General features: G+C 39.2%; 2 protein-coding genes across 7 annotated transcripts; both read right to left on the bottom strand.

Moving 5' to 3' along the window:
• Positions 1 to 39,705: 39,705 nt before the first annotated feature.
• Positions 39,706 to 51,015, bottom strand: FBXO5 (F-box protein 5). The gene is made up of 5 exons (XM_047769890.1): positions 50,383 to 51,015; positions 44,434 to 45,151; positions 42,242 to 42,332; positions 41,133 to 41,315; positions 39,706 to 40,439 (listed from the first exon to the last, which is right to left on the bottom strand). Exons 1-5 carry the CDS (start codon positions 50,483 to 50,485, stop codon positions 40,188 to 40,190), a joined length of 1,347 nt encoding a protein of 448 aa, XP_047625846.1. The 5' UTR covers positions 50,486 to 51,015; the 3' UTR covers positions 39,706 to 40,187.
• A 7,922-nt stretch (positions 51,016 to 58,937) lies between these two features.
• On the bottom strand, positions 58,938 to 71,224 carry MTRF1L (mitochondrial translation release factor 1 like). Of its 6 annotated transcripts, XM_047769895.1 has the most exons (8): positions 70,909 to 71,029; positions 68,582 to 68,627; positions 67,932 to 68,011; positions 64,889 to 65,072; positions 64,210 to 64,373; positions 62,327 to 62,444; positions 61,059 to 61,195; positions 58,938 to 60,136 (listed from the first exon to the last, which is right to left on the bottom strand). In XM_047769895.1, exons 4-8 carry the CDS (start codon positions 64,983 to 64,985, stop codon positions 59,936 to 59,938), a joined length of 717 nt encoding a protein of 238 aa, XP_047625851.1. In that variant the 5' UTR covers positions 64,986 to 65,072; positions 67,932 to 68,011; positions 68,582 to 68,627; positions 70,909 to 71,029; the 3' UTR covers positions 58,938 to 59,935. The 6 variants fall into 6 exon arrangements, with proteins under 6 accessions (XP_047625851.1, XP_047625847.1, XP_047625850.1 ...); XM_047769891.1 differs by lacking the exon at positions 68,582 to 68,627 and having other exon boundaries at positions 70,909 to 71,223; XM_047769894.1 differs by lacking the exon at positions 68,582 to 68,627 and having other exon boundaries at positions 71,018 to 71,138.
• Positions 71,225 to 72,089: the final 865 nt, after the last annotated feature.

Here is a 72,089-nt window from a genome sequence, read left to right as displayed (position 1 = left end):
CACAAGAACCTATACATTAGGTGGGGCGGTGGAGGGGGGCAATAACACTTTTCAGAAGGCTTTTCTCTCCAATCCTTGATTATACCCATTATGTTTTGATTCCAAGCTGGCCAGCATTTAGAGGGACAAGGAAAGAAAGTCTGAAGTGACTGGTCACAAACACCACTGAGTAGGAGGGACGAATAATGTATAGAATATGGTGAAATCAACATATCTAGATTACCGGTGTAGGGATATCCAACTCCATCTGAAGGATCACAAGAAAAACTGTCCCATGTGAATGTCAGAATGTACAGGGAAGTACCTCATCAGACCACAGAAAACAGTGGCATCTGGAAAAACCATTCCCTAAAAAATCTGACCAAAAAAAACCAAAAAGGTGAATAACTTGAAAAATAAATTCTTCCTTTTTTAGTGTCATCTATGTGATGTACTCTTAAATGACTCAGCTTAAGGTGAATAGCATTTAGATTAAATTATGAGAATTATAATGTAGTCTATTCTAATTAGCCACTTATTTATCTTGGCTTGTGGTTAATCTCCTAAAACTTCACTTAGTCATGATCAGAAATGTTTAATCATTCATAAATAAATTGTTTTTAATTGTCTGAGGTTTGATCACAGCTATACAGGCACATATTTAGTCAAACACTTTGATAAAGTTATTCAAGCACACATTACACGGAGTCAAATAGTTCTTTATGATTTAACAACAAACAAACCAACAAAAAACCCATAGTTCCCTTACACTCCTCACCTCCATCTCATTCTCCAGGCAATAATTTTAATTCTTTTGGTTGTTTACCTCTGTCTAACCTCCTTAGACTGCCTTTCCCCAAGTTTTCAGCTTTAGGCATAATCTATGGATTTGTGACTATGGAAGCTGTGGACTCACTTCCTTTTCTCCACCTCTGCTTACCTCATGAGCAGACTTCTTATTTCTCCATTCTCCTGATATTGTGCATTAACATTGTGGTAGGTCAAACACTTGGTACCAAGCCATATAAGCATACTGTGGTGACTTGCACATTTTTCTCCCTGGAGTCTTCGACTGTTTGTTTCCTTCGTTTACTATGTACCTACAATTTATCGTTGAAACATATTCGATGCATTCTATTAATTTCAGCTTTGAAAGGCAATTTTCCTGAAGCTTCTTGACTTAGTCCCATGTGAATTGCTTGCCCTCTGGGTCTGCTGCACAGATATCATCCTGAGAACTTCTGGACCATAATCCTGGGGACTCCCTAAAAGTCTCTTGTGTATTTCCGGTTCCTTTTTAATTTCCCTTTATATGTCCTCTCACTTTAGGGGACTATATCTTCCGGTAGCTTCCAGATAAAGGAAGCATGGACCTTGACTCACTGTTGTCTTGCTTCAAGTGTTTCCAAGGAGAAATTCAATGATATTTTTGCCTCCTGGTTTTTTTAAGCTAAGTTTTTTTTTTGCTTGGGAGTTGTTAGAATCTTCTTGTTCCAGACATTCTGATATTCCACAATGAAATACATATGTAGAATGATTAATCCACTTGTTTTTGTATTCTTTTGCTCCTGGTTTATACATCTGTCTTTTTATATATTTTGTGGGAATTTACATTAACTCTCAAAATATTTTTGCTGTTTTCATTACTGCTATTATGTGTTTAATTCCCATGGGCTCTGACCGCTCTTCATATGTATTCTGTTCTTACTTCATTAATACGTTATATCTTTTTGTTATTCACCCTCTTCCATCATTTGTTTTTTCAATTGTTTTAGTTTATGGTTTGTTTTTATTGTTGATGTGGATTTTGGCTAGCCGATGCGGTTTTATGATTGTTTTTTTGTTCTTGTCTTGTATACAAGGTTTCTTAAGATGTCTGGTGAGTCTGGATTATCAGGTCAAATATAAAAGTAGAATAAAAAGAGCTGGTTGGGAGTTTTGCACAAGAAGGAGATTTTTAATTGTGGACTTCACCCTGAATTCTGCTCTGTGGTGGAAGAAAGTCTTGAGGAAAATCAGGAGGCCCTGTAAGACCGCTACTCCATGGGAAACCATTCTGTCTTCTACAGCCAAGGGGACACTAACTTTCTAAGCAAGGAGACAAAGGGATGCTTCTACTGGCAAAGGAAGTCTTGGCAGAATTTAGAGCTTGATTTTCTCAGCTTCATCAGAATCTACTTGCATTTAGTCTCTCCAAATGTTGGGGATTCCAACCTCTCACAGTCAATGACCCTAATTTTAACTTAAAAGACCTGATGAGAGGTGGGGATTCATTTTGCATTATTATTCAGCCAAGTGCAGGATTAGACTGTGTGTTTGGCTTTCAGAATTATTATCATTATTATTATGTGTCTTTTCAGGGCCACACCTGTGGCATGCGGAGGTTCCCAGTCTAGGGGTCAAATCGGAGCTGTAGCCACCAGCCTACACCACAGCCACAGCAATGCCAGATTTGAGCCACGTCTGAGGTCTACACAGCAACTCACGGCAATTCCAGATCTTTAACTCACTGAGCAAGGCCAGGGATCGAACCTACGTCCTCATGGATACTAGTCGGATTTGTTTTCTGCTGAGCCACAAAGCGAACTCCCAGCTTTCAGAATTCTTGATCCTGCAGCTTTAGGAAACAGAGATTTCTTTTAGGGCAGTCATAAACGTTCTGGCCTTTTACTCAGACTTTGATTCTGAACTCAGATTTTCTTTTTCCAAATTGATTCCTCTTAGAAACAACAATAGCAAAAAGCTAACCAAAAGGTTTTGATCAACCAAAACCTTAACTTGTGTAAGCATTTGATTACAGATGACTCAAGGGGATAATTGAAGTAATTCTTTTACCATGAAATGCCATAACTCGAAAGAGGAATATAAACAGATTTGGGGAAAGATAGACTCAATTAATTAGATCCTCTTTCAAGTGGTATACTTTAAGGAATAACAGAGAAAGTACATATATAGGAGATAACATCAGAGATTGCAAAGGGCTTTTGCTTCCTATTAAAATACTTGTCACATTATTTTAAAACTCTTAAAAGCATTCGAATTTATGTGAATTTATATGTGGATCTTGCAGTCTTTATACAACTAATAAGAATATTTGCATTAATATAAGAAGTGCATTTAAATTCTGAACAAATTTTGCCAGATTCTGATGAACTGCTGTAGAGCTTACTTACTCTTTATTTCCAAACATGATTTCAATTTCTTCTTACTAATGCTCCAACTTTTGTTTTTCTTAATATGTTTTACCTGTCAAAATCCTAGGAAGGGCAAATTCACCTAGAAGTTCTTTCTCTACCACCTGCCTCCCTTCCCAAAATAGGTTTTGAAGACCATTAAATAATTGAGCTTATACATTTCTGTAATAAGGTTGGTGAGATCTTTTTATGAGTTTGAAGTGAGTACTGAAATTTTCTATTCTGAACAAATACTGGTGAGATGGCTAAACAAATATTGGTGAGATGAGAAATAAGATCTGCATTTATTATAATTTTCAAATACTTAATATTAAAATTTTAAAAATTTTAAAAATATTAAAATTTAAAATTATTAATTAATTAGCTTTAATTAAAGTTGTTTAATTTTTTTCTTTGGGGAAATAAAATACAGAATTAACAGACACCAGAACCATAATGAAATTTGAACATTCAGTATCTATTACCACATACCCCAAGTTTCCACTTGAAAGTTACAAGCCATGATAGATTACTTTTTTTATTGATAAATTGCTTTTTAATCCATGTGTAATAAAATTAAAATTCAATAGCTTCTAAGTTGTAAGTGACGATTAAACTATTAGTTCAGCTCTAGAAAGTTTTATTTTGGCTTATTATTATGTCTGGCTTTCACTGAACATGTCTGCTGCTGTACACTAAGTGCCTATAGCCATGCCTGCCCCAGATTCATCACTCAGTGAGTACTCGTGAAAGGAAGAAAGGTCGGAAGGTATTTCTCTTTTATGCAGATACTTCACAGAATATGGTAAGCTCATGCCAACATAATATTGAGCATTCATATTTTAAAAGTGCATGTGTATTCCCATGTGTACTCCTAAAATATGTTTTACAATAACCTTTTTAAAAAATATAATACCAGTTTATTGGTTTCCTCCTAAAATCTAACTGTTACATGGGCTGGAATACTTGCCCTCTGTCAGTACATTCATTCTCTTCTCTATAGCAAGTTTACTTGGGAAGGAAGAATAAATCAGAAGGTGATTAAGTAAAACTGGGAAGAGAACAAGGCATGCAAACGGAATGGTTTTCTTCTTCTTGATCAACCAGCTGGGGTAGGAATGCACCCATCTCCATGGTCGGGGAGGGGGCGGTGGCGGGGGGGGGGGGGGGGGGGGGGGGGGGTGGGGGCGGGAGACAGCGCTACTGGCAAACATTCAACGTGGGTTCGTGGGCACCCTCTCTCCTGGATTGTACCTCTATCATACCCCTTCCCAATATTCTTATTTCAAAATTGACCACCCCTCTTCTGATATCAAAATTTTTAGCCTTGTCAATACCATCATTTAGGCTGAAGTCTAGTAAATGTTTTACCCCAGGAGGCAATCTTTCCTCTGTGATATTTGCTTATATTTGAGCTCATCCATTGAATGCTCCATTTACTCTTGTCGCTCAAAAGTGTGGAGGGGCCTCCCTGCTTCTTCAAAGACCACTTGCATTATAGTATCTGTGGCGGTTTATACCTAAGAATGTCTACCTTTTAGAATACATTAACACACGTTTCAACAAGGACTTATATGCCTGGCATTGTGTTGGACACTTCACTACATAGCTTAAAAGTAATGATCCTATATTTATTGAAAGAGGAAGATATTCAAACTTTTTATTAAGTGAAAAATTCAAGTTCAATTCAGTATATGGAATTGTTTTTTTTTTCTTTTTATTTCCAACTTTATTGAAATATAATTGCTATATAGTATTGTATAACTTGGGAGTTCCCGTTGTGGCACAGTGGAAACAAATCTGACTAATATCCATGAGGATGTGGGTTCAATCCCTGGCCTTGATGAGTGGGTCAAGAATATGGTGTTGCTCTGAGCTGTGGTGTAGATTGCAGACTCGGCTTGGATCTTGTGTTGCTGTGGCTGTGGTGTAGGCCGGCAGCTGTAGCTCTGATTCAGTCCCTAGCCTGGTAACTTGTGTATGCTGTGGGTGCAGCCATAAAAGAAAGAAAAAATAAAATTGTGTAACTTGAAAGTATAAAAAGTTATGATTTGCCACCTATCTATATTGCAAAATAGTTCTAATAAGGTTAGTTAACACCTGTATCACGTCATATAATTACCTTTTTTGTGTGTGGTAAGAGCATTTAAGATCTATTCTCTTAGTACCTTTGAAGTATAAAATAGAGTGTTACTAACTATACTTACTAAGCTGTGCATGACATCCCCCAAACTTCAGGTATATCTGAAAGTTTATACCCTCTGATTGACATCTCCCCATTTCTCTCCACCACCACACACACTCTGTCCCCAGACCCTGGAAACCACCATTCTACTATTTCTATGAGTCAGCTTCTTTTAGATTCCACACTTAAGTGAGCTTCTTTTAGATTCCACAGGTAAGCAACTTATTTCACTTAGCATAATGTTTCCGGATCAATCTGCATTCTCACAAATGGCAGGATTTTCTTCCTTTTAGGCTAAATAATATTCCTTTGCATCTGTTACATATTTTCGTTGTCTGTCCATCCATTGATAGATACTTCCTCCTCTGGCTATTTGGGGAGCCTTTGGAACCAGCTGTCTGAGATGGACAGGGAGTTGCTCTTCTTCATCAGTGGTGGTACCACCAGCATAAGGAATATAGCTCACTGGAGGCTCACATTGTGTTACCTGACCTCAGGTGCCTCCCTAGTTGAGAAGGGCCCTCTCAGCTCACCCAGTGGGCGGAATTCATAGCTGATCACTTAGCCCTTAAGGAGGCCACATAAAGACGCCTTTCAGAGATGCACATTGTCACAGACTCCTGGGCTTTTGCTGGCATTCCTGTGTTTCCATCTGGCCAGAACATCCATTTTTAGCAATGATTCAGTAAAACACAGACTAAAGACAAATGCAGATGACATCTAGGCATCCAGGATAGGGTCTTCTCTTCCAGGATATTTTTCAAAACTCTATGCTGAATCTTGCCATCTTTCTTCTGTCTGCAGTGCACAAAAATAAAATTTGTGAATAACGGAACAAGAACCCCAAAGTCTTCTTTATTTGCCTCACGGCAAATAAAATAAAATATGTAATTTGAACTCACTGATCTGATACTGCAAGGCAGCTACGTGGGAAATGACAAAAGCCAGATGTGTGCGACTCCAGATCTATCTTGGGGATGAATAAGACTGTCTTCAAGATCGTGGGGGAAATTATGAAGAATAAGTACAACCCCGTTAATGACTACTCTCTTCAGCAGCTGCTCCTTAGAACGAGATGCCTCCTGTTGCCAAAAGACAACAGGCCCTGGAGTGGGATAAACCATTCTGTGTATACTTATTTGTTCTTGTATATGGGACTGGAAAAAAGACCCAGGAATATCATGGAATTAGCCATTTTTATTGTTTAAATGTTAATAAAATTATGATTACAATTATTACATATTACTGGAGAAAATTGAAAGACACGATGTATTTTTAAAAATTGTCCATCTTCTCACCCACAACTAACCACCACCCTTTCTTTATTTGATGCTACTTGTCTATGCATAAGTCAAATCATTTAAAAAAAAATGTTTTACTGTGTTGGCATAAGTAATCTGATTCCAGGGAAAAAGGGGTATTTCTTACAACTTTTTGACATTCTTCATTACTATGACTGAAGCAGCGTGACCTCTGGGGAGTTCAGTGCTTATCAGAGGCAGCTAGAGTTGCACTTGCCTTATTAGTGTGATGATTTAGCTATACAATTCCTCACTTCTCTGCTCTTGCTTTTAAAGGAAAGAAAGGGTTAGGCACGTACATTCTAAACTAATTTTAATGGCCAATATCACAATTTCTCCTTTTCCTCCTTTTATTTGGCCTCTTTTCTAGTGGTTCTCAAATACTGTGTCCTGGTATAGTTTACAAGGACAAAGTGGAATTCCCACTGTGGTCCAGTGGGTTAAGAACACAACGTAGAGTCCATGAGGATGCAGGTTCGATCCCTGGCCTTGCTCAGTGAGTTAAGGATACGTCATTGGCACAAGCTGTGGTGTAGGTCGCAGATGCAGCTCAGATCCGTGTGGCTATGGCATCGGTCAGCAGCTGCAGCTCTGATTTGCCCCCTAGACCAGGAACTTCCTCCCTATGTTGCAGGTGTGGCTGTAAAAAGAAGAAAAAGGGGGCGAAGCCTGTACATTCTTACTATTAACGGTTAAATTAGGAATGCTTGTAAATGACACCTTTTAATAAGTTCGAGTGGGTAAACGCTAACTGTGCATTCTGAACAGTAGCCACAGGAGGGCTGGAGTTGCCAGGGACGCAGCAGATTCGAACAGGCCCTGGGACAGACCCGGGGAATGTCCACATCCTGACAGGTCACCTCGGAGGGAAAACTGTGACACCTGGGCTTTCAGCTTCCCATGTGGTCTTCGTCAGGGCAAATGCAAATGAAAAATTAAAGGTCTGATTCTATCCACTGAGAATAAGAGAAGACGCTTCCCCCCGTTCCCTGTTCTCTCAGCATTTACTGCAGAAAACTTGTCCGTATAAATCTTCTCCTATCCTTTTGAGATAGACACTGCACAGAGGCGCAAATCCTTTTCAAAGGCTAAATAAGCCTCTAGCCAGTTTTAGAGCCCAGCCCCTGGAAACCACCTTCGGGACCTGGGAGTCATCACTTCAAACTATCATCATCAAGGAAGCGAATGCTCCCATCCCAGTTGCTCTGAGAAAGAAAACGCCTGTCTTCCCACGGGTCCTCACTCCAAGGGCAAAACTACCTCCTGTCAGAAAGATAAGTGCACTTTCTTTTTTCTTCAGACAGAGCAATTCGCCCACACAGATGTCCACCTCATCAAGTGAATCTAGGCTGAGTGGTGTGCCAAATGGTGCTGCCCGTCCCTCCCACTGGAAGACTCTTCGTTATTTATCTTAAAACCACGTGTGGACTGTGTTGGGTCTGCCTGTCTGTCCCAAAGGGAACGTTTCTTCCTGTCTCGGCAGTCTCTTTAGTGGACTGTGTCTGATGTGCATCTCGTTCTGCTTTAATGCTCAGCCAAGAATAAAACTGCTTTCTTTCTCTTCTACCTTCATGGAGAGAACTAGGTGTCATGGACTGAATTATGTCCCCCTAAAATTTGTACGTTGAAGGCCCAACCCTCAGGCCTTTGGAGATTTGGAGACAGGGTCTTTAAAGTGCTAGTTAATTTAAAATTCGGATGGAAGAGTTCCCCTTTTGGCTCAGCAGAAACGAACCTGACTAGTACCCATGACGATGCAGGTTCAATCCCTGGCTCCACTCCGCAGTTGCCCCAAGTGTAGGTCACAGATGTGGCTCAGAGCCACATTGCTGAGGCTGTGGTATAGGCCAGCAGCAGTAGCTCCGATTCCACCCGTAGCCTGGAAACGTTCAGATGCTGTGGATGCAGCCCTAAAAAGCAAAAATAAATAAATAATATGGATTTTGCCAATTTTCCTTGTAATTTTGCCAATGTTTGCTATATTTGAAAAAAACAAATAAACATATTACTGGATGCATTTTTTATTTAAAATAGTGTCTTCCAGGAGTTCCTGTTGTGACTTGGCCATAACAAACCCAACTAGTATCATGAGGATGTCGGTTCAATCCCTGGCCTTGCTCAGTGGGTTAAAGATAAGGCATTGCTGCGAGCTGTGGTATAGGTCACAGACACAGCTCGGATCTGGCCTTGCTGTGGCTGTGGTATAGGCCAGCAGCTGCAGCTCTGATTTGACCCCTAGCCTGGAAACTTCCATATGCCACAAGTGTGGCCCTAAAAAGTAAATAAATGAATAAAGAAAGAAAGAAAGAAAGAATAGCATCTTCTTTGCAATTTGAATCTTCTAGCATTATGATAGATTATGATATTACTCTCATTGTCTTAAGCAATTTTTTTGCCTTAAAATTTGGTCTGATTTTAATAAAGCAATATCAGCTTTTCATTTTATGGCAGAATGTGCCTTGGATTTTTCATTTATTTTGAATATGTGAAGATGTTGCATACACAATCTTGGACATGTATTTCTGTGAATTTGTTTCAGTTTGCTCCTAATACAGGCATCTTTTCTTCCAAGTTAGATGATGCCTGCCTTGAATGAGGATCTATGACTTTACTGCACAAAGCCATCAACAGATTCTCAAAAAAATTATAACATTTTTTTCTTATTAATTTATCACCGTATTTTAATTTTGAATGCTTTCATACATCGAAAAGGATAATTTGCTTTTACTGGAGTTCCCATCAGGCTCAGCTGTTAGCGAATCTGACCAGCATCCATGAGGTTGCAGGTTCAATCCCTGGCCTCGCTCAGTGGGTTAAGGATCTGGCATTGCTGTGAGCTGTGGTGAAGTCCGCAGATGAGGCTCGGATCCTACGTTGCTGTGGCTGTGGTGTAGGCCAGCAGCTACAGCTCCGATTCGACCCCTAGCCTGGGGAACCTCCATATGCTGTGGGTGCAGCCCTAAAAAGAATAATAATAATAATAATTTGCTTTTACAAAGTGAAAAATTGATATGATATTAGCAAGTCATCCCAATTTTCAGTGCTTCAAAAAGATAAATCATTGATCATACCACTCAAAAAATTTAAGGTTGGAAAGCAGATACTGAATTTTTAAAGTAGTGTAGTGTGTTCAATATTAAAAGTCAAAGACTAAAAATAAGCTACTAAGAATATACAAAGTAAGACTACTGAAAAGAAAAGTAATGATCTAGACTTGCTTTTACACATAGAGATAGATGTTCATTTTCATAAAACCATTCAACACTCCTAAAGCTTGCTCAAAATTTTTATGAAAGATTACTTCTCAAAACTTTGTAAAATTTGCTTAAGCTAGCTTGAACAATTATTAAATAATATACATAATTGAATATTGTTTGAATGTACAATGTTCATTTTTGCATTATCGATAATCTAAATGTGAAGTTGTGCAATTATATACAAAGTTGTATATAATTTCATCTTAGTACACTCTGTTTTTAAATTTTAGAAATGTGATAAGAAAAAAACAAATATTAAACACAATCTAAAGACTAGGTTTATGAAAAAGCTTCAAAGTCCTTAAATTTTTTGGAGTTCGGAGTTCCTGTCGTGGTGCAGCGGAAACGAATCTGACTAGGAACCTTGAGGTTGGGGGTTTGATCCCTGGCCTCGCTCAGTGGGTTAAGGATCCGGCATTGCCAGTGAGCTTTGGTGTAGGTCACAGACATGACTTGGATCTGGCCTTGCTGTGGCTCTGGCACAGGCCGGCGGCTACAGCTCCGATTAGATCCCTAGCCTGGGAACCTCCATATGCCACAGGTGCGGCCCCTAAAAAGACAGAAAAAAAAATTTTTTTTGGAGTTCAATTATATGATAATAAGTACACTTACAAATGAGCATGTGGACCTAGTAATGGTTTATGTGAGATTATTTTTCTAATCTAAGCACTGTTGGGAAAACTTTATAAATCAAAACATATTCATTTTGTTGGCATCATTATATGAGGGGAGAAAATAGTTGGCCTGGTATTTAAGCACATGTATAATGTAAAAGAAATCATTCAGGTTATCAGAATCTAGGAACTATGCAGTAGTTTTATTCAAGTTTTTCTGAGTCAAAAGATTGAGTGAAAAAAAATAGGAATTAGCCTGCAATAAATTTGAATATTTTAGGCAAGAGGAAACATGACTGAGTAATAATCCAATATATACTTCAGTATATTACACTGAGGTATATTATGTTATCATCTTTTAGTAAATTATCATGTATCTAAGGAAGACAGGAAATAGGAAAGGTGTTTCAACGGAAGTTTATGAAAGTATAGAAGTCATGTTATACTTATTTATTTTAGTTATTGCTACTACTTAAGCAATGGAAAGGTTACTGAAATTGGTTCTTCGTAACCAAAATAATAATAATAATTCATTTTTATGTAAATGAGTCAAAGATCGCCTCTGTGGATTGGCACCTAGGGTTGTTTTGTTTGTTTTTTTACTGTAGAGTGAAACCTGTTATTGGGAAACTCATGAGCTCCAAACCCAAACTTTAATGCACCTAATTATTTTTTAAAATGGCATAAAAAAGCAGTGTTGAGCCATTTGGAGCCTTCCTACTTTGTGAACCCTGCAAAACCTCACCAGACATCTGCTGCCATTGGTAAGACTGAGCCTTGTGGTTATAAAACTCCAAGTTGCTATGTGACATCTGACCCAGGGACTCACCACAGTGTTGCCAAGCAACATGACCTAGAGCCTTAAGCCCGTCTCTGATCCTCCTCTCGCTGGAGCTCCCTTATATCCTTTCTGCATGGTGGTCCCCTTTGTGAGCTTCGGGACAGCCTCCTGCTGTGAGGCACTTTATGCAAACTTGCCCAAGCACTGCCCAATAAAGTTTGTTTTGTGGTTGTATTTTTTTTTTCCTTTCATTGGTCCCCAAATCTCTTAACCCCTTATCAGTCTAGGGCTGTCAAAACCTTAATTGCAAGGAACGTATTTTCTGCTTTGAATGGCCTGCCCTCTAGACTGATGAGGAATTTGAGGAGCCAGCCTCAGAAGAAGGAATTGCTGGGGTTGCTGGAGAAATGACTGCCAGACATTTAAGAGAAGACGGTACAGGTAGTATGTGCCATCCTGGAAGTGGGAGCCCATGGCGAGGACAGAAATGAAGAGTGCTAGTCTGTCCAACTCGGCCATGGAATATGCTCTGATCTTAACTATAACATCTAGGTTAGACTCTCATAGCAGATCAGAAAAGTAACAAACTCAGCCTGGGAGTTCCCAGTGGGCTAAGGATCTGGCATCACGGCAGTGGCTTGGGTGGATGCCTCCTGCGGGTTCCATCCCTGGATGGGAAACTTCTACACGCATCAGGCACAGCCAAAAAAAACCCTGTCAGCCTGGCCACATCTTATTTTCTGCAGAAATGTCTCATGAGGGTATCATATAAAATTGTTTTATCAGCTATTTTCAAGTACTAATACAAGAAAAATGAATAATTTTTTTAAAATTCTGTGTATTAGTATAACTGTATAAGCAGCATCGATTTTGTCTTGAATTGCACTCATATAAATACAACCATGGTAAATGTGACGCCGTAAAAATAAGATAATTCACCTAAGAAAATCTTATGATTCCCATTATTAGTTGAGAGCTCATTGACAGTAGTTTTGTCCTTATTCTGGGTTGTTCTGGTTTTTTGGTCCTATCTACCTTCACCCAATGCAGGACTCTCATTCTTGTATCATAATTGCAATGATTCCGTGGTCTTATTGCATGTGTCTGTTCTTCTTGCATTAGAGCACTTTGCTCAGATCACCACTGAGCACTGACTGCATGTCCTACAGTTGATTACTAGCCTCCACTAGGCAGTGAGTTTCTTGGGTGCAGAGAACACACCCCATCCATCTTGGTATTCCCATTACAGAGCACTGGGCCAGGCACACCGATAAGACCAACATCTTTATGGATTTCTTTCATCGAGTTATCGTAAGCTACCTCAAATCCATTTGCTAGCAGGCAAAATCAAACATAAATAGTAATTTTAAGTCAGCTCTCAGAAAGAGTGTCAGTGCCTCTTGACCCTGGGATGGAATAAATATTGTACTGTTGTTCTAGGAAAGGATCATTTTCTGTGCTATTCCTGCAGATAAGAATTTCATGAAGGACATTAAACATTGTCAGGATACCTCCAGTCTCTCCGCGAAATATGCTGACCATACACTTTGTGTAAATCCCTCTTGGAAGCACTGGGAGGAAATACGGTAAAAGCTTAAGGAATAGCGAGGAAGATGCAATGTCTCATATCAGGATTCTATCAGTTGGCCCCAGCTTTCCTGTACTTCTCAGGAATATGATAACTTCACAGATGGTAGAGACTATGAACACGTTTTTGTCTGTCCTTGAACAAAATCTCTTTAAATACCAAGAGGAAGCCTTGGAATAAGTGTCATCTAGAGAAATGTAAGTGGCGTACAAAACGAAGCACAAATCTATTTCCTGTGCTGTTCCTTTAAAACAAAAACTCAGAGTTCCCATGGCCCATGGCGTGGCTCAGCAGGTTAAGGACCTGACACAGTCTCAGTGAGGTTGCAGGCCTTGCTCAGTGGGTTAAGGACCCCACATTGCTGTGGCTGTGGTGTAGACCACAACTGAAGCTCCGATTCACCCCCTGGACTGGGAACTTCCATATGTCACAGGTACTGCCATAAAAATAATAATAATAATAAAAAATAATAACAACAACCCGCAACTCATTTTGACACTCAGAAGCCCATGGCCAAAGGCAAAGTTAGGGTCTAGGTTGTATAGAAAGTCTTTATTTGGGTACCACGTTTGACTTGCTCCAGAAAGTTGTGGAAAGTAGTGGGAATTCAGTATTGCTGGGTTCTAGTCCATCGTCCCTCTGTGACCTCAAGAGAGTGATCTTTTCTTGGTATTTCATGTGAAGCTCTAGTTAGAGCACAAGTGACGGAATAAGTACTAACATTTGCTAATCTCCTTCTTTCTTTACTTTACCAAATATTAAATGATTATTTCTCATCTATGCTTCCCTACATATGAAGTTTGGATTCTGTCATTTTAGCTAGTAAACAAATGAAAATAGAACAAGTACAGTAATTTTAGTTAATTTAATGGTTAGTAGTATTCATAAGGTTAATTTTGATACCGAAATAATATTCTTATTTTATATTTATTTATTTATTTATGTTTTGTCTTCTTAGGGCTGCACTTGCCGCATATGGAAGTTCCCAGGCTAAGGGTTGAATCAGAACTATAGCTGCCAGCCTACACCACAGCCACAGCAATGCCAGATCCAAGCTGCGTCTGTGACCTACACCACAGCTCAGGGCAATGCCAGATCTTTAACGCACTGAGCAAGACCAGGGATTGAATTTGCCTCCTTATGGATACTAGTCAGAATCATTTCCTGCTGAGCCAAAATAGGAGCTCCTTTCTTATTTTAAAGCAATGGACACTAGATAGGAAATACTGTCTTGGAATGGTATTTCAATGGGAAGAGATTTAAGTAGGATCCCTGAATAGCCAGATTCCTGTAGTCTTTTCAGATAAGTATTCTTTAATAGATTGACTCACATTGTTTTTAGGCTATTAAATTTAGTTTAAAAAACCTAAGTGATTCTGGGTCCAGATTTAGAGTAAGTCCTTCTCTATGGAAGACAACACACACACACACACACACACACACACACACACAAACAAAAACCCCCAGCATTGTGGTTGCTATTGTCAAGTCATAGGAATGATGAAACAAACTGAAAAAACCTATCTATTCTAGTTCTCTGTCATTTACAGTCACCCAGTAGCTTACTACTGTACTTGAATAAAATCCAAACTCCTGGAGTTCCTGCTCTGGCACAGTGGGTTAAGAATACACCTGCAGTGTCTTGGGTCACTGTGGAGGTGTGGGTTCTATCCCTGGCCAAGTACAGTGCTTAAGGATCAGGCATTGCCACGGCTGTGGTGTAGGCCACAGCTATGGGCTGGGATTCCATCCCTGGCCTGGGGGCTTCCATATGCTGTAGGTACAGCCGAAAAAGAAAAAAAAAAAAAAAAATCCAAACTCCTAATTAGCCTACAAAACTTGTGGGTACTCAGTCCGAGTGTTCTCATCTTCCTGGACTCTTCCCATGTTGTTCTCTGGGCACTTAGGCCTTCTTGACTTCCAGGAGTTAGGCCTTTTTGTCTTCCAGGAGTATCCTGAGTTCAGGCCCAGCTGAGGGCCTCTGGGCTTGCTATTTACCCCATCTCTGATGCTTTTCTCCTAGACTTTGTATGGCTATTTCCTTCTCATCACTCAAGTGTCAGCATCAGTATTTCCACCCCCAAAGAGACCTTCCTAACTCCCAATTTGAATTCTACATTCCTACCTTGGTCATTCTCTTCCCTCTTGCTTTATTTTGTAGTCTTCGCAGCATTTCTTAGTATTTGCAATTCTTCTTCGTTTTGTTTATTTACTATTTCCCCTAGTATAATGTAATGTCTAAGAGACTAGGGATCTTATCTGTCTTGTATATTTGTTGCTATTCAATAAATACTTGTTGAATGAGTGAATGAATGAATGAACATGATTCCATCCTACTTTAAAATATCTCCAAAGAGGAGTTCCTGTTGTGGCGCAGGGGAAATGAATCCAACTAGTATCCATGAGGATGTGGGTTCAGTCCCTGGCCTCACTTACTGGGTCAGGGATCTGGCATTGCCATGAGCTCTAGTGTAGGTCACAGACATGGCTCAGATCCCGAGTTGCTGTAGCTGTAGTGTAGGCTGGCAACTGTAGCTCTGATTCCACCCCTAGCCTGGGAACTTCCATATGCTGTGGGTGCTGCCCTAAAAAGCAAAAAAAAAAAAAGTGACCCAAAGAAGGATTACATTTTAACTGTCTAGCTGAACTAATTGTAAAGATTTTTTTCTCTTATATCCACTCAAAATACTTATCTTTTAGCCAGTACTGCTTTTTCTTGTTCTGATCTTCTTGGAAAAGATTTCACACATTTGAATTTTTTTTCCCTAGACAAGTAATATTAGTTTCCTAAGGCTTTTCTCTTGGATCTTGTGCATTAATATTCCAACAATGTGGATGTCTGGTTCTCCCCTGAAACCCATTCAAATTTTCTACATTGCTCTAAATTTTCGAAGCTTGGAAAAGTAGCCATTATGTGAATAATGTTCTGATCAGCGTTGAATGGATATGAATCATCATTTAATACACAAAAGGAGAGGATTAATGGCTCTAGCAATTTGTTTCCTTTATCTTTTCCTAATGAAAATTAAAATCTTATTACTGCAGTACACATGCATGTAGAAATATTAAATTAAATTCATAGTCCTTGTAGTGATAATTTCCTATTTTCATCATTTTTGAAAAGAAATAAAGATGGCTTAATGTTTCCAGAATTTTAAAATGTAGCTAAATAACCTTTAAAATGTGAATAACCATAAACAAATGTTTTCTTCTGATCATAATTGGCAATTAATCCCTTTTTGTCCTTCCTTCCTTGTCATGAGTTTCAACAATATTACGTTCAATTTGTTGAGTGGCATCTAACATCTGGGCTGCACAAATCCAATCAGTGGCATTTGCTCATATGTGCCAGATTCCACGTCACCTTCGAAGCACAGTCTCCTAAAACATCCAAAAAAGATCAGGTCCCATTTAATAAATACAGTTAGTCATTTGTTCTGCATGTAGAAAGAATATCATCAGGGAGTGATGAGATCTCTAATATTAGCCATAGTCCTTCTGATCTTAAATAGACTATTTAGAAAAGAATGAGGGTTTTTTGGAAAATGGTAGCTCATTTGTCCTGCTATTTTGCCAAAAAGAGAATCTGTCCTGCTTTTAATCCTTTTATCAAAGTCTTTACTGTGTAACACTTTTTCAGTGACCAGAATCTGAAGATTTATGAATATGAAATGCATAAGGCACCAATCCCTTTGCATGAGGGGAAAAAAATATCTTTCCAGAATGCAAAAAAAATGACAGTCACTGATGTATCTTAACAGTTAAATAGTATTTAATGACATCTTACTGGTTTCATTGCTTTTTCCCTTTTGTTTACGTGTGTATAGAGGATTTCTCCTTTCACTTTCAAATGAGAAGAGAGAATGGCCTCCAAACCTCAAGTCTCCCTGGTTCTATTTATTTGGACTTCCACGGCCAGGTTTATCTTCTTTGCTATCAGCTCTCAACACCCATTGTCTCCCACACCCTCTGGAGTTATCTAAACCATTTGGTTTGTTTCCAGAGTCTTTCATAATTTGGTGTTATTCTTATTCAACTCAGTTTCCCAGTAACTGCTGACATTCTCCAGTGACGAAATTGTCATCCCGATGAGCACATCTAATAAGAACATCCTGCTTCTTGTTCTTCTGTTCTCACCCATGCTCTGCCCTCTCTTGCCCAGACAATGTTCCTTTCCCTCACCCATCCCAGTGGCCTTTCAATTCCTGGTCAAATGACATCTTTTCCCATGAAATCTTCCCTAATCTCCAGCCTTCCCCTCCTGACAACCCAACAGGTCCCCAGATCAGGTCCTCACTGGTCTTCCTCTTCTGGGAATCTAAGACTAGTTCAAAATACAGCATTTAAATTCATGCATACTGTTTCTTTTTTCATACTTTTCACTCACAGCCCTCAGATTTGTCTACATCCTCCTAAAAGTCAAAACGCCACGTCGTAACTTTTTTCTCCCGCGTAGCACATAACACGGTTAGGGATATTGTCCTGGAGTGTGCAGAGAAGGGCTTCCATTAGCACTATTCATACAATTGGTGGTAAATAAAGGCATCTATTGACTGGTTACAGGTGGATTTAAAACGTCTATGTTCTGGAGCTCCCTTGTGGTGCAGCAGATTAAGGATCCAGTGTTATCACAGCAGAGGCATGAGTCATTGCTGTGGCGCTGGTTTGATCCTTGTTCCAGGAACTTCTACATGCCAAGGCACAGCAGGAAAGAAAAAAATTTAAAAAATAAAATTTTTATGTTCTAAGTTATGGAAAGAGGTGGACAGAAAGGAAGCAGTATTTTGGACAGGACATGACAAAATATAGAAGCCCAAAGTAGCAATATTTGGAGCTTAGTGATTTTTGAAAGTATTTACAAAGTTAATGCACTCTATCATCTGTTTAGAAACATTTAATGATTGATTTAAATCATCTCCATAAGCCATGTATTAACCTGCAAACAAACAGTGCATAGTTTGGCCATCACAAGCAAAATGCCAGAGGTCAGATCTCACCAGAGAGATTATGCTTTTTCCTCTAAATATAGCACAGCGCCTGGCAACTAGCAATTGTCCAATTAATACTTGTTGACTGAATTAATCAACTAGTGGATTTCTAAATATTTAAACTGCGAGCATTGACACTGAATCCATGCTAACTCTTTAAGCTTAATTTATAATTTTCAATCACCACCGAACAGTAAGCCTTTCTTGACTCTCCCATACACTGCGTTAGGTATCTATCTTAGTCTTAGGACTACTATGCCAAAAATACCATAGATCAGATGGCTTATAAACAACAGAAATTAATTTCTTATAGTTCTGGAGGTTGGGAAGTCCAAGACTGGTGCACTGTCAGATTTGGTGTCTGGTGAAGACCCAGTCTCTGATTCAGGACTGGTCCTCTTCTCCTTGTGTCCTCACCTGGTAGAAGGGGAGAGGGACCACTCTGGTGCCTCTTTATAAACGGGCACTAATCTCATTTATGAAGGCTCCACCCTCATGACCTAATTATCTCCCAAGGAGCTTATCTCCAAATATCAACCTTGGGGATTAGACTAGGTTCCAATATATGAATTTGGGAGGCCCCAAATATTTAGTTTATAGTAGTCTCCCTGATATAGCTACTCATGTTCAAGTATAGTGGGGAGATAGGAGTCTATAAAATCCATCACATGTGGCTATTGGTGTTTAACTATCTGTTTTCTCCACTAGACTTGGTGCTATAGATGCTGTAGATCAAAGACCATATCTGCCTTCTTCACAGATGAATCCTCTGTGCCTAACAGAGTCTGCCACCCTGTATAAAGCAAATACTTGAATGAATGAATGAATGATTAACTTGCAGTATCACTGGGGCTGCATTTTTCCAGTCTCCATTCTACTTTTTTTGATAGCCCTCTATATTTTAAAGCCGAATATTTCGTGAAAGTTAATTCACCTCAAGTTGATTATTATTCTGAGAATCATCTAACAAGCACTTTCTAATGTGCACAAATAAAATGCAATTTTTATGATCTTTACCTTTTAAACTTATTTTTATATTTATAAAAATATTGTTTTGGCTACACCCACAGCATGTTGAAGTTCCCAAGCCAGGGATCCAACTTGTGCCACAACAGTGGCAGCACCTGATCTTTATCCCCCTGAGTCACCAGGGGACTCCTACGAAAACCCTTTTAAATGGAGATATATAGTAGCTTCTAATAATTAGAAATGTATCGCTTAAATATATACTCAAATTCAGAAAGAGAGAACATATTTTGGCAGCCTCTTAGATGTTCCCACGTGTTTTGCATAATGTCTACATGTAATATTTGCTCTATCTACCTATTTATTATATTCCAATTGTGATTGTTATTAATTGTGTGATCTTGGTGATTACATTAAAAATAATAAATAAAAATATTTAATTAATGTATTTTCCTACTTCATTATAATCATAAAAATCAGGCTAAGTAGGAGAATTCTAGGATTTTAAAATAATTTCATTTCTCTTTCAACTCTGATGATAACTAAGGACTGAATTAATCATAATTGTTTTACCTCATAATAATATACACAGATTTTATTCATGCTTGCATTATTCAGTCTGCCTGAATAAATCTGTCACTTTTAATAAAATGCTCAATATTTCAACATCATCAGTTATTTCCACTTAGTAGTGTTTTGTCCTGTAAAAGCTATTAAATCAATAATGTCATCCACCAAAAGATTATACTAAACATATTTTGAATGAATTTAAAGAACAATTGGTTAAGCACTTAAAAATATCAAACTTAGTATAAAGTAAAAACTACAAAAAAATAAAAATAGACATAACTTCTCCCAAATTGACACACAGTGCTTATGTGTAAATATTTCATATAAATATCTATATGAAAACTAGTTCCATGATGCTAAATTGCATTTAAAATATCATTTTATCTGTCCATTATGTTATGTTATCATCTTATCTAAAAGCTAGCATAAAAATTTCTAAAGTATTTTGAAAAAGCAGTAAGTATAATAACTCTGTCCACACCCTGTATTTGATAAAAGGTAGATTATACTAAATATAATTGTCATCTGGGAATAGCTACACTATCATTTTCTGCCTATGACTCACTTCTACGTCATATGTAGTTTTAGTTCTTTTTTTTCAATTTCTCTTTTTCATCTGAGATGGCAGTCAAAGCTCCAGGAGTGAAGAAGAAAGAAACCAATTGTCCTGTAAAGGTCAGCCTTAGTCATCATCAAGGAGATGGGCATCCATCGGGTATAATTTCAGAAGCATCAAGCAGGTATCCAGTTCCCAAAATATCTTACCAGTTTCAAAATTTTATTCCTCAAGATGTAGTATTTTACTTCAGTTAAGGATAAAACAATAAATATGAATCCTTCAAAGGCATGACACTTTGATCTAAAAGTACAGTAATGTTTACTATCAAACCAAGCCATTCCAGATAGAAGGGTTTTGTAGATAGAAGGCAGAGAAGAAAGAGCAATATACATAGACTCTGGTACCCAACGTGGGTGGCATTGGTGGGATGGTATTTCTCATCCAAACCCAAGGGCGGTGTCAGGAGCCTGATAGATTAGGGTGTAAGTTACCCAACCTCTGTGAGTCCCAAGAAGTCATTTGTAAAATGAGAGTTAAGAAAGCACTAGTCTATTTTTGTGTTTATTTTTGAGAGGAGGGGGTTAAATAGGGCAAATGATTTGGTACACCGTAAAATGCTTTGCTCAGTGCCCGACATATATAAGGCACTCAATGATGTTTAGTTGCATAATTATCCTCCACTGGAAAAGGGGCAGAAAATGTTCTTAATCTGTTTAAGGAAACAACAAGGCAGCGTTGTCTTCTTAGACTTCATTTACAAAATAATAATAATAATTACTATTATTATTGAAAAAGGTAAAATTACAAGGATTTCAAGCGTGGTACAGCAGAACATTAAGCCTTTCTGGACTCCTCAATGCAGAGTTCAAGATGCCTTACAGGTCAGCACCTATGAAGCACTGACCACAGCACCCATCCTAAGGCCATCAGTCAACTGAAACCTCCTTGAGGATGGAACCGTATTTTTTTCCAAGACTTTTTTCCCTCTAGAGCATCTAGTACACAATTAGATTTACTTTTCATAAGTAGCACTCTTACATCGGGTGGAAATTTGATGGACATGGAAGAAGGGAGTCCAGTTAAGAAGCTCTTGAAGTGGTCTTGCTCTCAGTGAAAATATTCACTCTACTGCTCTATTTGGTGTCATGAAATATCTGTCACTAGAAATCCCTTGAAAATATCTTATTGGTCCTCAGAAATCAAGTTCCCATCAAATATATTTAAATAGCAAAAAGCCATCAGTGTGTGCCTTTCCTTATACTTGGGGTTCCATTTTCTTACAGATATTGAATCATAAGATTAGGACCTTGGCTGTGAATTCCACGATATACTGAAACCATTTACAAATAAAATACAATAGCAATATAATATAATACATGTTACATAAAATATAACAAAAATTATGCTTCATAAATACTTTAGGGTTGCTAATGACCTAAGCTGTTGCTATTGAGGTAATTCTTCAATTTGACTACATTTCTACATGGTTTCAATAATCCCTAAAACACTGCCAAAGCTCCCTTTAGTTTCTACAGACTCATCATCCACAATAATATCAAAAGGGAGAGTGAAAGAGCAGGCGAGCACAGCTATCTTCACAAACAGTACGGATGATTTTCAGCGGAATAAAGATCCTGCTTTATGGCAGTAAATATAAAATGGAAAGTTAATGCAGTATATTCAGGTGAACACACTGCCGTAGCCACTTATGACATTTTTGTCTCCTTCCCTTTTCTTTAGGTGGAAGAAGAGATTCCTCAAAAGTACTATAAATGAACTACTACTGATGTTTTATTCAATTAGATTTTGGAGGGAGGATGAAACACTAGAAACAGAAAAATCTATGACTCTGTGCAACTTCATAGAGATTTAAAGGGAAAGAAACGCTGACAATTAGTTTTACAGATTAGTTTTACCTTATTGACTTACCTTATTCTTGGGTAAGTCAGAGAGGCACAAGTGACTTACCCAAGAATAGTGATCAAGTTCATATTTTAAAAGGACAGAGTTCAATCTTATAGAAGAAAAAATATATGTTTAGATGAGTCAATGAAAAGAACTTTTGTGAATCATTGCTTTATTACTATATTATTCCTAGTTTATTAACATATTGAATAGTATTGGACCATCTACAGATATGGTTGAATACTATGACTCTGGGTTACAATTTTTTGAAAGTAATTACAAAGATGTGTTTTTACTATAACAGATTATTATATTATAGTGCCTATAAACTTTTGGAGAGGTGTGAGGAGATATTACAAATTATGTGGATGTTATGCACATTTACACATAAAATTATATAAATAACTACAATTAAAGTGATATATATATATATATATATATATACCTCTGTGTGTGTATGTATATATGTGTGTGTGTGTGTGTGTGTGTGTGTGTGTGTGTGCATGTGGTATATAGTACGTTAGGCAAAGATGCTTTTACAGTGTATTTCCATGTAACAGAAATATAGGTCCCAGCAGTTTCCCTTGCCTTTTCATAGGCAGAAAAGTTTTATAACCTAGCATGAGATCTGTCACAGAGAATGACTGTTCCATAAATTTTAGCTCTCCACCTTGGATTTAAGAAACACATTTTGATGATTCATACATATAGCATAAAGGTATCATTGACACCTTGGGTTTAGGCTATCTAAACCCATAAATAAAGAGAAACCAAGGGTTTCATACAAGTAATCCATGCAAGAAATCATATTTAAAAGTTGGAGAAATCTATCCTATTTTGGCATGATAGGTACAAGTCCATAAAAAGAAAAAATAAGTAAGTTTGTAGTTTGCATTTTTTTAAAAAAAATATTGTTTCCCTTCCCTTCCTAAACATGTTTTGGAATTTTACAGCACCCAGCATAAATTTTTTTCCAGTTCCTTGCTTTTTGAAACTTGCCTAAGAAGAAGTGATTGGTTAATTAATTACTTAATGGACTCAATCATCTGTTTTCCGCAATTAACCATATTGACTAGAAGAGCAATACTCAGACCTTAATGTGTATATAAATCACCTGGGGATCTTAATAAACAGTAGAATCGGATTCAGTAGTTCTGGGTGAAGACTTGCATTTCTAACAGGTTTTTAGATGCTGACTGCAGCCAGGCAACAGACCCACATGCTTTATCCAGGAACTAGAATACTTAGCCATAGTTATTTTGTTTCTGTTCCCTCTTACACATGGGTATTCAATAAATACATATTGAACATGGATTCTGAATCAGCCATTGTGCCCTCCAAAAAGTAAATTTAAGTGTAAGCAGGCTTTCAGAGTTTTTTTTCCTTTCATATTTTGTTTATTCCATTTCCATTATAGGGTGCAGAATGCCCCAGGGAAAATGTGAATGAGGAATATTGGCTAGGCATGTTCGAGAGTAATTAAATACTTCCTTCATTAGGTTAATTTTTGGCTAAGCACTATTTAAATCCCGAGGGCGAGCATCTTCCTAAGTGTTATTAAAGGGAATATATCCCCACTAACTGAACTGCAGTCTGATAGTTCAGTTATGAGAGTCAACCAAAGTTCATTTTCTTCATCCCTTTTTTCAAAGTAAGAAAACCCCCATGAAAAGAAGATAGGTTTTGAAATCAGACACATTTGGGTTTAGATACACATATTACATTCACTTGTGTGACCCTGGGCAACTTACTTCAATTCCTTGAGGCTCTGTTGTTTTCTTACCTATAAACATGCATTAAAAACATTATTTTACATTCATTTAAAATATATTTCTTGAACACCTCCAACGTACTGGGCACTGTTCTACCTCTTGGGATGGGTCAATGAAAAAAATGGACAGAGACTGTTCCCTCATCTGTGGGCTGGGTGGAAATAATGCATATTTCCACACAATTGACACTCAAAAATGTAGTTAGCATTTCTTAGTAACTTTCAGCTCTTTGGTGTTTTCCAGGTAGCTCCTCAGTGGGTAGACCTGCATTCTCATAAACTTTCACAGCAGCTCTCACTTATGCTTACTTTAAGCCAGGCATGTTTCTAAGTGATTTACATATGTATCTACACTAATTTAATACTCACAGCAAACGTATGAGGCTGGTTGTTATTCTCATTTTGTAAGGATAAGAACACTGATGCTTAAAGAGAAAATTAAGGAATTTCCTAAGTTCACCAGCTAGTAAATTGCAGAGCTGGGATATGAACTCAAAAAGTCTGGCTTCAGAGACCCTGCTGTTATAACCACAAGGACTTGGAGTAATAAGATTAGAACCATGAGGGAGGTTTAACGGTGGAGCAGCAGGTTGTATGGCTCATCTACTCCCACAAATACATTGAAAATACAGCGATACATGAGACTATTCACACAGAAAATTTGTGAAAAACTGACAAAAGAGCTCAAGATTATGATAGAACAGGAGAAACATTACAAAACCAGATAGGACGTAAGAAAGAAGAAGAACAAGAGAAAAAAGAAGCAAAAGAAAATGAGATGGGACCTGCTTCCCCCAGGAGGGAGCTGGAAAAGAGGAATAGTTCCTGCACCCTGGGAAGTTCCCCCACCAACAAGAAGATCATCCAAAAACAGAGGAACTCTAGGCAAATGGCCTGAAGCAGTTAAGCAGGAGACAGTCCTCCACAAATGGTCAATGCAATGGGCAATGGGCAACTGTAGGCAGGTGCCAGGAGGTGTTGAGAACTCAAACTTTGGCCTTAGACATCAGACCCAAAGAGGGAGCTGGAGCCACCCATGTGGAGAGAAAACTGGGGGTGGTTGTGTGAAAACAGCCTGGAGGACCTAGAGAATAGGGAGACCACAATGGAGAGCATCTAAGCAGAGGCACCCCGGTAGGCTTAGAGACTAGATGCCATTGTTTGGGGGTGCTGGAAGGAAAGGGTGGGATACATCACTACAGCCTTGTTCCCTAAGCCCACTTCCTCAAGCTGTAGGACACTGCCTGCCCCAGCTCAGAAACCACTTGGCCCTAGCGACTGCCTAGCAATGGCTGGGAAGCAGCCTTGCCCTTAGTGTACAAACTTCTTGGAGCAGGTGGAGTAACCACCTGTGGAAATAACACAAGTTCCCAGTTCTTGTCAGCAGGGGGTGCACACTAGTGGAGACCAACCTGAGCCAGAAGAACTGCCAGCAATGGTGGTGCTCAACCCCCTACAGATGAGAGAAAACACAGGTGCTTTGGCTCCACCCAGAAAATCTACAAAGACTCTGACCAGAAGGGCAGCACCAGAAAAGCTGTGGTGGCAGTGCCCACTTCCTGCAAACCAATGGCCTGCTTGAGCAGGGAACACACAGGCATCTCAGCTCCACCCAGAGAATCTGCAGAGGCTCATGGCAAGCATGGCAGTGCCCATTCCCATAAGAGGGCTGCTGGTGCCCACTCTCTAATGGAGCTGCAGGCTGCCCAACCAGCAAAAAGCACAAGATACAGGACCCCTGCCAGTGGCCCTGTGGAGACTCACATCAGTGGCACTCTTTCCACGCTAAGGGAGCCAGGGAAGGCCCATTAACCTACATTCCAATCTGCAGGGCTACAGAGAGTACTCCTACCAGCAGCAAGGGTGGGGGACCACCAGAAACACACATCCTGCAGCTACAGAGAGAGCCTGTGAGCAATAAGTAGGGAGAAGCCTCCCACCCCTGAGGCCCTAGAGCAGTCAAGCAAGGAGAGGGCCAGCAGCATCTCTAGAGCAGTCCCTAGAGCCTATCCAGCCAAAAGGTACGTGTGGACAACTACCACTCCTGAGAACTTCAGGACTGGGCACCTGCTTCAACACCCACATACCAACAAGGGGATGATAAACAGAAAAGTAGACACTATGAGATGACAAAGAAGCAGCTTTCAGACAAAGGAACAAACAAAAACCACTAAATGATGAGGAGATAGGCAATTTACCTGAAAAAGAATTCAGAGTGATGATACTAAAGATGATAAAAGATCTTGGAAAAATAATGGAGACACAGATTGAGAACTTAAAAAGAAATGTTTAACAAAGAGCTAGAGGATTTAAAGAGCAAAATGAATAGTGCAATAGCTGAAATGAAAAATAATCTAGAAGGAATCAATAGCAGGTTAACGGAGGCAGAAAAATTACTAAGTGGTGGAAATCACTGCTACAGAAAAGAATAAAGAAAAAAGAATGAAAAAAACTGAGGAGAGTTTAAGAGACATCTGGGACAACATTAAATGCACCAATATTCACATCATAGGGGCTCCATAAGGGGAAGAGAGAGGAAAAGGGCCAAAGAAAATATTTGAAGAGATTATAACCAAAATTTCTCAAATATGGGAAAGGAAACACTCAAGTGGAAGAAGCACAGAGAATTACATACAAAATAAATCCCAAAAGAAATACAGCAAGACACATACTAATTAAACTGATAAAAATTAAATTCAAAGGAAAAATATTAAGAGCCACAAGGGAGAAGGAATGAATCACATATAAGGGAATTCCCATAAGGATAACAGCTGATCTCTCACCAGAAACTCTACAAGCTAAAAGGGAAGGGCAAAATATATTTGAGGTGTTGAAGAAGAGGGACCTAGAACCAAGAATACTCTACCTAGCAAAGCTCTCTTTCAGATTTGATGGAGAGATCAAAAACTTCGCAGACAAGCAAAAGCTAAGAGAATTCAGCACCTCCAAACCGGCTCTACATCAACTACTAAAGGAACTTCTCTAAGCAGAAAAGAAAAAGTCGCAAGTAGAAGTAAGAATATTAAAAATGAAGAAGCTCACTGATAAAGGCAAAGATAATTTAAAAGTAGGAAATCACACATTGACGTATATGATATCTAAACTAGCAAGCATGGAAAGAAGAGAGGACAAACGCAGAACACTGAAAATGCATTTGAAACTAAGGAGACCAGCAAGATGAAACAATTCTGCACACATATAGAGGGATACATCAAAATATAAGGGGAACAACTACTCAAATAACTATAATGGTCACACGTACAACTATCTTCATTGGGACACAGAAAAATCAGTTCTAAGAGGGAAGTTTATAGCAATACAATATACACAGAAAAATCAGTTCTAAGAGGGAAGTTTATAGCAATACAATCTTATCTCAAGAAAGAAGAAAAAATGCAAATAAACATAACCTTACATCTTTAACTTCTAGAGAAGGAAGAACAGACGAGGCCCAAAATTAGTAGAAGGAAAGAAATCAAAGATTAGAGCAGAAATTAATAACATAGAGACAAAGAAAACAATTGAGAAGATCAATGAAACCAAATATTGGCTCTTTGAAAAGATCAACAAAATTGATAAACCATTGGCCAGATTTATCAAGAAAAAAAGGGAGAGGGTTCAAAACAATAAAACTAGAAATGAAAAAGGAGAAGTTACAACTTACACTGCAGGAATACAAAGTATCATGAGAGACTACTATGAGCAACTGTATGCCAATAAAATGGATAACCTAGAAGATATGGACAGATTCTTACAAAGGTACAAGCCACAAAGACTGAACCAGAAAGAAATAGAAAATATGAATAGACCAATCACAAGTACTGAAATTTAAAATGTGATTTTAAAACTTCCAAAAAACAAAAGTCCAGGACCTGATGGCTTCACAGCTGAGTTCTACCAAACCTTCATCGTAGAGTTAACACGTCTTCTGAAACTTTTCTGGAAAATTGCAGAGGAAGGAGAACTCCCAAGCTCATTCTATGAAGCCAACATTACCCTGATATCAAAACCAGGCAGAGATACCACAAAAAAGAAAATGACAGGCCAATATCACTGATGAACATAGATGCAAAAATCCTCAACAAAATATTAGCAGACTGCATACAAATATACATTAAAAAGATCATACACTGGGAGTTCCCGTTGTGGCACAGTGGTTAATGGATCCAACTAGGAACCATGAGGTTGTGGGCTCAATCCCTGGCCTTGCTCAGTGGGTTAAGGATCCGGTGTTGCTGTGAGCTGTGGTGTAGGTCGCAGACATGGCTTGGATCCCACTTTGCTGTGGCTGTGGCATAGGCTGGTGGCTACAGCTCTGATTCGACCCCTAGCCTGGGAACCTCCATATGCTGCAGGAAGCGGCCCTAGGAAAGGCAAACAAACAAACAAACAAAAAACCCAAAAAACACCATGATCAAGTAGGATTTATCTCAGGGATGCGAGGATTCTTCAGTATCAGCAAATCCAGCACTGTGAATATACCACATCAACAAACTGAAAAACAAAAACCACGTGATCATCTCAATAGATGCAGAAAAAGCTTCTGACAAAATTCAACATCCATTCCTGATAAAAACTCTCCAGAGAGTGGGCATAGAGGGGAACTACCTCAATATAATGAGCCATTTATGACAAACCCACAGCTAACATCATTCTCAATGGTGAAAAACTAAGATCAGAAACAGGACAACGATGTCCTCTTTCACCAATATTATTCAATGTAGTCTTGGAATTCCCAGCCATGACAATCAGAGAAGAAAAAGAAATGAAAAGAATCCAAATTGGAAAAGAAGTAAAACTATCACCGTTTGCAGATGACACGATTCTACACCCATAAAATCCTAAAGACACTACCAGAAAACTATTAGAGTTCATCAATGAATTTGGTAAAATCTCAGGATACCAAATTAATACAGAAATCGATAGCATTTCTATATACTAACAATGAATGGATCAGAAAGAGAAATTAGGGAAACAATCCCATTTACCACTACATCGAAAAGAATAAAATACCTGGGAATAAACCTACCTAAAGAGACAAAAGAACTGTACTCTGAAAACTAAAAGACACTGATGAAAGGAATCAAAGAAGACACAAATAGATGGGAAAATATACCATGCTCTTGGATTGGAAGAATCAATATAGCCAAAATGACAATACTACCTAAATGACATTCTTTACATAACTAGAACAAAATATTTTAAAATTTGTATGAAAACACAAAAAACCTCAAATAGCCAAAACAATATTGAAAAGAAAAAAATGCAACTGGAGGAGTCAGGCTCCCTGACTTCAGACTCTACCACACAGCTAGAGTCATCAAAATGTTGTGGTACTGGCACAAAAACAGAAATATAGATCAATGGAAGAGGATAGAAACCCCAGTAATAAACACAAATACCTATGGTCAATTAATCTATGACAAAGGAGACAAGAACATACAGTGGAGGAAAGATAGTCTCTTCAATAAATGGTGTTTGGAAAACCAGACAACTGCATGTAAGAGAATGAAATTAGAACACTGTCTAACATCATACACAACAATAAACTCAGAATGGATTAAAGACCTAAAAGTAAGACTGTAAAACTCCTAGAGGAAAACATAGGCAGAACGTTCTTTGACATAAATCACAGCAACATCTTGTTTGGTCCACGTCCTAGAATAAAGACAATAGACACAAATAAACCAATGGGACCAAATTAAACTCAAAAGCTTTTGCACAGAAAAGGAACCCATTAAAAAAATGAAAAGACAACTCACAGAATGGGAGAAAATGTTTGCAAATGACTCAACCAACAAAAGTTTAATCTTTAAAATATACAAACTACTCATACAACTCAACAACCAAAAAACAAAAACCCAATTGAAAAAGGTGCAGAAGACCTAAACATACATTTCCCCAAAGAAGACATACAGATGGCCAGAAAGCACTTGAAAAAATGCTCAACATCACTAATTATTAGAGAAATGCAAATCAAAACTACAATGAAATACCACCTCACACCAATTAGAGTGGCCATCATTAACAAATCAACAAATAAATGCTGGAGAAGATGTGGAGGAAAGGAAACCCTCCTACACTGTTTGTTGATGGGAATGTAAATTGGCACAACCACTATGGAAAACAGTATGGAAATACCTCAGAAAACTAAATATAGAGCTACCACATGACCCAGCAATCCCACTTCTGGACATTATCCAGACAAAAATTTCATTGAAAAAGATGCATGCACCCATATGTCCATCACAGCACTCTTCACAATAGCCAAGACGTGGAAGCAACGTAAATGCCCATCGATGGATGAATGGAAAAGGAAGATGTGGTACATATATACAATGGAATATTACTCAGCCATAAGGAAGGCAATATAATGCCATTTGCAGCAACATGGATGGAACTAGAGACTCTCATCCTAAGTGAGGGACATCAGAAAGAAAAGGAGAGACACCATATTATATCACTTATATGTGGAATCTAAAATATGGCACAAATGATCTATCTACAAAACAGGAAAAATCATGGACATGTAGGACAGACATGTGTTTGCCTGGCAGCAGGGGGAGGGAGAGGGATTGATTTGGAGTTTGAGGTTAGTAGACAACAGCTCTTACATTTGGAGTGGATGGGCAATGAGCTCCTGTATAGCAATGGGGACTATATATCTAATCACTTGTGATGGAACATGATGGAGGATAATGTGAGAAAAAGAATGTATATATATGTATGGGTCACTTTGCTGTACAGCAGAAATTGACAGAATATTGTAAATCAATCATAATATAAATTAAAAAGAAAAAGAAAAGATGAGAACCATTCTAAACAAGCCCCCAAAGTTTCACTTCAAGTATTGAAAGTGCCTGTTACCAAATTATGTATTAGCTAGGTTTATCATGCCCTCTGGTGGAAAACCCAAGGAGGAAGGACAAGGAACATGAAGAGCAATAGGAAGAAACAAGCAACAAGTTCACTGATGTTCTGGGCTCTTGAAAAGATTGCAATTTCATGAAAATGGCTGGAACATCTTCCAGTAACAAGACATAAGGATACTGAGTAAGACAAAATAGTTAACACGATGTAGCTCTCCCACACAGCGGCTAAAACAGCAGAGTGTCCAGTGGGACTACTGTGCAAAAGAATCTTGTCAAATCCCGAAGAATGAATTAATGGGATTACAATTTTACTAGAAATAATAGGAATTTAAAAAATTATTTTTGTCAGAATGTCAAAAAAACATAATCATGAAGCTATTGCACACTGCTTCTCAGGAAGGAGTTGCTAGCAGGAAATGTGGCATATCCCTCGCTGTAGCGCTCGAATTTTCAGGATTCATGAATTCCTGGGACTTCCCCTCCTAAAGCCCTAAGAGCTGCTTTTTAACTCCCTACCCCTCCTCTCCTCAGCAAATGCCTGTGCAGAATAAGACGTTGTTGTCTTGCTTCTCAGACTATATGCTCAAGTGGCAAGGCCAATACATCTTAAATGTAAGCCGACTGGTGCAAACTGATGATTGCACGGTTTTGTGTATGAAGTCACCAACACGGATACTGATACTTTTCCTGTGCTTGATACTTCCCCCTCGAACACGATAAGCACCTTGCTCTCTGGGCACTCTGAGGCTCTCAGAAAGACTATTATTTCTGGTAAGAAACCATCCCTCTCAACTGGGCTCTCTGGCTAAGGATTCCTCTCTCTGCTCCTTATTGGATCTTTTAGGAAGATGGCAAGGACATTAGATTGCTGTGCATCCATCTTCTGAGGATCTGGGACTTTACGTAAATGTTGATTTATCTAGAGAGAGAACATGATCTACTATGCCCCAGGACTAGAAAATTGATCCTAATGTTGGCTGATGCACTGGCATGACTGTATCTACACTTTTATCTTCCTTCAACCCATCCTCCACTCATTTTACTGCTTCTGCTTCATCCTCTGGAAGGAGAAAACTCATCCTTAAAAATATAGACATATTCTTAGAATTTCTACTTTTTTTTTTTGTCTTTTTGCCATTTCTTGGGCCGCTCCAGTGTCATATGGAGGTTCCCAGGCTAGGCGTCCAATCGGAGCTGTAGCCACCGGCCTACGCCACAGCCACAGCAACTCGGGATCCGAGCCGCGTCTGCAACCTACACCACAGTCACGGCAACGCCGGATCCTTAACCCACTGAGCAAGGCCAGGGACCGAACCTGCAACCTCATGGTTCCTAGTTGGATTCATTAACCACTGCGCCACGACGGGAACTCCTCTACTTGTTTAATTACTAAAAAAAATTAGAACTAATCCTTAAATACTTAACTGTGTTCTGAAGTTAAGTCAATAACATACATGTTTCTTTGGGTTGCCACATCTCTAATGTCACTTCAGAGTTTCCTTTTCTGCAATCCTGTTCTGAAGTCTTTAAAAAATAACACTGATGGATTGTCCTAGTTCTTAGCATGAAACAGGATATTGTGGTTTTCTGTCTCATGAAGAAAATAGGTGACGGGAATTACTTTTCCCCAGAGTAGTAAAGGAACTTCTGAGGACAACGGCATTCCTATTTTGAATTTTACAAGTGTTCCTCTCTTGCGGCACTTACCACTTTTCCAGAAACTGTATCATTCATTTCTGAATCAATCATAGGACATAGAAAATGTTGCATAGAAAAGAGGAAGGAGAGAACAAGAAAAGAGGAAATTCTCATTATCACTCAAGAGTATTGTCAATATTTCTTTTCTTCTGAGCCTCTTGTTAGAAGTAATTTTCCCTCCACTTTATCATATTTTGTTTATTTCATGTTTATTTCACTTTGCTTTCTATTATGATTAATTTAGTAATTCTTTTTCTCATTCTTCCTACCCTCTAGACTTTCTCAAATGGACTTCTCTGAGTCATTAAAAAACCAAAAATTATTTGAGTGATTATTTTCTTAATTTTCTTAAGGAAGACTATTAACTGGTACCATTCTAGGTGTCTAAAAGAAACGTTAATTCATTATGTATTGTAGATGCCTTTGGCCATTAAAATTTAGTTTTCCCCTGCAACCCTGGTTGGGAATATCTATACATTAGAACATCATCCAGTGTACTGCATTGTCCTACATTATGGTAAATGGTTTTCATGAATAACTGTAAACTTCTAAGTGTGAGCTTTGAAGTCATCTGAAGTTTTATTTAGTTTGTGCTTTAAAAAAATTACTTTCTCTGAAGGTTACTCTCTTTGTTCATCTGCTGAAGACAAAAAGCTTTTAAATTCTTGAGTAAAGAATATAGGTGATAGAAAATTTTATGAGATTTTTTTCTACCCTCTTAAAAATGATAGAATTATTTAGGAAGGGGCCTATTTATTTAGACTATCATAAACACTCAAATTTCTAAGCTTTAATATTTTCGCCATAATAAAAAAATCACCACACCTACATTTGTTTATTAGGCATCAGATACTGCAGTCACACTTTATACCTATACTTTCTCAATCCATATGTTAATAATATTAGGTAGGTGTTATTATCTTCACTTTATAAATATGAAAACTGAAGCTCATAGAGGTTAAAAACTTCAATGTTAAATAGTACGTGGAAGAGTTAGGATTCCAAACTAGAAAAGTCCGATAGTAAAGGCAGTGCTCTTTTCTTTTTGAGACGCTATAATCCCACAGGCACTTTAGACAAATACAAGTTCAGGTTTATCTAACATATGACTACACACCTGCTATTGTTATTGGGTTATTTCAAATATTAGCAACATGGAAACATGGAAAATTGGAAACATCAAAATGCCATGGATGTTTAACCACCTGTGCTTAAAAGAAAGAGGAGATGGTTTCCTTCTTCACTTTCACCCTAATGCTCTGCCACTTCTTTTCACTAAATTTGTCTTTTTGAAACCAAGTGACAAAGTGTAGCTAGACATTCTCATCTTTCTCCAAAATGTAAAATGGTACTGGAGCAAGAAATAAGCCCTCATAATCAAAACAAAAAAGGTATTCGCCAAACAGTATTTTACAAACTTCAAACTATAGGTTCTTTATGACCTTTGCAGCTCAGGAAGAAAGGAAGAGCGTATTCCTGGGGAAAGGGAGCAGAGAAGGGTTTGTAAAGGGTCACAGCTGGTACCGACACTGCCGTGCAGACAAAGCCCAAGTTCAGTAGCACTCAGTGACTCCCAGCGATGTCAGCCGGAATCCACAGTCAGTCATTCTTACCTTCATTTCTTCTACAAATATTTATGAAGCATTTTCTGGGTGATGGGGATATAGGACCTGGCCTGCATTGCTAAGAGCAGTGGCCTAGTAGTTTGGGAGGGAGGATGGGGCACAGGTCAGATGAGGAGCAAGTTACTGCAAAACCGTGATCGTTGGGGGATCTGAAGAAAAGTATCCAAGTCTAATTAGATGACCTCTAGTCCTTTTTTAATCAAGTAAGTGCCCGCTTATATCTCTATATCTTGAATAAACTTATTTTTAAAAGCTGCTGGCACTAGGATACTAGAGTGTGACACTTTAGGTTATAGGCCAGGAAAGATTCCTTTCCTACTTATTCGTTGTATGATCTTAGATGAACGCTGTCCAATAGAAACAATGTGAACTGCATGTATATGAAATTTAATATTTTCTAGTTGCCACACTAAATACAATTAAAAAAACAGCTGAAATTAAATTTTATGGTATTTTATTTAACCAAGTATATCTGATATATCATTATTTCAATAAGTAATCAATATAAAAATTATTCATTAGATTTGCTTTTTTCCTACCAAGTTTTCAGTTGCTGGGGTATATTTTATATTTATGGCACATCACCATTTGGATTTGAATGAGCAACATTTCATGTGTTTGGCATCCAAACATTACTACTGCATTGGACAGATAGTGCCAATTTAGACTTTGAATATCAACAATGGATAAAAACGTTGAGGATAAGCAAGGCCTCTGTTCTTGACACAAAGGCCAAAATGTAAATAGTTTATATCTACCTATCCTTGCCAAACATTATGTTGTGAGCTTTATATACAGTTGCATAGATAAACATTAATATTATTTCATCCATTTTTATATTCAACTTCACAAGAATGAACAAACTCAAGGGTATGGTGTTTTAAGAGCACCATCTTGTGGCCTTGTGCTGTTTGCATTGTTGAAAATGAACTTGGGGAAAAAGGAAAAACATCAAGCAATCAAGATAAGATTATGATTTTAAAAATTTCTTTAGGAGTTCCCGTCATGGTGCAGCGGAGGCGAATCCAACTAGGAAACATGAGGTTGTGGGTTCGATCCCTAGCCTCACTCAGTGTGTTGGGAATCTGGCATTGCCATGAGCTGTGGTGTGGTTCGCAGATGCCGCGCAGGTCCCGCGTTGCTGTGGCTGTGGCTTAGGCTGGCAGCTGTAGTTCCGATTGGACCCCTAGCCTGGGAACCTCCATATGCCACAGGTGCAGCCCTGAAAAAAGACAAAAAAAAAAAAGACAAAAAAAAGAAATTACTTTAGTGGGGAAACTGTCACTGTTCTCTCCTATATGTAATCTTTTCTCACTTCGGCTGTGCCCATGGCATGCAGAAGTTCCCAGGCCAGGGATCAAAAGCACACCACAGCAGTGACCCAGTTCCCTGTCGCGACAATGCCAGATCCTTAAGCTGCTGTACCACAGGAGAACTCCACATGCAAATGTTTGGACAGATCTTCAAGTTGTATAAACTGGGCTTGATAAACTTCCCAGCTAGAGGACATGGAAATGCCAAACTCTGGGTGTCGGGTAATACTCCAGTGTGCACCTGGGTCAAAGGCAAGCAAGGCTTTAGTGGTAATATGTGATTACATTATTGGCACTAGTGAAGTATGACAATGAGAACACTCACAAAAGACCAGTGCCTATGAACTCATTTTTAGTAGAAACACTAGAATATAACATCCACCATACTAAGTGATGACAGAACTACTACAAGAGCTGCCAAACCTGAACTTTCTTCGTTCAAATAAAGGTCTCAATGAAGTAGTGTTGGCTACTAAATGGTTGCTCCCATTTAGGGTGGCCAGGAGTGACTCTTGAAAGTACAGACTACCCACTGGCTTGACCAGAGAAACCATGTAAAGGAAGTCACTTTGGACACTAGCTCCCAGCAGAGACCATGTTTGACCAGGGTCAGCTTAAGGGCCCTTCTGAATGTAGTCATGTATTCTTGCCACAACATGAATCACCTACGGAATCTTTTGAGATAAAAGTTATTTAGATTCAATCCATAAAACACATAGGGTCTTCTTGGCTGTCAGAAGACAAAGATTTTAAGCCAGTAGTATGAGTCTTTAAAATATTGTGTATATCACAGTCACCGTGAAAATCCGAACATCTGTAAGTTATTCATTCTCCCTTCTGTAGCAGATTATTAGTCCATTTTGGTGACCATACTAGTCCCAAACTCACTGGGGTCTGCGAGTGTGAGTTCTTTATTCAGAGACATTCTATACAGCTGTACTTATATTAGTATTGATTCCAGGCCAGGTAATCACACATTTCAGAGTCAGAGAAGACTTGTCCTTAATATTGATTAGTATAGCTGATTGAAGGGTGTTGGTCTTTCTCTTGTCCAAGGCGCCTAGAAAGGTGCACCCACTTTGTATCAGTTGTCTATTACTGCATAATAAATCATCCTCAAATTTTGGGGCTTAAGACCATCAACGTTTATTACCTGAGGGGGTCTGGAATTTGGGAGAAACTTAGTTGGGTGACTCAGTTTGCACTCAGGCTATCTGCAGGGACAAAAGTTGTGTGAAGATGGGCCTGGAGCTGGAGGACCTGCTTTCAAGAAGACTCACAGACTTGGCAATTGGGAAGAAGACTCAATTCTCCACTTGGCACTTTCCAGAGACCTCAGTTCTTCACAGTGTGGGCCTTCTATAGGCTGCTCACAATGGACTTTCCCCCAGTGGGTGATGAAAGGAACGGAGATAGAAATCATCATGTCTTTTATAACCTAGTTTTGGAAAATACTACATCACTGCTGCTGTATTCTATTAGTCACTTTGACCAAATCTGAGACAGAGGAGATGCCACAAAATTGTAAAAACCAAGAGGCGGGGATCATTGGGAGATACTGTCAAGGCTATTCTATTAAACATTTTGCAGGAGGTTTAGGACAGTACAATATGGCAAGAAAAAGAAATAAAAGGCATATAGATTGTAACAGAAGAAATAAAACTGCATTTTTAGAAAACATAGATCATCTACAGAGAACATCTGCTAACTAATTGAGTTTAGCAAGGTTATAGCATACATGATCAATTACATTTCAATATATTAACCATCAAAAATTAGAAATTAAGGATACCATTTACAGTAACATTAAAATATAAAATACTTGGGAATAGTAGTTCCTGTCATGGCTCAGCAGGAAACAAATCTGACTAGCATCTGTGAGGACACGGGTTCAATCCCTGGCCTTGCTCAGTGGGTTAAGGATCCTGCATTACCACGAGCTGTGGTGTAGGTCGCAGGTGCGACTCAGCTGTGCTGTGGCTATGGTGTAGGCCAGTGGCTACAGCTCCAATTTGACCCCTGGCCTGGGAACCTCCATTTATGCCGTGGCTGCAGCCCTAAAAAGACAAGAAAGGAAAAAAAAAAAAAAACTTAGGAATAAATATTACACAATATACGCAAGCCATGACAATTAAAAGATAAAACATTGGAAGCTCCCTTGTGGCACAGCGAGTTAAGGACATGGCCCAAGTCACTGCTGTGGCCCAGGTTCAATTCCTGGCCTGGGTGGGAACTTCCACATGCCACAAGTGCAGCCAAAAGTAAATAAATAAACAAACAAATAAATAAATAAAACATTGCTAAGAGAAATGTAAATAAATGAAAAGACTACAATGTGCATAGGTTGGAAAGTTCAATGCTGTTAAAATGACAATTCCAATCCAATAGATTAGTAGGTTCATGGCTATCTCAATCAAAATCTCTTTATATATTATTATAGAAATTGATGAGCTAAGTATAAAATTCATGTAGAAATGCAAAGGACCTAGGATAGACAAACTTAGAAAAAAAAATCTATCTTTTGAAATAAAAGAAAAAAGGACTTACTACTTGATCTCAGACTTCAAGGCAGATAAATCAATTGAACAGAATAGAGTCCTGAAATAGCCTCATATTTATGTGAAATTTATATCTGACCAAGATGCAAAGGCATTTCAGTAAAGAAAGGATAGTCTTGTTAACAAATGGTGCTGGAATAAGTGGACATTCATTTCACTCCATACCTCCCACTATATTTAAAATTTAACTGCTTTATAGATTTAAATGTGAAATTTAAAACTATAATGCTTCTAGAAGAAAACAGAGGATATATAAATGCTCTTAAAGTAGGCAGATTCAGAGATGTAACATGATCCATTAAAGACAAATAATTGGTAATTTACGCTCGATCAAAAACAAAAACTCTTCTAAAGACACCAAGAAAATCAAAGACAAGCCACATTCCAATATAGCTCTTGTACCCAGAGTATATACTCTCCAGCTATCAATAATCACACACACACAAATTACCAGACCAAAGGAAATGTAGGAAGGCAAGCAACAATGGCAAACACCATTTAGGAGATGCAAATTAAAACCACAATGAGATACTGCTACACACGTATTAGAATGGTTAAAATTAAAGACTATACAAAGCCCTGCAAACATGAAGTGGAGCTTCCCATACACTGCTGGCGAGAATGTATGGAAACGCTTCGGTATTTTCTTAAAAAGTTAAACACAGACTGACCATACAATCCAACCATTCCATTCTTACCAAGAGAAATGAAAAAGTACCACCTAAAAAGATTCACATACAAATGATTACAGCAACTTCATTTTAACTAGCAACAAACTGGGAGAAAAATCCAAATGTCCAACAAAGGTGAATATGCATATAAACAAACTGGTATATCCAACAGTATATTGCTTATTAAGGAAATAAGGTGAGTTACTGGTACACACGAAATGGCTGGATCTTAAAGTAATGTTCTATGAAACTAGTCAGAATACATGGTTCATTCAACTCTAGAAAAGGCAAACTAACCCACAGGGCTGGATCAGTGATTTCCTGGAGACTAACAGGAGGAATTACAAATAGGTGGGCAAAAACTGGGGCATGATGGTTAGTTCGTTACCTTCATTGTGGAGACGGCTTCGTGCATCCTTATGGGAAAACATCAAATCATACACTTGAACGTTTTCATCTGTCCATTTTACCTCAATAAAACTCCTTTAAGAGAAACCAGTGTTAATTTTACTGGAGGTTTTCCTCCATTAAACAAGACACACCCAACAAATCATTTGAGATAAACCCTCCACCTGAGGTTTCCTGCTATGATTAAGGACAAAGCCCTTAAGTTCTCCAAGGTCCTATTGATGAGATGCACTGTGAGGCCCACCCTTAAATCCTCAAGTCTTCAGTCCGAAATAAAACTTTAGTATCGCCATACCTCCTATCAGTGAAACCAAAACATACTCAACTTTAGAATTAAGGAATAACAATAAAAACAACAAGAAAACAAACCCACATCCTTGTCCTAAGCTCCTGTTAAACAAATGCTCTGATTGTAGTCAGGTAACATTCTATTCTGCATACTACTTTTAATCTTTCTAGTATAATTTATATATATATATATATTGTCTGTTTAACCCATACAGCTTAACTGGCTTAGTAATGAATGAACTAATGCTCCAGTATTTCTCAAAGTGTGTTTTATGGTCTTCTTGAATTGAACCATCTTGAGATGCTTATTTCAAGACCCAATTCCACAACTACTAAGATGTTCAGTGAGAATACAGCCTGGTAATCTCACAAGGTCCCAAGTTAAGTAGACAGATAATAAAGATCAACTCAGAACCTTCACCCATACCAATGTAACCTCTTATAGCTTATTTGAGCGCTTTCCAGTGTTAAAATATTTATCTAAACAAAAGATTCGCATTATTTATTAAATTTGAAACACTTTATTTATGTGTTTATACAAGAGACATTTATTTTCTTTGACATATAAAAATAAACATTTACAAATGTACAAAATATTAAAACATACAACCTTTACGAATAAAGAAAATACGACTTCATAAAACATTTTGGGAAATACACTGAAAAAGAGGTTAAAGGTGACAAAACATTTAAATTGACAGACATCAGAAGTTGATATTTCAATAGGTATTATTAATTTGGTAAAGCAAATAAAATGTCTCAAATGTTAATAGATGGTAAAAAGATTGGCACTGAAGACTGTAGGTAAAATCACATGGTCTTCCTTTACTATAAAATTGAATCAATTTTATTTTGCCTCTGAATCACAATCATCAAGTAACTGTTTTCCCTTTTTCTTAAAATATTTAAATTTTGATATATATTGAGAATTTTGAACTTTTCCCTATTAAAGTGTAAAATATTTTAAGAGGTTGGGCATCATCTTTTATCAGTTGGGGAAAAAAAACCATTGATTTCAACATAAAGTTGAAAATCACAATACATTTATTTTTTAAATTAAAACCTAACATTTTCTAACTAACCTTTCATGATCAGTTACAACTGATTTAATAAGAGATCACAATCGTCGTAAATTCTTCTTGCTTTTCTTAGTACCTGGCAGAGGACCCATTTTATAACTGGCTTTTAAAGGCTTGCTATTTGAACAGTCTTCAGAGGTATGATAATCACACAGGCACCTTGTACAATAGTCAAATCCACAGCCTTCTCGTTTACAGGTTGCCCGTTGCAAATAGCAATCATATTTTGCTGGTGAATTACAGCGAATGCAGGCTTTGAGGCTTTCATTCTTTTTCAAAGTCTTGGCAACCTAGAGAGAAGAAAATCCACACATTTTAGCAAGGACTGAATGTGATTTAGTCAGTCAAAACAAGGACAGTGCTATGCCCTTCCCAATACGTGTATGAAGCTTTAATGTCAATGCCACACACAACTTAAGGAGCTTATTGTTCAATGGGTAAGAGGATACCACTTGTCAACTGATCCAGTGGCTATTTCCTATTACTACAAATATGTTCTCTTTAATTCACGAATGCTGCTTACACATCAATGCCTGACTTAAATGCCACCTTTTCTGTGAAGACTTCCTGGTGTAATTCAGGAGTTGGTTACTCTTTTACTTCTAGTTCTATTTTCTAAAAGCACTTATCACATTATATGGCACTTATCTTTATGTAGCTATGACAGTGACCACCTTTCCATATCTATCCAGTACCTGGTAAAATTGATCTCCTCTTGCTTAGCTATCGTCCTCACTATTAAAGGCAGTAACTGTGAACTGTAGTATTGAACAGTTATAAGAAACTTCAAAACCAAGGTTTTCCTTGTTTTCTTAGTGTTTCTAAATTAGACCTCAACATGACTGAACTGTCATAAACAGTGTCAAATGATATCTACTAGTTTTGGCACAGAAGGACATCTCTGTGTACTTCTCTAATTGGATTAGTTGAGTTGCAAGTGGTTATCTTACTATAAATCCTTTTAACAATAAACAAAAAATTACCTCAGAGAATTCACTGTGTCGACTAAAGGTAGAACCTTTCTGATCACCTGGATCAGGTAACTTGGTTTGAGTATCTTTTTTAGGGAGAGTCTGGGTTGCTGATTTTTGAACAGATGCTAATGCGGTTCTGAATAAAACATATTCTCTGGTTGAAGCATGTGGTGAAAACTTAATGTTCTTTTCCTAATTAAAAAAAAAAGTTTTAGTAGGTTTAAAAAATATTGTCTTATAGTCTAACAATCAGGCATTTTTGTTCCATTTGTATAAATAAGAGGGTAAATGAGAATATAAAGGATTTATTCCTACATACAATTTCCTTGTATATGCTTAAACACAGCCACTCATAACCATCCAGGCATTTAAAGCCTAAGAACTAAGTTACTGAGATAAACTGCAAATCAGAAATTGTGAGAAAGCACTTTACATGCTTAGTACATATCCCTTAATATACAACTTATAAAGCACTACTGCCAGAAAAGGTCATTCTTCCCACCCACCAACAGATGGCAACAGTCATATTAAGTGTCACGGAGTGTTATGAATGGATTCAAATAAAATTTCTCATTCACACCAGCTAACAGATAAATTGGATTTGGATAATTTAAGCAATGCTTGTCTAAAGCTACACAACTAGTTAAGTAGTAGCTCCAAAATTTGAACCTAAGTCTGACAATTCCTAGGTCTGAAATTTTATTCATGTATTTATTGATCTTTGTTCTCAGAAACATCTCCAAAGTTACAGGGTATTGTGGAAAGTAAATGAATTCCCTTTCTGCATTAAGAATCTTCAATATGTAGATGATTGATCCTTTATCTGTTAACAGGAAAAACAAAATAATAGCCAAGATTAGCCATAGGGTCAATTCTCACTATCTGGGAATTGAGTAATTTTCCCACTACTTTTGAACATTTTCATTTCTATGGTGAACCCAAGAAATAAATGACTGCAGTAAGATCTCATCCCCTTCATCTTTAAATTTTTTTTAATGAGTTACAAATGTAAAGGATTTCCAGATCATCTGTTGTCTTTACTATTTACCTCTCCTACTTGTAAAGGTAAAGAGCACTAGCGATTATACTTTAAAATTAAAACAACTGCAAAGACTTACAGTAATTCTTTGTATTGCTTTATTGTATAATTGCAATGCCCCCTTATCATCTTCTAGAATCTTCTTCCAAGTTGTGCTCACTCTAGACACACTGGAAAAATGATTATAAAAGGAACAATTAAAGCAATGCAAAGAGATAGGATGAATATATTCCAGAAACATTTACAGTGCAAAAGAGAAAGGTCTCATTAGCAGTGCTTTCTCAAACCTGTCAATACATTAGAATTGCCTGAGGCATGCACTTAAGATTTAAGGATGCTCCATGCCTACTCACTAGGGTCTAAATGATCTAAAAGGGGGCCATGACTCCGTACTCTTTTAAAAGGGCTCAATGTCAAGTAATTCTAAGTGGATCCAGGATTAAGGACCACTAGGTTTTTTGGGGGTTATGTCCATGGCATGTGGAAATTCCCAGGCCCAGGATCAATCCTGAGCCACAGAGTTTCCATTGTGGCTCAACGGTAACAAACCCAACCCAAATCCGTGAGGATGCGGGTTCGATCCCTGGCCTCACTCAGTGGGTTGGGGATCTGGCATTGCTGAGAGCTGTGGTATAGGTTGCAGACGTGGCTCGGATCCTGAGTTGCTCTGGCTGTGGTGTAGGTCAGCAGCTTCAGCTCCAATTCGACCCCTAGCCTGGGAACCTCCGTATGCCATGGGTGTGGTCTTAAAAAAAGACAAAAACAAACGAAACAAAAAAAAACCCTGAGCCACAGTAGCAGCCACAAGCCACTGCACTGACAAGGCTGGATCCTTAACCCATGTGCCGCAGGAGAACTCCGATATTTCATTTTTCCCATAATATCCACAAATACCAAATAAGCAGCCCTACTGTATAGATGGCACCATTTTGGGTGTTTGGTAACATTATGGACAAATTTCAAAGAACTTGAGGACACACTGCTATTAGTAGAAGTCAATTTAAAAAATCCATTTCGGGAGTTCCCGTTGTGGTGCAGTGGTTAATGAATCTGACTAGGAACCATGAGGTTGCGGGTTCGATCCCTGGCCTCGCTCAGTGGGTTAACAATCCGGCATTGCTGTGAGCTGTGGTGTAGGTTGCAGACGAGGATTGGATCCCGAGTTGCTATGGCTCTGGCGTAGGCCGGTGGCTACAGCTCCAATTCGACCCCTAGCCTGGGAATCTCCATATGCCACGAGAGCGGCCCTAGAAAACGCAAAAAAAAAAAATCCATTTTGTTTACAAAAATTGTGATGTGGGCTATCCCTCAAGAAGCTAGTCAATTATAAAAATGTTTGGTTTCAGCTATATTTTGTGGACCAGTATAAATTGACATAGTACTTCTAAAAAACTTTTTAAAAAGCCAAAAATGAACCCAGTTAAGTTGGGAGGTAATCTAATCAATAGACTATAAATAATCATCTTAATTCTCAGTTATTTTATCCTAACAGATTTTCTTTGGTGGAATGAGGAATAAATGATAATTATTGTTTATAAGTTTTCTAAGAAATAGCCATAAATCAGGCCCATTTGTGGGTTTCTATATTTTCACCACTGTCAAATTTAGGAGCCCTATACTTAAGATGGACTACAAAGAATAGAAATTACTTCATACTTTCAAGTGTGACAAAAATCACAACACATATTGGGCCTGTACCCTAGACCTAGTCTGTTTTATAATTAAGCCAAAAAGATGTAGCTTACATATTAGCAATTTCAGAACCAAAAACAATAAAGATCCCAATCTAACAGAAATAGTTATCTAACAACATAAAGATGAAATTTGTAATAACTGTATTAAATGTATACTTTAAAAATTATCTTTCTTTCACCTAAGTGGCACATAGGTAGTACGATATGGGCAACCAAACAAAAAGTCATTACTTCAATTAAACAGCAGGAGTTCCCATTGTGGCCCAGTAGTAAGGAATCTGAACTAGTATCTATGAGAACACGGGTTCGATCCTTGACCTGCTCAGTGGGTTAAGGATCCAGAGCTGCCTTGGGCTTTAGCACAGGTCGAAGACGTGGCTTGGATCTGGCATAGGCTGGCAGCTCTGATTTGGGAACTTCCATATGCCACAGGTGCAGCCCTAAAAAGCAAAAAAAAATGAAACAAAAAATAGTGCAAAGACTACCCTGTTTTTGCATGAGCTGCTGGTGTGGAGCCATCTAACAAGATGTTCTGTTCAATGGATCATACTAATACACTCAAAGCAACAATACTTACTTGATTAAGTCCATATCACTGAGCTGTGTTAAAATATTTGCTAAGAGATGCCTGAGTCCCCTTCGAAAGAGTTCGCTGAGAATATCTACACATTCTAGGCCCATTTTCCTGCCAATTATATTCTGTAGTCTAAAATTTCCACTGGATACAAATTCCTTCAGTTTCTCTCGATCTATTTTAGGATTTCGTTTACAATTTTTTTTTAATGTTGAACAAACAAATTTTGCAAAATGAAGAGCTGGCAGCAAGTTTTTGTTAGGATATTGGTCTGGGCTTTTTGTCCGTAGCAGGCAAGGTTGTGGACTGTCACTATAATTTTCCACCAATGTAAGACTACTGTCTTCATGTTCATTGAGGACACTTTGTTGGGAAAATGAAGAGTAGCCACTGTCTTCATAAGGTCCACTGGTCTCCAGTTCTTCTATGTCATTTGAACTATTAAGTGTTTGTTGCACATGTTGATTTTCCTTATTATGCAAGGGCTTGCCTTCAGTTTCAAGCTCTACGATCCTGGAGTTCACGATTGGAGACCTAATATCTGATAACCTTTCATAGTCTTTAATGCAGTCATTATAAGAACCTTCCAAATATGCAGGAGTGTAGGAACTGCATCTTCCACCATCATCAGGTTTTGCCGGTTTAACTCCAGAATGAACATGGCTATAGTTAAAATCACACTTCATTTTGACGGAGAGAGTGGAACCTTCTTCTTTACAATCTACAAAAAGAACACAACGTATTTACCTCCAATGGCAAAATTTCTACACATTCCTATTTCTTAAGTTTGGGTTAGAGACTTAATTACCTTGCATTCTCTTAGCACTGCATATTGCCTATGCAGCTGTGAAATCATTTCAGTTTAATTATTGACATGTGATAATTAGAAAATACTACTAAAATCTTACAAGTATATACATCTTATTCTTGAAGGGGTACTTTGGAACAGACTTCTGAATGAATAGAAAATAGTGACAAAAGTGACTATTATTACCTGTGCTTACGGAACAATAAGGAAATGCGATGCATCAAGGACAGGGTCCGAGGTAAGAGATATCTTTATAGTAATTAAATACTTCTAGAAATATGGTTAAGATAATGGAGAAGGGAACGTACTAGGGTCAAAATAGTTTTGATAAAAGTAACAAAAAATCTTATATTTAAGCAATTAGCAGTTATTTTAAGTCTTACATTAATCAAGAACTCTACAGGTAGTTTGAAGGACTGAAAAGGTAGTAATTTCATTTAATCATCTACAAGTTAACCATTCTACTGACATTTGGGGCCAGCTATTCTGTTGATGGGGGCTGTCCTGTGCATTGCAGCAACTTTTACCCATCTGATGCCATGAGCAGCCACTACTCCCTAGGCAGGATAATAAAAAATGTCTTCAGTAACCACTTACTGCCAAATACTAGGAGTAGGGGGAAGGCAGCAGGGACAAAATCACCCACATTCCTGAGTTGAGAACCCCTGCTTTTAAAGGATAGTTAGGATTTTGTCAGGCAGTAGAGGCTGGAAAGGACATTCACTGAAGGACAATGTGAACAATGGCACAGTTCTGGGAAGGAATATAGTAGATGGGTTCAAGAAAACTGCTTAGCGTTTTTGAAGGCAGAGAATGGATGGTTTGTGCTTCTAATGTACTCCCCATCTACTATACCCCTTGCAAGCCAACCTTTAACAACTTACCCCATAAGTAAACGTAAGCACACTCCATCAATACGTTTAGTCTATGTGAAATACTGGTAATCTGTTCGTACTAGTTTTACTGTTTATTTCGAGCAGAACCTTTAAGTCAAAGTACTAAACTAACCCCAAAAGGTTTCAACTAAAAGTTCAGGGGCATAAAGTAAATAACCCCCAAATTAACTAACTCTAGAACAAATTATTCTAGAGTTCTCTTCCATTTAGAAGAGCAAAAAATTCCAAGAGATTTTTACTTTGTCTCAAGTAAAGAACTAAGTATGATTTACATAAGACCACATTTTATCTGAGAATAAAAAAGCCACTTACAAAGACACACCTTTTACTTTGTTCAGTTGCCTGAAGGCAAGGGCCTAAAACTGTATTTCAGAAAATCTTTTCAAAGGCATTCTTCCTCTGCTATCTTTAGAACTCAGTTACTGGGAGACTATCCTATAGCACCCCTTTCATTCAACACCATTCTTTGAATATGGATAGTTCTTTAAAATTTAGAGCTAATGGTGATTCAACTACCTTACAACTGTTTTAGAAGTTAACAATTTCCAATTTGTTTCCAAACTTGGTTCTTACAACCTTTTGAGATAGGATGGAGAAGCATTATAATTTATAGATAAGAACACTGAATCTTAGCTAAGTAACTTGCCCAATATTTGACAGGAAGTTAAGAGGGACAGATTCTTCTTGACTGTAAATTCAGTGTACCTTCTCTATTTTACCTAGGAAGTGAGATAAAAAAGAGCATTAAAAAAAAAGTATGAAAGTATAGACTTAGGGACTTTGGGTTATAATTTAATACTATATTATTTACATTGTTGCTCAAATTGTTCCAGCTTTCACCATTGTAAGTTCATGTTCATTTGACATTCCTTACTTCTTAAGCACTAAACAAGATGCTCCAGGTGCATCTTGTATTTTCCCTGTTCCAGTCATAGAATTGGTTATTTCTCCCTGGAACTTTGGTTCCTTTCATTGGTTCCAAAATCTAGATGCTGGTTTTGCAGATTTAAAGTAGAAAGTTATGTGACATTCTTCTAAAAACTTCATAATACTGCAAAATAAACTGAATAAGCATCACCTTTGTATAATAGCAAGTTGAAAGCAGACAATAAAAGGCTAACTCCATGTTTCAACGAGTTCAGTGCTTTCTCCTGACTAAGCCAAATGTTCCTAAACAATTTGGGAAATATAATCGGTCTGATATTATCCTGGAAGGGAAAAGACATTTCATGACCTTTTGAATCAGATAGATGAGGGTTAAGAGTCTAGTCTTGCCACTTCAACTAACTAATGCCTATTTAGTTGACAGGGGGTGGAGGAGGAAAAAACTAGTCAGGGAAGATCTTTTGGAGGTGACTCTGTGCAGCATATGTAAGTTCCCAAGCTAAAGGCTGAATCGGAGCTACAGCTGCTGGCCTATGCCACAGCCACAGCAATGCAGGATCCAAGCTGAGTCTGCAAACTACACTACAGCTAATAGCAACGCCGGATCCTTAACCCACCAGGGAAGGCCAGGGATCCAACTGGCATCCTCCTGGACACTAGTTGGATTCGTTACTGCTGAGCCACAACAGGAACTCCCACATTCTGAGACCTCCTGAAAGCCTTGTGAAAATCCAGAAAGGTGGACACTAGAAGCAAGGACAATTGTTGAGCTTCCAAAGAATCCAAAGGCCTGCAGGGCTGCAACTTAGTGTGCTAAGGGAAGAACTGATTGAAAATTAAGGTTAGAGAGGTATAGAATGCTATATAGGATTTCTAGGATAGACTGGATTTTATTTACTCTATAATAAAGAGCCTTTGAAGGGCTGTAAGTAGATATTTGGTTTACACTAAAAAATGATTGGCAGCTGTGGTGAACTGAATGTAGGAAGGTAGAAGTGAAAGCAGGGAGGCTAGTTAGAAGTACCTACTGGGAGTTCCTGCTGTGGTGCAGTGGCTTAAGAATTCAACTGCAGTGGCTCAGGTCACTGCAGAGGTGTGGGCTTGATCCTTGGCCCAGTGCAGTGAGTTAAGGATCCTGAGCTGCCACAGCTGTGGCTCAGATTCAGTCCTTGGGCCGGGAACTTTCATATGCTGTGGGTGCAACTATAAAAAATAGAATAAAGAAGTACTTATCACAAGAGTCCTAAGAGTTGGATACCTGAGACTAGGATGACTGCGGTGGAAACGAAGATAATTGGATAGATCTGAGATCTTTTTAGAAGGGTAAAGTCAACAGAGCTTGGTGATGTACTCTATTAGATATGGATGCTGGAGGAAATTGGGAGTAAAAACCACCCTGGGGTATTGAGCACACAAGGTTTAAAAAAAAAAAACAGAACAAAACTGGGCAAGTTAATTCTTAAAGACTGTTTCCTCATTTAAGAAAATAAAACTGGACTAAACACAAGGCAGAGTCCTTATCACAAATAGTTTAATAAATACATTTCACCATATTATTTCCAAGTCAAATACCTTCATATTCTCTATATTGCAAATCATGAACATTTTAAAAGTAGCAAGCTACATTCTACATTCTATACTTTTCCTAGGAATCATATCCAACGTCAAATGAAAATCTTGCGCAGCCTTCTGGCTAGAACATTCAATTAGCCTCTTCCATTTTCTCTAAAATGGAGATATTAATATCTACCTCACGGTAAAGGTTCAAACTGCATTTTTTTAAACCAACTCACAGTCCATTATGAAAATGTAGTATTATAGTTAACTGCACAAAGTTTGACCTTTTATAATTTATCTTTAGAGCTATTCAATGCTAAATAATTAAGTTCTACAATCTCCAATAACTGTAAGATAACCAGCATGTGCCCAAAGTTAGGTATGGCTATTCCTTAAGAATGTAAGAGAGCCCTAAGGCTTGGCCGCCATAAACTGCAAATCAGCCATAATTCCTAAGAGAAAATTTTAGAAAAGTCTACTTTCAGAAGTATTTGAATGCATTAAATATTTTTTCCATTTCTTCAAATTTGTAAACGGGGGGGGGGGGGAATCCATGGGACAGCAACATTCTCTTGAGAGGAAAGGTAGTAGAGAACTAGAATTAAACAATCAAAAAAATCCCTTCTGAATGCCACCAGGCTTCAGAATTTTACAGACTTATGAACAAACTTCTAGAAATAGACTTAATCTGTTAAAATTATTTTTCTTTCTTGAGGCTTCCAGATCCCTTTTCTGAAGAAAGGGGCATCTTTCAGTGATTACTAAATACACAATATCAAGTGGCTAATTTCTAAAATTCTTTGGTAATTTCTGAGGTAAAATGAATGCATTTGGATCTCTTTCAGAGATAGCAACAAAGAGGATAAAACTAAGTTTATTTGAGTGCCTTCCTTTCCAAGAGTTGAGATAAAAGATTAGCAGTTCAGGAGCACAGGAAAAGAATAACTAATCCTTCAACTCTCAGATCTTCCCAAATTCTTGAAAATCGCCTAAATTTGGACAAACTCACGTTTTTGTATTAAAAAAATGCATTTTTTCCTCTCTTTTTGACTCCAGGCCTTGAGACTGAGTCATCGGGTAAAACGGAAAAAGGAGAAATTGAACGTTTTTGTTTGGAGGTCCCAACGGAGCCTGGCCCGATGAGGGGGGTCCCTCCATTTGGCGGGAGTAGGTTGGGGGAGACCCTGGAAATCCTGAGGGGTTGGAGGGGTGGCCCTCAGGGCGCGGGCCCTGCGGAGGAGGCGGGAGATAACAGCGAGCACGATCTCCCGCGCCCGCCAGGAAGACTGAGGTGGCGAAAACCCGGGGGAACCGCCTTCGGACCTGGGGGTGCGGGGCAGACGCGGGAAAGGGGCGCAGCAAGCGGGGGTCGGGCTCCAGGACTGACCCTGGGGGCCGCCGGCTCGCGGGCCCTGTCAGAGCCTTAGCCCCGCGGTGGGGTGGGGGGAGGGGAGAGAGGGGGCATTTGGCGCCCAGGGTGGAGGTAGGTGGCCCTGCCCAGGGAGAAAGGGCAGCCAGGGAGGCCCCCACCCGCACCTCCCCGGGACTTGGCGCCCAAGGTCGGCGTGCACCGCGGGCCCCAGGCCTCCTCCATCCCGCTTCGGCACATCTGTTTCCCCGCCCGGGACCTTAGCCTTCTTCCTCGTCCCGAGACCCACCGTCGCCACCTGTCCGGAGCCCGGCGAGGGGCTGCATGGCCGGACTCGGGAGGGAGTCAGGTCCGGGTCGCGTGGTTCCTTAGTCTCCCCACCACCGGGCACCCCTCCTTAAAAGCACGCCCCGTTCGCGCCCTCTCCTCTCACCCACCGTCCGAGGGGCGAGGGCGCCCGGCAGCTGTCAGGGCGCTGTAGCTGCAGCGGCAGGAACCGGAGGGCGGCCGTGGGGAACAGCTGCAGGGGAGCCGGCTCATGCCAGTGCAAGTGGGACCTGCCTCAGGTGAGAAGGAGCTGCTACCACTACGGAGGAGTAGGCGGTCCGCTTCACAGGGCTCTAGCTTCTAAAAGGCGCCAGCTGGTACTTTTAAAATCTTTGAATTTGGTGCCCAAATCCGCAGGGCCCAATGGAGAGCGCCGCTCACACGCGCGCTCCAATGGGAGGAGGGTGGGAGGGGATCCCTTCACCCATGCCCAATTGGAGGGAGCCGAGGCGGGGCCGGGTCGCGAGGCCCAACCTCCTTCCTTCCAGCCGGCCCCGAGCGTCCGGAAAGATGCTGCGGCTGGGGGCGGGGCCGGGGCGGGGCCTCGGAGCGCGGGGTAGGCCTCCCGCGGCCTGCACGTGGAGGTACCCTACCACGCATGCGCGCTCCCGCCAACCTCCCCTCTGCAGTCTGGTGCACCGGCCTCCTGTGGGTCCGAATTTCATCCTGAAGGCAGCTGCGGCTTCTGTCTGAGGATCTCCGATGGGTACAAAGGGTAGCCGACTTCCTCTGGTCATCTCACGAGCAGGCGTTTGGTGAGCGGCGACTCCGGTCGTCCGGGAATGCAGACTTTCCGGAAGACGAGCCCTCCCCCCAGCCCTACTTAGCCCGCCTCTCTAGGATTTAGGCGCGCTCCTCTCTCCCTCCTAGTTTCGCCCCTCCCCCTGCTCGGTGCTTTTGCGCAGGCGCTTTTGGCGGGCGGCGGCTGTGGAGTTGGCGGGTCGGCGCTTGCGCGCTGGGGTACCCCGCGGTTCTCTCCTGGGGAACCCAAGGTGTGGGGCCGCGTACCTCCAGGTGCGGTGGGCTGTCTCACCCGCCTGTTGGCGGGAGATCTGAACCTGGGTCTCCCTGGAGCCTTCCGGTGGGCGTGAGGCTAGGACAGAGTTACTTTTTTCATGTAAGCGTATTTATTTGTTTCCAGCCACAGTTCCCCAGCTACCATTATTTTGTTACGGACGTAACAAAATCAATCAATCCATCAGTCATCCTGCCTTGGGAGTTCTAATTCCCACACCCAGGGGCCAAAAACTCCTGGCCATGATTGTCTAGTGATGGGGGGAAGGATGAAAGTATTAATTATTAAGTCTTCGGTGACAAGTTGTATCATATTTTTGTCGTGCTATACTTTCATTGTGCGCTTAAGTGATGACAGTGCAATCTCGACCTACCTTTGGGTCACAACGCAGTGAAGTCACAGGATATAAGTCCGAATTCCCGTCTTTTGCAGTTTTCCCTCTTTCGCTTTTCTTCAGCCTTAGGGAGAGTTAATACTTAGCTTGTGGTATGTGAAGCAGGTCTGGGAACCAGATGAATCATGCCAGTGCTGAGTGGATCCTGTCTTTATGTAAAGTTTTTTTTTATTTTTTAGATTGTTTCATTAAATTAGTATTTTTTTGATGGTTTAAATTTTTGGCATCCCTTTAAATTTTGCACCTGCGTCATTTGTCTCTCACTGGAGCCTGGTCCTCGTGCTAGGTTTGGACTTACAGAATTGAAAGGACAAAGTCTTGACTTTTGGGGGTTTACATTCTAATGGGAAAGAAATTGGCAATTAATTCATTTCATTAAATTAAAAAGGCACATGAAACAATTTAAAAGCGTAGAGAATAGGTGTAAGGGGCTTGGTTAAGGACTTTGGGTGGGTGGTCAGAAAGGTTTCAGAGGCTTTGGGCTAAGATCAGAATGTTGAGCTGGCAGTGCAGAGACATGAATGTCCTTGGCTTGTTCCAAGGCTGGAAGGAAGTCTAGAGCCTATGGATCGAAAGACTGTAGGAGTTGAGGTCACAGAGGTAGAGGCCAGATCCTGCAGGACTTAAGTTGGTTTACATGTAGAGTTTAGTTTCTTCTCTAGCAGTCCGTAACTGTTGGAGGGATTTTAGCTAGGGAGTGATTTGTTGAATGAATATTAAAACTGTGGTTGCTTTTCTATCTACTAGGCACTTTGTAAATGTTAGCCTTTAATTCTCATAATAAACTTAGCATTTGCATTTTTTGATGGTGCTTAAAAGTTTAAATGCATTCCCACAGAACCACACAGATAGTAAGCAAAAATTCCAACTCCAATCTTTGGGATAAATCCATGTAGTTTCCTTTATGTTATACTGAGGAGTAATAATTGTGGGAGGCCCGCTTGTTTATAGTTTTTATAACTTCCCCATTTGACTTTAGAGCTCATCTTTATTCATCTCTTTTATTTTTAGATGTAGAAAAATACATGAAATTTGAGGGTTGGGGGAGGTTCTTTTTAAGTTAGTTGAGCACCTATACTATAACCTTTGAATTTTAACCACAGCTTAAAAGGTGTTCATCAGCAGTTATATTTTAAATTTATTTTCAGAAAAGGGCTAAGATATTGGAAAAACTAAAATTACTATCGTAACATAAGGTAATATAAAGAGCGAAGCATGTTTTATTGTATGTTGGAATAGTTAGTCTTTTTCTTTAGTTTTTTTGTGGGGGGGGTTGCTCTTTTTGAGAGCCACACCCACAACATGTGGAGGGCCCCAGGCTAGGGGTTTAATCGGAGCTGTTGCTGCTGGCCTGCACCACAGCCACAGCAATGCAGGATCCTTAACCCACTGAGTGAGGCCAGGGATCAAACCTGAAGCCTCATGGTTCCTAGTCGGATTCATTTCCCCTGCGCCACGACGGGAACTCCTTCTTTAGGGTTTTTAAGTTACTTAATATTTATTTTAATTGCTAGAGCTTGGATTATGTTGAAATATTATTCTTAACTGACAATTAACTTGTTGACTAGGTTCAGGAGCACATGTTAGTTTCATTTTCAGCGAGAAATTTAGAAAGGGCCATTCCCTGTTTTGCTAGATGTCAGCAGATGCGAATGCCTCTTTCTTTCTGCGATTGGTAACAGAATTGTTGAATTTTTAGGTGCTAAATAAGTGCAGAGAGAATTGCCCTTATTCTTTCAGCAAATCCTTATTGCAGGCCTGTAGCGTGCAAGACATTGTGGAGTGTCTGGAAATAACTGGGATGTGGTGCCTGCCCCTGCTCTTTGGGCCTGCCACATGATGGACACAGCAGATGCTCAGTAAGAAAAACCGCTGAATAAAAACATCATGAGTACAGGGGGGAGGTGATAAGATGTACAAAACATAGATATAATGGAACACTGGAGTCAAATACATCTACTTACAGTGGTAATTTAGATAGAACAGAGGAGTTACTTCTGTATGCCAGGATACAGCGCAGAGTTTCTCAACCTTGGCACTATTGACATTTTGGGCCAGATAATTCTTTGTTATGGGGGCTATTCTGTGCTCTGCACTGTGTTTAGCAGCAACCTTAGGCTCTAATTCCCCCTCCAAGTTGTGATAAGTGTCTCCAAATACAGCCAAATGTCCCTTGGGGAGCATGTTTGCCTCTGAATGAAACACTGCTGTTGGGGATGTCTTTTAAGGGAACAGGGAGGAGGGAGACCTTACCTGGCATAAGGAACAAAATGGGGGTGAACTCAAGCGTAGGAGCATTTATCAGGAAAAGTTAATTTGATGTGATATAAGGGGGGTGGTGTGTCAAGTAGGCTAATACGAAATGATGCTGGATAGGAGTGTGTTGCATGCACACTTCAGCGTTGGAGTTTTATTTGGGAGAGAGTGGGAACCTATTAAGTTGTTGAGCAAAAGCGAGACAAGATCAGAGCCTTGCGTTTTAGGAAGATGAACCTGGCGGTTATGTGTGTGTGACCTGAATGAGGATGAAGGAAAGAAGTGATTCTGGACCAGAGAAGTGGTGATGAAATCTGTGACAATTAGAGTGTCGAGTAGGAGTTAGCAGTAAACTGCATATGAGGAAAAGGAATGAAAGGTGACTACAGTTTAAACTTGAGAGAGGGACAACGGTAGTGCCTTTAAAGAAATTGAGATTACTCAAGGAGAAACAAGTTATAGAGGAATATGACAAATTTCATTTTCTAGCTTTGAGTTTCAGTTAACTGATGTCATAGGCCATTCTGAAATAAGGTTCATTTTTGGTTCTTTCTGAGTGGTACACCAGATTTCTATAAAAATACCTTTAAATAGGAGTTCCCATTGTGGCTCAGTGGTTAGCGAATCCAACTAGAAACCATGAGGTTGTGGGTTCAATCCCTGGCCTTGCTCAGTGGGTTAAGGATCTGGCACTGCCGAGAGCTGTGGTGTAGGTCGCAGACGTGGCTCAGATCCCGCGTTGCTGTGGCTGTGGTGTAGGCTGGCAGCTACAGCTCCCATTCAACCCTTAGCCTGGGAACCTCCATATGCCGTGGGAGCGGCTCAAGAAATGGCAAAAAGACAAAAAACAACAACAAAAAAAACCTTTAAATATAACTGCCTTTTAGACATCTTTTTGGTGCCATGATGTTGGGTCCTGGAGAGACAAGAAGGAAGAATTCACAATTTTGCCCATTAATGACAAAAGTTAATGTGCGAGGTCATTCCACTCCCTGACCCACCCTTTCCCATTTCCTTATTAAGCACACAAACCCGAGACAGGAGTAAACCAGTGAGTTTATTGCCTTGCCATAAGCGTTGTGCTACTGTTGTGGAAAGCACTGAGGAATAGGAATGAAGAGCAATTAATTCTGCCTAGGGGCGAAGGTGCCCTTTAGGTTGGACCTTGAAATCTGTCTGTGGAGGTGATCTGAGTGTTTTAGGCGGAGAGGGCAGCTTAAGCCAAGGCATTTGGGAGTGACAGTGCGTGGTTTACAATTAAGATAGCTGTGTAGATGCATTGTGCAAACAGCTACAGCATTCTAAGGCCTTTAAAGTATTAGATAGAGTAAAACATGGCTAATTATTAGAGAAAGGCAAATCAAAACTACAGGAGGTACCACCACACATCAGTGAGAATGGCCATCATCAAAATGTCTACAAATAATAAATGCTGGAAGAGATGTGGAGAAAAGGGAACCCTCCTGCATTGTTGGTGGGAATGTAAATTGGTGAAGCCACTGTGGAGAACAGTGTGGAGGTTCCTTAAAAAACTAAAAAGAGAGTTACCATATGGTTCTGCAATCCCACTCTTGGGTATATATCTGGAAAAGACCGTATTTTGAAAAAATACATGCAGTGTTCCTAGAAGCACAGTTTACAGTAGCCAAGACATGGAAACAATCTAAATATCCATCCACAGAGGAATGGATAAAGAAGATGTAGTACATATATATGATGGAATACTACTCAGCCATAAAAAAGAATGAAATAATGCCACTTGCAGCAACATGGATGGAACTAGAGACTCCCATTCTAAGTGAAATAGGTCAGACAGAGACAAATATATGATATCACTTAGATGTGGAATCTAAAAAAATGATACAGATGAACTTATTTATAAAACAAACAGACTCACAGACAGGAAACATCTGTGGTTACCAAAAGCGAAAGATTCAGGAGGGATAAATTAGGAATTTGAGGGTAGCAAAAACACACTATATATAAAATAAACAATAAGCATCTACTGTTTAGCACAGGGAACTGTACTCAATATTTTGTAATAACCTATATGGGAAAAGAATCTGAAAAATGTATACATACACATATATCAGCCACTTTGTTACACATCTGAAACTAACACATAAATCAACTGTACTTCAATAAATTAACTTTAAAAAAGTTAGATGTGGGGTTCCAGTAAGGTTCATGCTAAAATTATGTTGCTCTACCCTTACCTTTTCCTGGGCTCCAGAAACCATATTTGGTCATCTAGGAATAACTAATATGGATTAGTGACTGCAGGTGGGAGCCAGTGGTCAGACCAGAATTTGTGGGTTATTCCACATTGTATTCATAATACACCTAGTGACACTGGTCTTAAATTTATGTTGTTAAAACTACCAAAGTATTATGATTTTTCCCTAACCGACTGTTCTAATGGACAGGAAATTTGAAAGTTGATCGCAGGTTCTTCTACACCTTCATTTAGTACATCTCTCATGCTTTCTTTTCTCGTGGGAAGTGAGGCAGTGGAGAGGGAGGGGAGGAGAAGAAGTAAACGCATCAGCTCTCCCTCATTCACAGAATGAAATCCAACATTCGCGACCCTTCACAATCTTAATCCAGCTTTTCTAATGATTACCTGTTACAAGAGGTAAAGAAAAGTCAGACAGTAATACACTCTAATATTTAATATCGTGTAGATAGGTCCCTTTCAAAAAAAAGAAAAAAGAAAAGAAACCAAAATCCCCACGAGTCCTACCCAAGAAGGGGTAAATCTGCCAGACCGGCTTGCACAGGGCCTTGCTTGGAGAGTGAATATTGTTGAATGAACACGTCTTGCTGTATTCTTGAGTTGCACAGGTCGCTAAAAGCTGTTTTTATGAAGGTCGAATAGAATGCCTTTCATGAGCAGAACATTACAGGGGAGAGGGATACTCTTCAAGTTGAAACTGATATATTTCATAACCACTGGCCAACTTAAAATTCTAAACTGTCTTTAATGGTTTCTCTACACTGGCCTTTTAGAGCAATAAGGTACAGAATTATCAATATGAAATTACTCTGAAATTCAGCACATGTTGGGTCTCTAAAGGAAATTTGGCTAATAAATGTTAACTAAGAAAGAGGGAACAATTACCTGACAGTAATACAGTTTTGAATTTGTGCAGTACATATATATATATATATGCTTATAAAAATTCAGACTTGATTCTAACAAATACAGAAATATGTACAATTTTGAGTTAGAGATATCTAATTCTTTAACATTTAAATCATATACTTGCTGTTTCTCTGGAAATCCTACCTTGCTGTAGCTACCATAAATTTAACATGTATTATCTACTAGGTAGAACTCTTCAAAATTGTAGTCCTTAGTTGACGTCATGTTTTCACAATATTCTTGAGCCAGCATTTCCAGCTTTTCTCACTTTTTTATAGGATAATTGAGGTGTCCTATTATTTCTTCTTTCCTTTTTTTTTAGTTAAACAGGTTGAATCTACTACTACTTTTTGCAGTGAAGCAGAATACACACCCTCCCAGAACCACGGGTGTCTGTTTACCAAGCACACTAGTTTGTTCACTGTTGCTCTCAAACATCAAAGAGGTCTTTTACACTGTGTAGCCAGACATTCCTGGGCTTTCTTTCCCTTTCAGGCCTCAATTATCTGCAGTCAGTCCTATCAGAGAAGAGCTAACCATAAGCAGGACTGCCAGGGGGAAAAGAGCAATTTGTTTTTAATCTTATCATAGAAAAATGTTGATAAAAATTTTTACAGATTTAGGAGTTCCCCTGTAGCACAGTGGGTTAAGGATCCAGCATTATCTCTACAGCAGTGTGGGTTTGATCCCAAGCCTGGTGCAGTGGGTTAAGGATCTGGCAGTGCTGCAGCTGTGGCATAGGCTGTAGCTGCAGCTTGGATTTGATCCCTGGCCTGGGAACTTCCCCATGCCATGGGTGTGGTGAAAAAAAATTATACAGATTTAACTTGAAGCTTACTCAAGTTCTTCTCACTTCACAAGGGTGAAGTCATTGTCTTATCTGTCATTTTTTAGAAAATCTAATACATCTCAGCATATGAGAGGTTTCAGACCTGGCTATTTAACTATATTTTATTAAAAAAAATTTTTTTTTGGCTACCTCTCAGCATATGAAAGTTCCCGGGCCAGGGATCAAACCTGCACTCCTCGAGATACTGCTGTGACAGTGCTGGATCCTTAACCTGCTGCGCCACATGGGAACTCCTATTTTAATGACAAAAATGCTAAGTCACAGGAAAGAGAAGGAATGTGCAAAACTAGCCCAGTCTTAAGCTCTTAGCTTCCAGTTTGTTAGGAAATACTGTGACTTGAGGAACGGTAATATGACCCATAATCGCATCATCATCTCAAAAATTTTTAGTGCAGTGTCATGAAACAAAGAGGGCATTGTTGGCAGGGCTGTTCTACATTAAGGGAGATTTAAGCAGTATAACCACCAGTTTCCACGTGTGATTCTTAGTCCCTCCTTTGAAGAAAGCAATTAAAACAGAATTGCGGAAATATGAATTGGGTGCTTGAGGATGTTAGGGAACTATTGTAGATTTTGTAGCTGTGATGACAGTAAATGATTAAGTAGAATAGCGTCCTTATTTTTTAAAATACAAGCTGAAGTATTTAAGGGTGAACTTTTAACGATATTTGTAACTTCTAACACCAAGCAAATATGAAAAACATCAATTACTGAAACTAGGCAATGAGTGTTTATGCCAGCTACTGATTTATTGCCTTACTTTTTGATATCGGAGCTGGACTTGTATACATTTCTCCTTTGCCAACAGGTACCACATAGAGTTTTGTCAGTAGGGGAGAGAGAGAGAGACAGTGCAGGAGGAAGGGGCTTTTTTCACTTCTGTGCATGGTGCTAGGGATGCTCTTGGACACTGATGGGTAATTTTGTGTGCCAACTTCGCTGGGCCACAGGATACTAGACATTTAGTCAACCTTCGTCTGGGTGTTTCTGTATAGATGTCTTGGATGAGATTGTATTTTTATTAGGGAACTTTGAGTACAGCAGAATGCCCCCCCATAATGTGGAATGGCACCATCCAATCAGCAAGGCCTGAAAAGAATGAAAAACTGGCTTTCTCTGAGCATGAGAGGCAGGATTCTCCAGCAGACAGCTCTTGGAGGGAACTGCAGCACCAGCTTTCCTGGGTCTCCAGCCTGCTGGTCCCCACATGGCAGATTTCAGACTTGCCAGCCTCCATGACTGTGTGACCCAGATCCTCACCATACATCTCCTTCTTTACACACAGATAATCCTACCATCCCACAGGTTCTGTTTCTCTGGCAAACCCTGAGTGATGCTGACACAAGCTGATGCTCCGGTGAGTTCTGCCAACAGCCTAGTAGGAGACCTACTGCTTACCATTCCCTGTGTTCTGAGATCTCATCCACCACGTGCAGATCCAGTCTGGCTTAGAGCAACCCAGGGAACTTTGCTGTCGAGGGGGCCAAAGCCGAACTCTCTCCAATAGACAAGACTCGCCACTTTGTGGGAAAAGAAGTCCTTTCCAAGGGTACACTCTCTTAGTCTGAGAGTAGTAGTCTTTTATCCCCTAATAGCTAATCCTATCTTCAGTTAAAAATTCTTTATATCAAAATTCAAATTAACAGGGTCCTGACTGGACCTTATTTAGTACAGAAATTACTGTTACATTTCTACTATTTTATGCTTGAAGTTTTCCTTAGAAGTTAAACCACAATTTTGACCATTCATTAAATACATTACATAAAAACCAACTATTTTTCTTTGTCTATTACTTGTAAGGAAGAGTCCAAAATATACAACCACAGTCATGATTATATATTTTTTAATACATTGAGAGATTTATATAAATTATCTACATATTAAAAATACACTACTCCCAGCCATGTTAACTCATGTTTTTCAAGAGAATACTGGTATTTACACAATGTGACTACTATAATAGAACTTTCACAAGCTATACAAGTCTTTAATAACAATTCAACTTAAACTTTTTGGGAAATGATTTCTAGTAAAGATTCATAATTAGCATAGTCCTTCAGTGACTGTACAAGTTCATCCAGTAGATACTCTCCTTGCATAAAAATTCCAAGATCATAAAGTGACTTGTTTATTCTGTGATCTGTGACCCGATTCTGTGGAAAATTATATGTTCTTATTTTCTCTGACCTTCCTTTAGTACCAACCTAGATATGTAAGAAAAACAAAAAGACAGGATGCAGTTAAATTCAGGGCAAATAAACCTACAAATTTAACTGCCTAGAGATTAAGCTCTTGGTTTAAAATGTGAAACACAATGTTAAGAACCAAGTTTTAATCATTTCTGAATCCTCAAATAACATGAGAATGTAATAGAGACAAAAATATAGATCAGATCGGTAACTGAATTTTGAATCCTGCCATTTCAATACTTTATGACTTCAGGCAGTTTATTTCAACTCTAAACCTTAGTTTCCCCATTTGTAAAATAGACAGATGATACCTTCTGTACAGCAATGACGTGTACATACACCCTTGCACAGGGTTGATATTCACATGGTGGCTAAATATATCCAGTCTCTGTGAATTAATCTGGTCATCATCAGTGATGATGAAGTAATGAACTTTCTGTAATAAGGAGCTAACAGAAGGGCCCTGTAATTATAAAATCAAATGCCAAACAAGAAAATAAGTTTGGTTTCCCTTCCAACTTTTTTCCATAATTTTCAAAGGATTCAAAATGAACAGGAACTCTGTAGATCTTTCAAAAATAACTTTGATGAAAAGTCTGAGAAAAACACCTTTGAATAGGGAACAGGGCAGAGGTGTAAGATTACTATAAATCAAGCATAATCTTGGGTTGAGCCACTTGTACTCTAATTTTGACAAATACATTGAAATAATTCAGCTGCAGGCCTTCACCACGCCCAAAGCAACATGGGATCAGAACCGCACCTGTGACCCACACCACAGCTCCCGGCAACGCCGGATCCTTAACCCACTGAGTGAGGCCAGAGATCAAACTGGCCTCCTCATGGATACCAGTTGGGTTCTTAACCTGCTGAGCCACAAAGGACCTCCTAAAAATATTTTAATCCTTTAGAAGCATTTTTTAAAATTCAGTTTTACCTGAACCTTTCTAGCATTGTATCGTTTACTCGTTTCTTCTTCTAGATGCAGGCTGTATAGTTTTGCACGTAACTTTTTCATAGCCATCTCTCTATTTTTCAGTTGAGATCTCTCCTGCTGGCATTCGGAAACAACACCTGAATAGTGTTATGAGAATTAAAAAGTTTTAGTAGGAAAAGCTTCATTTATTATCAAGGAATACTCCTTTTCCTTCTCATCCTTTTTCTTCTTCCTTTGTGAAAGGAAAAAATAGTACTCTAATATAAAAAAAGGAAGACTATAAACTTAACAAATAACTTTTACAATTATCAGAAAACTGAAAATTTGAGTTACAGCTCAAAGTACTTCCATACTAAACAATAAGCATTAATTATTTAATATGGATTATATTCTGCTACCTTCAGATAGCCCCCATAATTTTTTTATAGTAGTAACTACTTATTAGACAAACCAAATTATAAAAACTAATCTTATTACCAGGTTATCATTAATATTTTTGAGGATTTCCACCCACTTTTTTCTATTCCTGTTTATACCATGTGTTACATAAGACATTCTCTTCAAGTTTAACATGAGGATTTCCTCACATTCAAAAAAATAAAAAATAAACACTTCCAAATCAATAAGAATTATGCCTGAGTTCATTTATTCTTGTATTCTTTCTGGATAACTGAGGTTTGCTATCCATATGCTCTTTATCACATGTCAATCCCTGCAATAATACCTGAAAAAACACATTTAGTTCTACCTACAGTATTATGAAAGCTTAAGAAATATTTAGATAGCTCCACTGCCTGACTATCTAGAATCAGAACTCCTGGAGACCTATAGGCGGGCTTAGTGGAAAGAAGCCCTTGAATGCAAAACTTTGCATATAAGCATGTTTGTGGGTAGCAGGTCCAAGTGTTCATTTTCTCAAAGGAATCCATTTCCACCTCCCTCCAAAAAAGGCTAAGAACTAGTGATTTAGAACATTCTCTGATAAAGAAGAACCCATGATACTACTTTACTATGAGGGTTTTTTAAAATTAATAGTATAGTCACTAACATGAAAATTTCCTGGGCTTAGGTTTCCCCCTGCAACCCCTTGCTGGCTTTGTAACGATCATGCAGCTTTGGCTAAGGATGCGAGGTAAATCAGGTATTTAATAGCAATTCCCAGTAGTCTGTATTCCTCTGATAACTGAGGATCAACTTCAGTGGAAAACTGATCGAGTCATTCAGAATTTCTTTCCTCAATGTTTTATGTTGAAGCTATAAGTACATACCTGTGGGAAGATGAACTATCCGGACGGCGCTGTCTGTGGTGTTTACGTGCTGCCCCCCAGCTCCACTGGCTCGCTTAGTATCAATCCTCAAATCTTTAGGATTAATCACCAGGTTAATCTACATGTAAGAGGAAAAGTTGAGATTTTTTAAAAATACATGTATGATCTGTTCAAAGAGAAGGACTATCCATTTATAAATATAAATACATGTGATGTATAGAATTTAAGATTTAGGTTTAGTTTTAGGAAGACAAAATAGTTGGAAGGATAGCCATTTTTTAAACTCTTCTTAGGAAGAGTATCAAAACATAAAACAAAAAAAAACCCTCCCTAATCCTCAAAAAATGAACTTCTTGTAAATTACCCTCTTCTTACCAACAGCAGAACTCAACTACTAGTAGAAATGTGAATATAATAGCTAAATGAGATTCTGTGGAGTATTTTTAAGTTCAAAAAACTTTAGCAGAAGAAAAAAATGACACTAACCTAAGAACTATGGGAAGAGTTTATTTTGTTTAATTTTAAAGAAGGACTTAAACATATTTAGAGGCAGAGGAGAGACAAATGGAAATAGCCAAGGCCAAGAAATATGGACTCAATTCACAAATACCTGGGGATCTGCCATCAGGATAACTCTCTTTCCTGGGAGTCAACATAAAAAACACTACCTAAAAAGCTCTTTCAGGGAGTTCCCATCGTGGCTGGGTGGAAATGAATCTGACTAGTATACATGAGGATAAGTATGGCCTCGCTTAGTGAGTTAAGGATACAGTGTTGCCATGAGCTGTGGTGTAGGTCACAGAGGCAGTTTGGATCTGATGTTGCTGTGGCTGTGGCATAGGCCAGTGGCTCCAACTTCAATTGGACCCCTAGCGTGGAAGCCTCCATATGCCATGAGTACAGTTCTACAAAGAAAAAAAAGCTCTTTCATAAAGAACTATGGGCCAGTCTATGACATGCCCACAACCCCCACCCCCCAACCCCAGCAGAAATCCTATCAGTCACAGGCTCTCCTGCGTCTTCCTGTATGGCTCCTTAACTGTTGCTTGAGGAATTAAATGAGATGATACATGGTCCTCAGTCTCCATCTTTTCCTGAAAAGCCCTCCCATCTCCAAGGTGTTTCTAGGTGTGGCTCCTGCCATTTGTCCTACTTCACTCTCTCCCTTAACTGTTCTGCTCCTCATCTAGGCTTCACCCAAAAATTAGGTGTCGAGAAAGGAACTCCATTAACTTATTAGAGAATCAAATAGCACTTTGTCCCTAGATTTAAAAACAGAAACATTTAAATTTCTTCTCCAACCATTTATACCTCATTCTAGAAAACAAGTCATATATTTCCCATTGCTTTTCAGTAAAAGGGATATACAACTAAATTACCTTACAAATATTTTATAGACTGGTAATTTATTCTGAAAATAAACTATACTCATTATAAACACTGTAACAATATATTTCAATATGATTCAGTTATAAAGTAACAATTCTATTAAGCAGTTACCCTTTGTTAAAATAGGATTCTTGCTATTAATATTCTGGGAACAAGTCACACAAAGCTAACATCTTTGTAAAAGTAATCACTCTGAAACTCCTCTGAATATTGTTTCTCCTGTAAGAGACGGTCTCAAGATATCTACCTTAAGCTTAGTGGTGGAGAAAATTTTAAGTAGAACAAGATTAGATCATTTCTATACACTTAACTCTTGCCATCTGTTGTTAAAAATCATACTTTTTGGACTGTGATAATGTATTTGTAAAATCTATTCAAAATGGGATGAAGACCAAATAGGAAGAGGAGATACTCAATTCAATAAGGTGAGGGTTACCCTGGGGGAAGGCACGGTGCTGGGCCCAGGCTTCCCAGGAGGCACCGCGATGCCTCACCTCAGTGGGTTGGGGCAGGATTGCAACAGTCATGGTGCTGGTGTGGATGCGGCCTTGCTTCTCCGTCTTTGGCACTCTCTGAACTCTGTGCACACCTCCTTCAAACTTCATGTGCTTATAGGCTTCTGAACCCCCAATGCTGGCAGATGCATGTCTGAGGCCACCTTGCAGACATTGGGAAAAGAGAGTTCTTTTATTATTTATGCCATTTATATAAACATTTAAACAACTGACCATCACTTCTACCATCTTGAAATATACTTAAAATATACAAAATAATTGGAGCATATTAATTGTAAAAAACATTGAAAACCTTTTCAAGTTTAGGAAATTTAATGTTTTAATACTTAATATAGCTATGACTTATAATTATTAAACATAAAGCATTTACAGTGTTAATAAACTGATTCAGTAAGACTCCTAAAGGACCACTTTTAAAAGACCATTAATCATTCAATAGTTAGTACTGACTAGCATTTTATAGGCCATTCCAAAACTGGTATATTTGCATTCAACATTATTAATTAAATGATAAGCATAAAACTACTTAATCATGAGTATAAAGTATAACTTCATAAGTAAGCTATAAAGCCTAGTCATGGTCTTTCCAACCCTCTTCCTAGAAAATATGTAGATAAATTAAATCTACACTTTTTTCAAAACAAATCAGTTTACTGACCTATTTCACTAGGAAAATATTCCAGGATTTCAAAATGCCATCTTTTAAATGCAGCATACTGCTGATACATATGAAATATCTCTGAAGTAAACAGCATTGCCTCCTGACCCCCAACTCCTGCAGTTACCTCCAGGATCAAGTCATTTTCATCTGCTTCTTCTGAGGGAACCAAAAGTAAGACGATCTGCAAATACAAAAATATCACTCCTCCTATAATTAATACTCAAAACTTTCTCCCCCCCCCTTTTTTTTGTCTTTTTTGCCATTTTTGGGCTGCTCCCGCAGCATATGGAGGTTCCCAGGCTAGGGGTTTAATCAGAGCTGCAGCCACCGGCCCACTCCAGAGCCATAGCAATGCAGGATCCGAGCTGCGTCTGCAACCTACACCACAGCTCACGGCAACACCGGATCCTTAACCCACTGAGCAAGGGCAGGGACCGAACACGCAACCTCATGGTTCCTAGTCGGATGCGTTAACCACTGTGCCACAACGGGAACTCCTTCTCCCCTATTTTTGACCACCCTTTGGCATATGGAGTTCCCAGGCCAGGAATCAGATCTGAGCCACAGCTGTAACTTATGGTACAGCTGCGCCTTATGCTGCAGCTGTTGTAGTGCCAGATTCTTTAACCCACTTTGCCGAGCTGGGGATCAGACCTGCATCCTGGCGCTGCAGAGACACCACTGATCCTATTGCACCACAGCAGAAACTCCAAGATTTAAAACTTGTTGAAAAAAAAGTTCTCAATGACTACATTAGTATTTTAAATATTTAATTTAAAGTTTCCCTAAGGAAATACTTTAATATTGCTGATTACTGTCCAACCATCTTGCCATTTAGAACCATTTAATGCATAATGTCCAAAAAATACTAATTTTATAACTACATGTAATGCTATGAGGTTCAACTAAAACTTACAGATTTGTTGGTACTTCTTTTTGGATGTCCACGTATACTTTATATCCATTCTATTCAGTTAATATTTTAGCTTGCTGTGAACAGGACAGTATACTGTTTGTGTATATGTGCTCTATGTTTTGGAAATTTATAGCCTAGTATGGTGGGAAACACACACTCAAATTGCATTTGTATTTTTCCCAAGCTTCTTTAATATGGAAGAGAAACGTACAATTCTGGAACTGGAAAGCCCCTTAGAGAAGTTCTGATCCAGTTCCTTCACTTTATAAGTACAAGAAAATGAGATTAAAACAAGTTAAATGACTGGTTAAAGAGCTAAACACTAGTTACTGGCAGAAAAGGCACAAGAACTCAGATCCTTCTGCCCACATCAGTCTTCCTTCTATTATAACAGTATGTTTCACACTTCAGTGTGGACTAATTAAGGAGATATAGAATACAGACTTTTTAGATGAAGTGAATTAAGAAAGACAAGCTGCCGGAGTTCCCATTGTGGCGCAGTGGTTAACGAATCCAACTAGGAACCATGAGGTGCAAGTTCATTCCCCGGCCTTGCTCAGTGGGTTAAGGATCCAGTGTTGCCATGAGCTGTGGTGTAGGTTGCAGACATGGCTTGGATCCTGAGTTGCCGTGGCTATGGTGTACGCCAGCAGCTACAGCTCCGATTGGACCCCTAGCTTGGGAACCTCCATATGCCACGCATGTGGCCCTAGAAAAGACAAAAAGCCAAAAAAAAAAAAAAAAGAAAGACAAGCTGCCAACACTTATTGGTCCTTTAATATCAACAGGCACTCTACCAAGCACTTTACATACTTCAATTCTTAAAATGTCTTGGGCAGGTACTATTCACAGCTCCACCTTAAGATGTGCAAACCAAGTTTAAGTTTAGTGTGGTTGAGTACTCTAACTGCCTAATTGCCCAATTTCCTTCAACTAGAGAGTAGAAGAGAGTTTGAACCCAAGTCTCCCCTGAGTTGTGAAATATCAAACTCTGTGTTGGTCAGGAACTAGACTTGTTTTCCTACTTTTCCATCTATCTTGTGCCAACAGAACGTGTTAGTTCAACACATGATAAAATTTATATCTGTTGTTACTTACCCGCCAATAAACAGAAACCAATAATACATAAGGCCTTCTACACAAAGAAATTTGAAAGATGAGTAGAAGACATGCTACATGAAACTTTGTAGTGGAACTTTTCTTCTCCAGTAGGTGGTGGAGATGTTTACTTTTGGGTAAGTTCTACACTTAGATAAAGAGAGAATCTCTATATTAAACACCTCCTTCCAGGCTCCTTCCTCACCTTATCCTGTTCATTCACTTCTATCCACCAGAGAAAACTGCTTTAAGACTTTAAGCTCCGCCTTACAGAATTAACAAAGAGTGGATCTACTTTCATTATTCTTCATCTAACTCCATATGTTCTGCAATTCTAGATATAAAGCCAAAACAATGCAATTTTATTTTAAAAATCCTGAGGGCCTAGACTGGTACTGTGATAGTTTCAGAGACACAAAAGTAAAGAAATGCTCTTGCTTCTAGCTACCATCACTCCAGAACCAATTCTACTCATCTACCCCCACCTCTCTAAAAAAAACAAGAGTGAAAATATAATACAACATTTCATTGCCTTTCTGGCAAATCCTATTAATGTGACATTCATCTTTCTTTCTTCAGAGTTCTGCAATCCTTTTAGTATGATAAAAACAGGGCCACAGGGAGTAAGCACTCGCGCTTTAAAAACCAGTTTATAGGAGTTCCTGTTGTGGTGCAGCAGAAACAATCAGACTAGGAACCATGAAGTTGTGGGTTTGATCCCTGGCCTTGCTCAGGGGATTAAGGATCCGGTGTTGCCATGAGCTGTGGTGTAGGTCGCAGATGCAGCTCAGATCTGGCGTTGCTGTGGCTGTGACACAGGCTGGCAGCTGTAGCTCCGATTAGACCCCCTAGCCTGGGAACCTCCATATGCCACAGGTTTGGCCCTAAAAGGACTAAAAAACAAACAAAAAACCAGTTTATAAATATGAGCAAGCTAATTAGTTCCTGACTTGCTTTTGTAAACTTCTAATAAAATACATTAGAAGTAAAAGAACAAATGCTTTATGCGTTGCACAATTACCATACCTGATGTTTCAATTGAGCTATTTCTTTTTGACACGAAATTATTTCATTCTCTGCAAGTTTCCTTAAGTCTTCACTTTCATCTAAGAAAAATTAGCAGGTTAAGTTTTTCTTAATTAGTGTTAATTGCTAACAGAATTCAAGGTAATAGTTTTACTGTTATTGCAGCTGAAGAAAAAAATAACAATTATCTTGTCCTTTTCATAACTGTCATTATTTCAAAGCATTTTATGCATTAGTTTTCAAAAGCATGTAGTTTAATAAAAAAAAAAATGTTTTCCCTGATGACTAAAGTGTAAGTTAAAAAGAATTTCTATAGAAAAATATAAAGCTGTTAAACTTGCAATAATTCTACCTTCACAAAATACCCATATTAACAAATATCCTCTTAGTTTCCCAACTTAGACTGTACAATAACAAATAAATGCACTAGCTAGTGAGAAAGAACAGAAGGTGGAATAGAGGGTATCATCGGACCAGAAAGAACTGAGTTTAAAAGTATGAAGTTACTTTATCAGTAAATGCTTCATTAATACATGTGTCCACATAAAAATTTAGACCCTGCCTAATATTTACAGAATGTTTACATGAAGTACTCTTCTCTCTGAGACTTTACCCTAATTCTTTTTTCATCTTTAAATTTTCATTTTTACCTTACAAAATATACCTCCTCATTCCTCTATCCTGTGGACATGTAGCCTATAGAAAGGAGAAAAGGGGAAATTAGCTATTGCAATTTGCTGTCTTTGTTGAAAGATCAAACTTTTATCAGTTGGAATGTTTATTCATTTATTTAGAACCAATTATGCTAAGAACTGGGAATCTTTCATGGCAGGACTTTAGATGATTTTAGTTTCTTTGTTTAATTCTAGGGGAGAAAACCTCACAAAAAAGTAACAACCTAGGAGTTCCTGTTATGTTTCAGCAGGTTAAGGAACCTGACATCTTGTCCTTGAGGACATGGGTTCAACTTCTGGCCTCACTCAGTGGGTTAAGGATCTAGTGTGTTTGCAAGCTACAGTGCAGGGGTTGGATGTGGCTCAGATCTGGCGTTGCTGTGGCTGTGGGGAGGGGTCCAATTTGACCCCTAGCCTGGAAACTACCATGTGGCGCAGGTGTGGCCCTAAAAAAAAAAAGAAACAAGACAACCTAAAACACTGTGTAATTAAATATTAAAACAAGATGTTGAAGCTTTTTTTGGGGGGTGGGGCAGAAAGAGGAGAGAATGATTACTAAAAGACAGGTAATAACAGCAAAACTGAGATAAGCAAATATAGGGAGTGTTGGTGGGACATTATTTTGGCAAGAATTTGGTATGATGTTTGATGAGATGGAAAATAAACTTAATTAGAAAAAGGAAAAGTGAATTCTAGTCCTAGTCCAACCACTAAGGTTCTCTTAGGGCAACACACTCAACTTCCCTGAGTCTCAGTAACCTCAAGAGTAAAATAAAAGATTTGAGCTGGTCTCTAAGGGGCCTTTCAGTTCTGAAATGCAGTGTTCTTATAAGACTACAGAGATGGGAAATAGAGTGTGGAAGTAACCTACTTTAAATACTATATTTTATTTAATCCAGTATCCCCCAAACACTATTTTGACATGCAGTCAATATAAAAATTACATAGTGTGTATATATAATTTTTATATTGATTGTATGTTGAAATTGATAGTGTTTTAAGCTTCTATTTGTACTTAAAGCTTAGCTTAAGGAATAAAACATTTAATTTTCCCCAAAAGATATTTTTTTTCAATTTTTTAAAAACACTCTGGGCAGCACTTTCTCTTAAATCATTAATTTAGACTTTCCTTAAGTCTCCCCTAGAAAACTGCCTTAGCCTTCTGTTTTCTCTGGCATCTTCAGTCTTACTCCAGGTTGTTTCTAAACTTCTACAAATGCAGGTTCCTAAACAACAAATCTATTACTGTCATTCACTCCCCAGTCTAAAAACTTCTGCTGGCTTCTTTTTACCAACGGGATAAAATCAAACTTTTTAGAGAGTATGTGAGCCCCCTTAAAAAATGGTCCCAACCTCCCTTTCTTTGGTTAACATGGAGTTCAGTGATTTGGAGTCCTGAGATTTGGAGTCAGTCCAAGCCAAGCTCCATTCCTTACAAGCTGTGTAACCGGAGCTGAGTTAATTTTACTTTTATATTGCAAGTTCCTCTTCTATTTCATGAGGCTAATAGAACCTACTTCATAGGGTTTATTAGGTGAACTGGATGAGTTAATAGATAAACCTAAGCAAAGAATGAAGTATGGTAAAGGATCAATAAAGGTTAAAAATATTACATCATCTAAGGGTGGGCCTTTATCCCTGTACAAAGCTTTCTCAGTAAGTTCTTGCTCTCCTAGGTCTTTACTGATACATGTTCTCACTTATCAGCTGTATTATAATTAATTTTCTTGCCCCCAGGAGATTGTGACCCTCTCTAGAACCTTGCTACCCAGTGCATGGTCCATGGACCAGCAAATAGGCATCTCCAGGAGCTTGTACAGATGCAGAAACATGGCCCCATCCAGATCTGAATGGACACGAATCACTTGGGAAACTTGTTAAAAACCTATGTTTTTAGGTCTCAGATTCTGAGTCTGGGTTTATTTAGCATGCACCTCTCCTGTCACTTGCAGGTAGCCTCTTTACCACAGTTGGAGGTACACTGCTCTCCAGCCCATAGCAGGAATAGTGCCTGATTTTTTTTGTGTGTGAGCTAATGATCTCCTGCTATTAAATATGGAACCAGTAAGAGTCAACTTAAGTTTGGTTAAAGGGCGCAGAGCACTGTGAAGGAAGCACAAGGAGAGGATAGGTTCACAACCCATATAGTGATGCCCTCACCTCTGATGTAAATGAAATAGGGCTGCAACTGAGTAAAGACTTAAAACTCAAAGAGATTGTGGACCCTTGACCAGCGGCTTAGTGGAAAGGGCAAAGAGTCAAGAATCTTTTCTGAATCCCGCTCCCTTAGGCCCAGCCCTTACCGTGCAGCAAGTGCTCGGTCTCCTGCAGCTCCCGCTCCTTCTCTCTCAGAAGCTTGGCCACCGCCACCAGCTCAGGCCCTCTGACCTGCAACGGGGTTTCAGACCCTACCTGGCGCTCGAGGAAGGTCCGCAGGGGTCCGCTGCGGGCGAACAGCTCCTCCAGCGGCAGGCTACCGCAGCTCATGTGTCGGCGGGCCGGGCCAACAGCCCGGTGGGCCCAAAGGCCCCGAACAGCACTCAAAAGAAGCCGAGACCGCATCCCTAAAGCCGACGGCCAAGGGCGACGATAACCGGAAGTTCCGGACAGAGCAAGTCTCGCGACACCTCGCAGCTTGGAGATAGGGGCGGGACCTAGCCGAGCCCCGCCCAGCACACGCGCCTGTCCGAAGGGACCTCCCGGAAGTCTGGTTAGGGACTTCCGGGTCAGGCATCGTTAAACGCCGCTTTGTTCCCGGAGGTCGGAGCTTGAGGGGGCTTAACAGAAAGTGGTAGGGGCGTGTCCGAGAGACCGTGTGCACCTCCTTTACAAGGCTGGGTTAGAAGTTCCTTCTTGAAATGAGCCAGGGCGGAATGTTGGGCTGGAAGGGGAAAGCGATAGATTGCCTTTACGTTTTCTGACGGCGATGGTTTGTTTCCCAAGCACTCAGGAGCTCAAGTATCGCAATGAAGGGCAGTCTAGTGTCCACTACGGGGGCCAAGGTCAAGGCACGGATATTCTCTCCAGTGCCAGCCTGGACTGTCGTCTCCAAGAGCGAGTTGTAGGATGGTCATCAGTGTGTATATGTGTTAACTCCTCTTCCATTTTTCCTGTTCATGTTTTACTTTTCGGCGGTGGCTAAGGCTCGCATTTAACGAAGATGTGGTAAGCGGACTCGAAAGCAAACAGTGATTTGCCAAAATCTGCTTTCCTGCCCTTTATCTTCCATTTAATTTACCTACTTTTCAGCGACTTTCTTCCACACACAGTTTTCCGCCCATTCCCGCTTACTGCTTGCTACCCAGCTACTTTTTTAAAGAGGTTGAGCCATTCCATGTTCCAACTTAACCACAGCCAAGAAAAATCTTCAGAGCCCCGTCGCCGGTAGCCCAAACTTCTGATAGTGGCTTAGTGCAAGAAATACTGACATTTATTGGTATAATGCTTTCGCATTTTTCAAAAGATCTTTTCATAGCTCATCAGA

Source organism: Phacochoerus africanus, chromosome 2 (genome assembly GCF_016906955.1).
Source record: "Phacochoerus africanus isolate WHEZ1 chromosome 2, ROS_Pafr_v1, whole genome shotgun sequence".
NCBI classification, from domain to species: domain Eukaryota; kingdom Metazoa; phylum Chordata; class Mammalia; order Artiodactyla; family Suidae; genus Phacochoerus; species Phacochoerus africanus.
The sequence above is the reverse complement of the archived record's forward strand: the minus strand, read 5'-3'. Positions and strand labels throughout refer to the sequence as shown.

Bases quoted from the DNA above. Each gene is read 5' to 3' on its own strand.
- FBXO5 (XM_047769890.1), bottom strand. From the start codon at position 50,485: ATGAGCCGGCTCCCCTGCAGCTGTTCCCCACGGCCGCCCTCCGGTTCC. The intron at 45,152-50,382 runs GTGGGTGAGAGG...TTCTTTTTGTAG, and splicing joins GCGCCCTCGCCCCTCGGACG to ATTGTAAAGAAGAAGGTTCC. The intron at 41,316-42,241 runs GTAAGTCTTTGC...TTTTTTAATTAG, and splicing joins AAGCAATACAAAGAATTACT to GAAAAGAACATTAAGTTTTC.
- MTRF1L (XM_047769891.1), bottom strand. From the start codon at position 71,167: ATGCGGTCTCGGCTTCTTTTGAGTGCTGTTCGGGGCCTTTGGGCCCAC. The intron at 62,445-64,209 runs GTGAGGCATCGC...TCTTACATGTAG, and splicing joins TCCTGCCCCAACCCACTGAG to ATTAACCTGGTGATTAATCC. The intron at 60,137-61,058 runs GTAAAACTGAAT...TTACATATCTAG, and splicing joins ACAATGCTAGAAAGGTTCAG to GTTGGTACTAAAGGAAGGTC.